At 42.5% G+C, this 72,089-nt stretch overlaps 1 long non-coding RNA gene across 1 annotated transcript; it reads left to right on the top strand.

The window, feature by feature from the left end:
- The first annotated feature begins 27,270 nt into the window (after positions 1 to 27,270).
- Positions 27,271 to 45,391, top strand: LOC116975477. The gene is made up of 3 exons (XR_004412630.1): positions 27,271 to 27,280; positions 37,090 to 37,096; positions 45,264 to 45,391. It is a non-coding gene; the product is annotated as an uncharacterized LOC116975477 (long non-coding RNA).
- The last annotated feature ends 26,698 nt before the right edge of the window (positions 45,392 to 72,089 follow it).

The raw sequence follows: 72,089 nt of genomic DNA, 5'->3' as shown, positions 1-72,089 counted from the left end.
AATGCATGGATCCCAAAGGCAATTGATGTTTTGTGGAAGCAATAGAACTGACTCCTTTGTACAGCAGAGAAGCAGAGGATAATATCAATATGTCAGGGACATAAATGAGCAGAAGTTGGTACCAAGGATTCTGAAGATATGACTGTAAATCAGTGCCACTCATGTTATGAGTCATACTGTAGCTCTGCCCACAAGTTTAATAGTAAGCCATTTTCCCATTTCTTCTCCAGTCTTGAGTCATGTGTTAAGATGAAGTTACCTATGTTGTATTGCTAATAAAAGTCTTTGGACCTTAATCACTGTTCATGAGTTAAGCAATTAGAACAACAGGTTCCAACAGAAACTCGGACTCACTCCTTGCCTAATTATATTGCTTTTGTTTTAGTTTGTAATTTTATCTGGTATATGATCTAGTATGGCTTCTGCTCTCAGCAAACCAGAGATCCTGGTGTTTGACGAAGACCTCGCAGAATGGTGGCACATATTTGAAGAGGATTTCACCATTTACATAGACGCGCTCACCCGGCTGCTGCTCCAAGTATTCGTGCCTCAATACTCCTTAACCTAGCAGGCACAGAAGCTGCTCGGCGTGCCAGAAGATTTCATTATGAACCAGCTAGATTCGACCTGGATGGTGTCCAGAATCTATCCGGGACCCCGACTGCTTGCTACGCAAATTCCGACAGTGATGTGAGTTACTAACCAATTTAATTATCGAGAGATGCTTGTTCTTTTTGTGAAGCCAGGTGTAACGTTATGTGTTTATCTGAATTGAAAAAGATACGAAAAACAGAGACTATCACTCCTATGGCTGCCTCCCTTCTCCCATTTGCAGGAGGTCCAGTGCACCGTATCGGTCAAGTTGAGTTACGCTGCTGTCTTAACACACGTGTCCACAACCTGAATTTCTATGTTGTTTGTGAGAATGTGCCATCTCTGCTGGGTGTTAGGTCCTGTCACGACCTGGGACTGGTCTCTTTCAGTCCTTCTGTTTGTCATCTGACTACAACCTGTGACTTTACTCAACAAAGCCTGACACAATACAAACCTTTATTTGATGACAAGCTGGGCAGGTTGCCTGTTAAATACACAATTATGATTAACCCTGATGTACTTCCAGTTGTCCGTCCAGCACACAAGATTCCCCATGCTATGCGGAACCTTGTACAAAGTGAACTCAACAGAATGGTGTCTCTGGGTGGGTGTAATTGCCCCCGTCGCGGACCCGATCGGATTGGGTCTCGACCATGGTTGTGGCGACAAAAAAGATTAAGGATGAAATAAGGATTTACATCAATCCCAAGGACTTAAACACAGCCATTAAATTACCTCACTATCCCATGCGCACTGTGGACGAGATTGCAGTGCAGCTGGCTGAAGCGACTGTATACTCAGTACTAGATGCCAAGAATTCATTCTGGCAACTTCCGCTGGAACGCAACTCCTCTAAGTTAACGACCTTCAGCACACCATTCGGGCGATACAGATTTCTTCTCATACCTTTTGGAATATGCTCTGCTAGTGAAGTATTTCAACAAGCTACGGAGCAATTGTTTGCAGGTTACCCATGCTCTATTGTAGTGGATGACATCCTCGTTGCTGGACGAACTATCGAAGAACACGATGCTAATCTGACAAAGGTCCTGGACCGCGCCAATGCCATCAACCTCAAATTAAATCCTCTAAGATGCAAATTCAGGTTAAGTGAGGTGAAATACGAAGGCCATGTGTTCACTAAGGATGGCGTAAAAACTGATCCGGCGAAAACCATTGCCATCAACGAACTCCCAGCACCAACAGATGTGCTCAGTCTGCAGAAAGACAGGTCGGGTCGCTTACATTGGCGATTCGAGCACTTTATAGCATAACAGCACGCTATGCTTGTAGATGTGGATGCCATGACAGAAGCCAATTTAAAAAAAAACCCTCATATATTTAATTCCCAAAATGGGGTGAAAAAATGACCCATGACCTACTATGGCTTTTTCGCCTAGTGGTCTATCTTGCTCCTCTAGTATCTTTGCTGCTATCTGATAACGGCAGTCAATTTACCTGCCAACACTTCAAATAGTTTGCTGCACGCTTGGGGTTTCGCCACATCACCAGCAGCCCTGAATATCCACAATCGAATGGGCTGGCTGAACGGGCTGTCAACAGTGCCAAACAGCTCATGGAACGATCCCACAGAGCTAATTCCGACATGTCCCTGGACCTGCATAACCTAGGCAACATCTCCCGCAACCCCATTTTGGGTTCACCTGCTCAACGTTTATTGTCAAGGCAGACCCGAGCTACGGTGCCTGTGGCAGATCAGGCATTGATCCCGCATGTGGTCTCACCATCGGAAGACCAGTCCAGACTACAACAAAATCATGACATTCAAATACAGTGGTATGACAAAACCAGCAGGCCGCTGCCACCATTAACCAGGGGGCAGGTGGTTCATTTGCAAACTGACAAAGGTCATGACCGTATCGGTGTAATTTCTGGAACTGCCTCTGAGCCACGCTCATATTTGGTCAGTGTTGATGACAGCACCTACAGACGTAAGAGACAACATATCCTGCCTGTGAATGAGATGGATCCACCTCCGTATTATCCAGAACCTACAAATGTCCGTCCACATCCAGCGGCATTGGTCTGCCTGTACCAGTACAACAACCCACTTCTGAAACGGCTGCTCTGCCAATGGCGACGCCTCCTCTGCCTGTGCCAAAGTCCTCTGTTTCATCACCGGGAATGCTATTTCAATCTCTGACACCAGTCATGCCACCGACTCTGTCCCCGGTGGTGAAGAATGGAGATGGTTTATATCGCACACATGCTGGTCGTGTTTGCAAGCCACCATGAAGTAACCGGGCTATGTTTGACTTTCTTCCACCTTATTATCAACTGCTATGCATGTCTTATTTAGTCAATGGTTTTGTACTGACATTTAATTCTTTAAGATGGAGGATGTAGATCAGTGTCACTCATGTTATGAGTCATACTGTAGCTCCACCCACAGGTTTAATAGAAAGCCATTTTCCCCTTTCTTCTCCAGTCTTGAGTCATGTGTTAAGATGAAGTTACCTATGCTGTATTACAAATAAAAGTCTTTGGACCTTAATCACTGTTCATGAGTTAAGTCATTAGAACAACAGGTTCCAACAACAATGACTATTGATTGTGAATTGTGAATTGAATCTGTCAACAAAAGAGGAAATATTGCTAGATATAGACAGGCTCACCAATAATACTCATACCCATCACCTGCAGCTCCAATAATTGAATAGCAAGGCCAGAGTGTTAAGCAGATGTTCTGATGTGGTTGTATTGATCTGTGCAGTAAATACATTTACCATAGGTAAATAATAGAAATGACAAATACATGTTGGTTGGGAGCAGATGATGTATGAACCCAAACAATAAAGGCAGTGTCTAGATTTTGTATCCTTTTACATGATTTAAAATTTCAACAGCACGAGCTGCACCATTGAAGCTTGCAGGTGGGGGACAGGGAAAATGGGGGGAGCACTGTCTGAGTGAAATTCGCATGGTGCACAGCCAATGTGACACAGACATACACCACCATGAACAGAAAGGTTGGCGCTGTAATTAAGATGGTGAAAACACAGTGTACGGGAAGTGTCACGTAAGTCCTTTAAAAGAGGGGGAGAGGGGAGGAGAGGGGGGCAGAGGGAGGGGAAGGGGGGAGAAGGAGTGGAGACAACTTTTAAGAAGCCAGAGATACACGGCTGTGAAGCTCGGCGGACATTTAACATTGTCGGTCGGTTATCCTTAGTTCTGAAAACTACTGCTTACGATTTTTTTTCCCAATGAGCCAATGAAATTCACTGGTTACACCGGCTACAACCTACGAGAACCTACAACAACCTTCGACCTCCTGGCAGCCCACTACCACTGCACCTACGGCATGAGAATTTTCGCTAATCTTCATGGCGGCTGCATTCTGGTCGCCGCTAATTTTTCAACATGTTGAAAAATTTGCAGCGACCATAATTTTTACTGTTGCAGCCCTTTTGCTCATCAGCCTTTCAAGAAAGGCAAGAGGAAAAGCACAAGGGTGAAGAGGAAGCACAAGAAGAGGTGTCAGTGGGTGAAGCCCCTCTTGCAAGTAGATTGAGGCTTGGACAGTATGATAACCTGATGAATGTGCTGCAAGAGGAGGATTTGTCTGCATTTAAAAACTTTACACTTTTGCTGCCTTCAAATGTGGCAGTGAAGGATGGGGACATTGACTACCTCCCTGTTCTACTCTTCCAGGGGTCTCATGCAGGGCTATCAACTCCTGTGGCATGTCCTCCTGCCACTCCTCCTCCTGGGTGTGCAACACATGCATGGCAGGCTTTTTGGAGGGTTGTGCCCTACCCCTGCGAGTCTGCCTTTTCGGAGTCATCACTTGTTCGTTTCCTCTGCTAAAATAACTCTCCAACTATGATTGAGCACGCCCAGGAGTGACAGAGGTCACATGCTTATGTTTACATTTACCTTTTTTTCAACTAATTATTTTCCACCCAGGAGGTATTACCTTCGACTTCCCTTGACTACCTTCGACTAGCATCACAACCGGCTTCGACTAGACCTGCGACTAAAATGTTATCGTTTCTTAAAACGGCAACCGATTTTTAGTTGAGGCGGTTTTAATCATTATGAAAAAATAGCAGCAATCTAGATGAAGCCTCGACCACGCCAAAACCACTTTCGACCATGAGGGAGAGTGACCAAAACCTCCTGTGACCTCGTGAAAACCTTGGGTGGTGGGCAAGGTCACCAGAGGTTACTGTTTAGGTGGGACAGGTCCTTACCTGTCACTTAACAGCCCATGCCCAAATGTTGAAAAGTTAGAAGCTGCCGATGATGGAACTGAAATAAAAACAGAAATGCTGAGTTTAATTTTATTTATTTATTTATTTATTTATCTAAAAATAAAAAAAAATTTTAATCAAAAATATTTATTCAAATATTAAAATAGTATTTACAATACAATAAAACAAAACACCACCATAATACAAGATGAAACAAATATGCTAAGCAACTGCTAAACAACTATATTGCAATCCTTGTCCAGGATACATTCAACCCCCCTCGGTGCCCAGCGGTCGCGGAACTCCCTCAGGGTGCCCGTAGACAGGGCGTATTCCCTTTCCATCTGCACCCGGGCACGGACGTATCCTCGGAAAAGGGGCAGGCAGCCGGCTCGGGTAGAGCCCTCCACCGTCTACCGCCTTGACTCGCGGATGGCCAGCTTGGTCAGGCACAGGAGCAACCCAACCAGGCCATCTTCAGGCCTACCCTCTCCCCTACGCACAGGGTGTCCAAAGATGAGGATGGTGGGTGAAAAATGCAGCCAGAAAGCAAGGAGCAGCCCCTTTAGGTATTGAAACAGTGGCTGGAGCCTCACACACTCCATGTACACGTGGTACACAGACTCTTCCAGCCCGCAAAAGTGGCAGGCGGCTGGCGAGTCTGTGAACCGCGAGAGAAACAGGTTGCAGGGAACACCTCGGTGCAATACCCTCCACCCCAGGTCCTGCTGAGATTTTTTAGCAGGTCAGGCAGCATTTGTGGAAACAGATTGTTTCAGAGATAGTGGGGTGGAGGCATAGAGGGAATAAACTGAATGTATATGACAGAGTGGAGACCAAAACAATGCAGGTACACAAAAGTTGCGTGTGCCTTTTAATAGAGGGTGTTTAAAGCTTGTTAATTATAACACATCTGTCAGGCGGAATAAAAGGATGAGGAATATACAATACAATACCTTTTATTTGTCATGTGAACCTCACATGAGGTTCAAACGAAATTTGGTTTCTGCAGCCATACAAGAAAAGAACCAAGACACACACCAACACAATTCACACAAACATCCATCACAGTGAATCTCCTCCTCACTGTGATGGAAGGCAAAGTCTTATCTCTCCCCTGCTCTCCATTCCTCTCCCGAAGTCGAGGTCAAAGGCCCCGGCGGGCGCTAGCAAGTCCGCGGACACTCAAAGCCACGCCGGGCGATGTAAGGCCCTGCCCCGGGTCTTGATGTTGGAGCCCCCGGCAGGCGCTAGCAAGTCCGCGGCAATTTAAAGCCACGCCGGGCGTTGCAAGGCCCCGCTCCAGGTCACTCTGAACCCCGCAATTCGAGCGGGAGAAGTCGCCGTTGCCGGTGCCCCGCAAAGCAGTCTCCCACCGGGGACCCGCGGGGCTCCCGGTGTCACCATCCACCGGAGTTGGGTCGCAGCAGCTCGCCGCCGCAGCTCTCCACGCTCCGAAGCTGGCTAGCTCCACGAAGGTAGGTCCGCAGCTCCACAGGTCCACGGCTTCACGGCTCCACGGCTCCACAGGCTGCGTGACTTGAGCCTCCAGGTCGTTCCAGTTGGAGGCCGCTCCATGGCGCTAGGCCCCAACGGCAGCGGAGACCCGACAGGTAAAAGGTCGGGTCTCCATGCAGGGAAGAGATTTTAAAGTTTCCCCCACTTACCCCCCACCCCCCACACATACACATTTAAAAACCCGTTACAAACTAAACCATCAACGGGACAAAAAAAAAAAAAATACACAGACAGACTGCAAAGGCCGATGCGACGTCGCAGCAAAGAACAGCAAAGAAAAAAGAAAACCAACATTGCAACCATGAGATGCAAATCACAACTGTCTATAAAAAGCTGAAATAAAAGAAAATATTTTAAAAATAGCCAATGGGTACTAGCTATGGAAAGAGAAAAACAGAGTTAATATTATAGGTTAATGGCCATGTATCAGTTCTACAAAAAGGTAAAACAAACTTGTTTTTAACTTTTCCTGCTTGTGATGAAAGTTTATAGACCTGAAATATCAATCGTGTTTCTCTTTCCACAGACAATATTTCCCATTGTTGAGTATTTCCAGCATTTTCTGTTTTGTCCGCATAACATTGCTCGAGGCTAAGGACTGATTTGTTATCTGACAAACTGTGAAAAGAACTGATCCCATCCCATTTCAGAAAAGTGCTGAAGTAGCTAAAACTGGTTGGTCCAAGGACACAGCCCGAAGGAATTCAACGGTGGCGTCCTGAGGCAGAAGTAATTTATTCCAGTCACCACAACCATTTTTCTTTGTGTGAGGTATAACTCCAACCAGTGAAATGTTTTTTTCCCCATGAAAAACATCAACTCCAGTGTTATGAAGATCTCCTAGTTGATCAGATGGGATTCTAATTACGGCAGTGATGCATTCTAACTTCAGGGGGACGGGGGGGGGGGGGGGGGAATTTGAACTTAATGTCCTTAGCAGAATGCAGTAGACACAATAGAACCCAAACTAACCGTGGGTGGGTAAGTGTTGTGGAAAATACCTTCCATTTATGTTGTTACTGTTTGAGCAGGAATGTTATGGTGGCAATTGACTTACATGGATTTATTATTCCTAGTTTACCTAACCAGTTTTCCATATTGTAGGAAGTTTGCAACACTAATATCACAGCTGTAAGCCTTGCAATGCCAGCATGTACACTCCACCAGTTTACCAGAAAACGAGGGGCTGGAGGAACTCAGTGGGTCAGATAGGTCTGTGCAGAGAAAGAACATTCCATTCCCCACCCCAGCTGCTGCCTGACCCAGAGTTCCTTCAGCACTTTTTTTTTTGCTCTAAGATTCCAACATCTGCAATTTCTTGCGTCCAACAGCTGATCAACTGTGACAGCTACGACATGCTGCTTATTAATTCACAGGTATCTTTCTTTGCCCCTTTATAGTAGGCAGACACAAAAGTATAGATGGCAGAACCAAATCAATGAAGGCAGGCAGACCAGCAGTATAGAAGATACAAGTTTGAAACAAGTGTATTCATGGATAACCCCTTGAGATAGACAGTCATCTCGTTTTCGAGGGGGTCCAACATAGAACATACAGCACAAGACATAACATACATAGAGGCTCTCATTGACCCACCTACCCACACACCAATCCCAAAACCCCTCCATCCCCACTTGTTATAGTTTATAACAATTGTTAATTGGCTTTACATATCCAATAATAATAATAGTTATGTGTTACAGCATAATGTTGATGCATAATACCATATACCACCTATACATCGTACGTTAATACATACTATCAACATTATTACATGATATATTATTTCATGATATTGTGACATAATACAATATAAGACCTTGTTACACTATGCAATACAATAATACATAAGTGTAATGGCCATGCATATACAATAGTTATGCCAAATGATCACACACAGAGCAAGCTAGATAAAGGAGCTCGAAGGCTCTAATACTAGAAACAGGTACATGGTTTTATAAGGAAGCGTAAAAGTGTATTTTTAAATAGACGAAATGAGCTAATAGTTCTTATGGTACTAGGCAGAGTGTTCCAGTCAGAAGGAGCTTTGAATTTAAATGCACGTCTCCCAATTTCTTTGTTAGTTCTTGGAATGAAAAAGAAGGGTTGCTGAATATGTCTTAGTGAATATGAGGGTGTGTGTGGTAATAGGTCTTGTTTTAAATAAGAAGGGTAATTGAGATGGATGCATTTAAAGATGAACTGGAACCAGTGGTAGCATCTTCGAGCGTGGGGGGATAACCAGTTTAGAGTTTCGTACATAGAACAGTGGTGAGTTATATATGGACACCTTAAAATAAATCTGCAAAGACTATTATAAACTACAATGAGGGGTTGAAGATGTGTATCAAATGTATTCTGATAGACAATATCAGCATAATCCAGTGTTGGTAGTAGTAGTTGAGAGACAATTATTTTTCTCATCTGAAAGGTGAAACAATTTATATGGCGGTAAAGAATAGCTAGATTACAGCTGAGTTTTTTAGTAATCGTCTCACTATGCTGCGTAAATGAAAGCGTTGGGTCGAGCCAAACACCAAGATATTTGAAGTTCAATACTTGTTCTAATGGTGATCCTTCATTAAATGATATAGTCAGATCTACAGAATTACCAAGGCCTTGTCTGGTACCAAATAACATACTGCATGATTTATTTTAATTTAAAATTAATTTGTTAAATAATAGCCATTTCTGAACAGAAGTAAGATCTGATTGAAGGGATCTTTCAATTTCAGACTTGTTAGTACTAGATGTATATAGCACTGCATCATCGGCATATAGTTGTGTTTGACAGTCAGAACAGATATTAGGGAGGTCGTTTATGAAAATAGAGAAAAGGAGTGGTCCCAAAGACGAACCTTGCAGGACCCCCTTCTCAACAATTAAGGAATTGGATTGACTTCCATTAAAGGTGACACATTGGCGTCTGTTATGAAGGTACGAGTTAAACCACAGTAGATTGTTTTGAGAAAGACCAATAGAGTAAAGTTTATCAAGCAGTAGGTAGTGGTCAACAACATCAAAGGCCTTGGTTAAATCAAGAAAGATGGCACCGGTGAGTTTACCATCCTCAGAAGCAGTGAACACATCGCTGGTGAGTTTTAACAGAGCTGTAGTTGTGGAGTGATTAGGTCTGAACCCAGACTGGCATGGAGATTGAATGTTGAAAGTTGAGACATAATGTGATAGCTGGTTGAACACTAGTTTCTCGAGGATTTTAGCCACCGAGTTGATAATTGAGATGGGGCGGTAATTGTTAATATCGTGTGGGTCGCCTCCCTTATGCAGTGGAGTAACATTGGCACACTTCCATGCGGAAGGGAGGGTACAAGTTGAGAAGGACAAAATAAACAGGTCGCATAGTGGGTACATTAGAATATTAGCTCCTAACTTAATGAATTTAGTCTCAATACCAGCTGGTCCAGATCCACAATCATCCTTTAATTCATTAATAGCATGTTGAACGTCAACAGGTTTTATTTTATGAAAAGAAAAAGAGCTTCTACATGTAGAGGTAGCTGGATAGTCACATATAATAGAGGAGTCAAATACAGTAGAGCTACATACAGTGGAGAAGTGCTGGTTGAAAGCATTGGATATAACAGCAGGGTCCTGAATGATGTCATTGTTGACCCGAATCTGAGTGCTGATATTTTGATTTGATTTATTAAGAACATTATTTAGTCTTTTCCAGAACTTTTTTGGATTATGCATGTCTTCAGAAAGATGTTTTTTAAAATGACTTGATTTAGCATTACGTGTTTTTGTCATACACTGATTCCTTAAGGACCTATATTTTTCCCAATCAGCAGGGTCCTTTGTTTCCCTGAAAGTCTTCCAGACTTTATCCCGCTCATTAAAAAGGTTGATCAAATCAGCACTAATCCATGGTAAATGTTTTCCCTTGACTTTTATTTCTCTCCAGGGGGCATGCTTATCGATAACTCTTGTGACTTCAGTGTATAAATAATTCCAGGCATCCTCGACAGTTGGTATAAGTTGAAACCTGTCCCAGTTTATTGCAATCAGGTCATGCATATAATTATCATAATTAAATTTTCTACATTGTCTAACACGAATATGTTTAGGAGGGAGACGGGAAGGTTTAATCTTCCACACACAGAAAATAGCAGAATGATCGCTAAAGCAATCTGACAAAACACCAGATGTTAAGATTCGGTCAGGATGGGTAACAAGAATCCAATCTAATAGTGATGTAGAATTGCCATGAACTCTGGTAGGTTTGTTGATTAACTGGGTCAGGTTTATACTTTTAAGCAATGCCAGCATGTACACTCCACCAGTTTACCAGAAAACGAGGGGCTGGAGGAACTCAGTGGGTCAGATAGGTCTGTGCAGAGAAAGAGCATTCCATTCCCCACCCCAGCTGCTGCCTGACCCAGAGTTCCTTGAGCACTTTTTTTTTTGCTCTAAGATTCCAACATCTGCAATTTCTTGCGTCCAACAGCTGATCAACTGTGACAGCTACGACATGCTGCTTATTAATTAACAGGTATCTTTCTTTGCCCCTTTATAGTAGGCAGACACAAAAGTATAGATGGCAGAACCAAATCAATGAAGGCAGGCAGACCAGCAGTATAGAAGATGATCGGTTTCAATAGCCAGCGATGGTTATTAAACCAAAGAAGATGATGATTTCTTTAAACCTAATCCTCCTTGCAGCCCACTGTCTCTATTCACATTTACAAAGTCTGAAGATGGATCTCAACCTGAAACATCACACATTCTTTTTCTCCAGAGATACTCTCTGACCCGTTGAGTTACTCCAGCCTTTTGCTTCTATCTTTCTTTACAAATCACCTGTTCTGTATACATATACCTCTTGCAATCACTCCCTCCCCAAGACAAATTTATGAGTTTTAACTTGCCAAACATTCAAACTTAACCAAGCAAATGAAGGTGGTGACAAGGAAGATATGATATGAATTCATTTTGCACCCGCAGCAGGCTTGAACAGTGAAGTTGTGTGTTACACCATAGGATAGCCTAGGGATGGAATCTGTGTGTGGTGATTCCAGCAGATGTGGTTTTCCAGCAGACTGCAACCAGGGCAGAGAGAGGAGGGGGAAGAGAGAAGGAGACTGCAAGAATCAGTTTCATGGAGGGTGAGGCATGGGTTCTGTTACCACAGTCTCAGATAAAGCCAGAGAACAAAGCTGACAAGTATGCATAAAGAAACAGTTGCTGCATTGCTTACCCAACCAAAAAGGCTCTATACGAAACCTGACTCTCTATCTGAAGAAGAGTCTCAACCCAAAATGTCACCTATTCCTTTTCTCCAGAGATGCTGCCTGGCCTGCTGAGTTACTCCAGAATTGTGTGTCTATCTTCTGATTATGACACTCTCCACAAATGCAATTTGTAGTTGCATTTGCTGGAATTATAGTGAGATGTGTTATTCATGAGTTGCCATCTTCTTTGCCCTTTTATTTCAGTTTCTCCTCAGCTGCACACAAATTGACAACATGATTTGTCTGTGAAAACATCTCCAGAGGTTTTCACATTAGCACACACCTCACCAATACCACATCCACCCCCATTTGCAGCAAAATTGTGTGCCAACATTTCAAATACATCAAACATTATTTTGGTTGTAAATATTTTATCGATACCAAACTTTTCAATGCATCTAAAATTGATGAGACAAATCAAGTTTACTCATTTGTTAAACAAAAATTGCCAGGGTACATGTTTATAAGTAGGAATGTTACAAAATTTTGAGATTTTAAAAATCAAACCTGTAATTTATCCCCTCAGATAAAGCATAAAAAGAACTTTAATTTGATACCTAATTCACTTTCATATCTTCAGTGTTAAAAAAGTTATGGTCATTTTCATACTCAGAAATTAGCATCTTGTTCCCTATTGCTTTTCCAATGACTTAACACAAAAGCTGTGATCGGGGACAGTCAATTGACATAAAAGCCCATAACTTTCTTAAAAATTAAGTGAACTGAATGAAATGCTCAGTTATCATAGATTGAAGCATTCTGAAACAAATATGAAACATCTTACTTGGATGACCTGAAATTAAAGCATATAATTAGTCAGTTACCTAGTTGTAGCTAATTACAAAATTGACCGTTGTGACGTAAATAGTAATACACACCCAGACTGCCTTGAAAATTCAAAAATGTGATATTCTCAAGATCGGAACTTTAATATTATTGCATTATATGCTGTAAGTCAGTAACAGACAGGTAATGAAATTACAATTTCGAGCACCTCCTCCCTATGTTGCTCCTCGAGATTAGCAAGGAAGTTGACTGTTCTATTCTTGCAGGCCCGCATCCTACATGACAAATAACACATGGTGACATTGGGAGATTTCTGTTTCGACGAGCTGAACATTCCCATTATCTCCTCCGCATCAATGTTGTGTGATCTTCCTAATGCAATCTCCTCCTTCAGTTTCTCAGTTGCATCAAGTTCAAAGTATTTACTATACTGCCTTTCCAACACAGTGATGACAGCTTGAAGACAGCTCCTCATCTTTGAACTGATCTGTGGATGTATTGGTAGCTGCCGAAGTTTTGTCAACGTGGCATCAAGATGCACCTCTTCACCAAAGGAATCTTCCCTTGCCAATATCAAGTTCTCTGGAGTTTCTGTGGCTTCCTTTAGAGCAGCAATCACCCCTTTAACCACTTTGATACCACCAACATGGTTGATCTGATTGTGGCTTGAAGTGTAGAAGTCATGTAGCTTCTTCCAAGGCCCAGTCAGATATTTAGCAAGTAAGCCTAATATCTGAAGTTCTACATTTGCTTCAGCCTGGGTGAAGTCATGGAGGATGGCGCTTCTCAACCCTCCACAGGATGCTCCGCTATTCAGCAGCACAACAAAGTCATCATAATGTTCTATGTGCTTGTCACTAATATGGAAAAGTATATGTAATCTGTTGCCACGGTTCTGTGGGAGGACGTCTCGGGGGATGTTCCTTTCATCCAAAAATGCAACAAATCCTTTTGGGTCCCCTTTTCCATTCTTGTATTGAAGTATGTTCATCTGCAGTATGACATTTCCTGCTAGACAGTCCTTCCCAAACACAAATTTGCCTCTGGATTGTTTGTGCAATTTGAGGGCTGAGCGTATTGATGTTGCAATGGAGTCAAGAGGCAGTAGAGCTCATTCAAAGATTTATCCCACTCACTGTTCACAATCCTAATGATTAGTTGCACACCTGTCACTCAGTGTATTTGTAATGTTGTCTATTATCTTTTGCCTGGTGTCTTGGAAATCTGGTTGCTCATTGAAATAAGGGTACGTTTCACACAAATTGTCAACATATCGCAAATATGTTGTGCATAGTCCTCAGCAGTCCCACCAGCCAATTCACCGACTGCTACAGAAAGACATTCATTTGTGGTGGTGAAGTGTACACTGTTAATATGGGTCTCTTCTTGGGTGGTTGCATCAGAACCTACAGTCAAATCCTTTGTTAGGATTATCTCTGCTGTCTGTAAAGGGCCTGTCCCACTTGGGCATCATTTGTGCGTCATGCAATTGGCAAGCGAAGATTTTGTGAATCCCAAAATCCTGGGGCGCCACTCGCTATCGCGCGTCACTGCCTACGCCACCACGCCTCACCATGCGCCATGCGCACGTAATGCATGCCATGAGCTCATATTGCACGCCATGCGCGCATTACGTGCGCAACACGACACACACGTCGTGCGTCATGACGTGTAAATGACGTCACGTATATGACGCGCAAATGACGGCCAAGTGGGACAGGCCCTTAACTCAGCAATAGCTCTGAATTCACGGGCCATACCTTCAACTGCACTGCGTAAAGGAACACGATCCAGATTAAGGCCACTCCGCTTGTAGAACTGGCTTATCAGGATTGGAATGTTTGCTGTGGGAGTTTTGTTTGCAATACAGTCAAACACATGCATCCTTGTTGTTGAGGAGTAAGTCTTCTGGTCCACCTTTGACTTGACAATACTAGCAGCCTCCAGAGTTTCGATTGTTTCTTTGAGGACAAGATTGTCAAATTCGAGGCGTCTCACATCCTCTTCCCTGTCCTTTAGTTTTTCATGAACTTTTCTGTACTGGTGAATTGAAACAGTTTTCCTCTTTTTCTTACTGCCATGGAACTTGAGCAATTGTCTGTATGCTTTTTTAAGTCTCAAAAATTCTGCCTTGGTTTCAGCAAGCTCTCGTGCCAAAGTATTCACAAGTAATTTGGTTTTGAGTTCCTGAATCTTTCTGTCCTTTAAATCTATTCGGTTTTGGTTTCTCTTTAAGGCATCTGAAGAAGGGTTTTGGGCCGAAACGTTGCCTATTTCCTTCGCTCCATAGATGTTGCTGCACCCGCTGAGTTTCTCCAGCTTTTTTGTGTACCTATGATTAACTACACGTTTGGGAGTTTTCAACTGTGCCCTAAGTTCACTGATCTTTGTGCGATACTTTAGTGCAAGAGTGAACTTGGATGTAGACAGAAAGCTTAGCCTTTTCTTCATTTTCTGTTTCCTTGGCAAAAGACTTAGAAGTTCACTGCTACATCCTATTGAAACACTAGATGTTGATGGCATTGGTTCAGGTGAGGCAGCAGCTGTCATTGGTGTTGCTAGATTCAGTGGAGGATGCAAACTAGGACTGTCATCGCCCATGTTCTCAGTGTCTTGAAATATGGCCACTTGGCTTTCAGCTGATGTTATGGATTCAGGATCTTGAGCACCAGGCAGTGGAATGTCATCTAAAGAAATGTGTTGACTGCCTTCTGGAAGTTTAAAAGTTTCATCATAAATTTTCATAAATGTTCCAAGTTCCTTGGGATTGCTGAGTTTTTTAAGCTTAAGCAAAGTCTGGTTAACGAGAGACCTCACCCTTGAGTTAACAGCAGCAAATGAATAGCCTTCTGCATCCGACAAAGAGAAATGTGAACTCAACCATTTCAGACAGTCTTTTTCCAAACGAGGTATACGTACAAGATATGTCCATTTTTAAGATCCCTCTTAGACTCGGACATGACAGAGAAATTCACTTCAAGGTGAGCTCTAGCTATGCCAGGCTGGGCATTTGGATTGACAATTTTGTATTTCTTCTTCGGGGGCATCTGTTTAAATGTAAAGAAAAAAAACACTGAACAGCATTGACAGAAACAAGTTATTATTTGCAGTTTTAGAAAAAAATGTAGAAATTATGTTGTTCAGCAAAATGCCCAACACAAGTTAAACATTAAAACAAATAGTAAATACCCAACAAAAAATTCATATTCATCAGTGCATTCAAATCAATTAAATGTGTCTAAATTCAATGACTAGATCTGAACATCTATCCCATTCTTAAGAAAAGGCTAAAAAAATTGGTTTAAATAACCAACGTATCCAAATAACAAACTGATCCCATTCACACAAGAATTCACAATATAACATGATTTTTAAATCTCACTTTGTCATGAATTTCTATGCCAAATGGAAGGAATTGAATGTTAAATTCCCATAAATTTTACTCTGTTGGTTTATAACACTGCAGCAGGCAAGGGTCGTTTTACCCAGACATTTGTTCAAAATCTAGAAACATCCACTCATGATAATCAAAATCATTATTTTTTGTGCAATCAAGTCATAAGAACATCTAAATTATCTATATTTTGTGTTATTGTCTATCCATGATCAATATTTTCATATCTAAAACTATGTACTGTGGAAGTTTTCAGTCAGATATTTAGTATGAAATATTGATCATGGATATACAATAACACAAAATTTAGATGTTCTTATGACATGATTATGCAAAAATATTTTTTTTTAATTATTTTGAGAGTGCATGTTTCTAGATTGTGATGGATTAGAATGTGGCCGCTGCCATGATTTAAGCCCCGATATCAGCAGGCAACACACGGCCGATATTTGGGCCTCAATAACATATTTTGCATCATCAGATTAAAATGAAACCACACCAAAAAGCAAGATAAGATGTTAAATTAACGACTTACCTTTTGTTTTGTCCTGCACTTGTGATCCATGATGTTGAAGGTGCTGAAGGCGTTAGAAGCCGCATTTAACTTCAATCCAGTGATGCAATCGACCAGCAACTGTTTTTAAAAGAAACGGGATCGTAGAACAAATTTTCTTCATCAGCTTGTAGTCCGAGCAAATCCCTTTCCGACAACCAATACAAACCTGTATTTTTATCTCGCCCTCCCCCTCCCCTACAGCCTCCTGAATCGCATGCACAGGCAGTGGGCAGATCTGGAGCATCACTGATTGTAGGATTTTGTAACTACGCTATTACAAGTGCTGAAATGTCTCATGTGGCTAACTTTACTTTGCATTCTGACAATTTGATAATTTGTGGTTATTGCATTGGGATAGAGGAACCAAGAACAGCATCGTGGCGTAGCAGAAGAGTTACTGCCTTACAGCGCCAAAGACCTGGGTTCGATCCTGACCTCTGGTGCTGTCTGTACAGAGTTTGCACATTCTCCCTGTGACCGCGTGGGTTAACTCCAGGTGCTCCGGTTTCTTACAACACTCCAAGGACACGCAGGTTTGTAGGTTATTTGGCTTCTGTAAGTTTTCCCTAGTTTGTGGGATAGAACTGGTGTACAGGGTGATCAATGGTCAGTGTAGACTTGGTGGCCAGAAGGGCCTGTTATCATGCTATATCTCTGAACTAAACTAAACGAGCTTTCAGAGGAGGGAGAGGAAAATAGCGTAGAGCTCATTGGTGAAACTGGTTGTAATGCCGATTGATATAAATTAGACCAAGATAGAAGCAAAATGGCCTATTTCTCCATTAATAAACATGTCAACCACATCATCAGGGGAAGAGAATAAACAGCCACAGGAGTATTTGCATTACTGAAAGGAGTCAGGTGAGGATGAGAGTTGGGGTTAGAGGTGGTAGAAATGCCTGATGAGACAATAAAACCTCGATGAATCATGTACACTGGCAGTTCTGAATCACTCAAGCTTTATTTTTATGCTATGTACTGTAATTTTGCAGTTCTGTGATATTTGTTGAAGCTAAACAGAATCACATTTTAGTAACCTTCACCACAATGTGTATTCAACAATGCACTGAACATAATACAAAACATCAAGATCCTGAACATCTAAGTAATTTAAAGCTATTCAGCTGACAAATTGAATTTTTAAACTGGCCTTCAGTGGACTCAGTTTGCATAGATCTGGCGGAACAGAAAATTCAAATTGTGTTATCCATGAACTGAAGAAACAGGTGTAACCATGAGGTAGACACAAATGGCTGGAGTAACTCAGCGGGACAGGCAGCATCTCTGGAAAGAAGGAATTGGTGATGTTTCGGGTCGAGCCTTCTTCAGACTGATGTAAGGGGAGTGCATGGGACAGAGATAGAATGTAGTCAGAGACAGTAAGCTTGGAGGGAGAACTGGGAAGGGGGAGGGGATAGAGAGAGAGGGAAAGCAAGGGGTATTTGAAGTTAGAAAAGTCAATGTTCATACCGCTGGGATGTAAGCTACCCAAGCAAAATATGAGGTGCTGTTCCTCCAATTTGTGCTGCGCCTCACTCTGACAATGGAGGAGGCACAGGACAGAATCATCTCTGCTCAGTCCGCCTTAACCTACCTGATCTCCTGGTTGCTCAGCACTTTAACTTCCCCTCCCATTCCCAATCTGACCTTTCTGTCCAGATGAGGAAACACTGTTTCACACAGAGAATTGTGAGTCTGTGGAATTATCTGCCTCAGAGGGCGGGGGAGGGCGGTGGAGGCCGGTTCTCTGGATATTTTCAAGGGAGAGCTAGATAGGGCTCTTAAAGATAGCGGAGTCAGGGGATATGGGGAGAAGGCAGGAACGGGGTACTGATTGGGGATGATCAGCCATGATCACATTGAATGGTGGTGCTGGCTCGAAGGGCCGAATGGGCCCACTCCTGCACCTATTGTCTATAGCACCTCATATTTCTCTTGGGTAGCCTAAACCCTGGTGGTATGAACATTGACTTCTCTAACTTCAAATAACCCTTGCTTTCAGTCTCCCTCCATCCCCTCCTCCTTCCCAGTGGTATTTACTGAATTTATTTCAGTTTTACAGCACCTGCGGTTTCTTAGATTTTCATTTACGTTATTGCATGCTGTTCTGAACATTAGTCTGAAATGTTAATCATATTTATACAATGTTCCAGCAACTCTTCACTCTCCCAATATCCCATGATAGATAAGTAGTTACAAATATTCACTGAACAATGGCAAATAAACCAATACAATGGAAAATCATAAATTCCTTTTTCAGTTAACTCTCATTCTTCACCTCTCACAGATCAGCTTTGTTTGAAAAAATAATTCAGAATTTAACTTACCTACTTCCTTTCAAAGGTAACAACACAAGAGCCATATGTGTTTGGGCACTCACTGTCTGCTTCCTGGCACCCTGTAATGGACCAGGCTTCTGTTTGCCTTTACAACCCAGGATGGAATCCAGGAATGCAAGAATGATCACATTCCCAGCTAAAATTTCATTTGATGATGGAGAGGATGTTGGTTAGGGGAAAGATATGTGACATATAATGGCTTCCACATAGGCAGAAGTGCACTGACCTTAGACCACTTTGAAAATACAATACACTATGAACAAAACCCAATTGAGTGATAGTACCCTACCCAGCAGTTTCCTTCCAGTAGAGTGCTAAAACATCTACTTGGAAGTATAGGCCAGGTCCAAACATGTGGTCATTTACCAACACCTTGCTAAGTGGTTGCTCTGGAAGATATCCCACTGAATTGGAAAACTCTAGTCAGACTAATCTTAATTTCAGGGCCTGAAATTTTACTTGCTCAATTGGATCTGATGGAGCCTTTTTCACCAAATGGCAAACAAAACCTCCAATATAAGCATGGTTCTGAGTTCAAGCACCTTATCTCTATGGTAAACATTTGCAAGTTAAGTTAGTTTAGTTTAACGATGCAGCATGGAAACAGACCCTTCGGCCCACCGAGTCCGCGCTGTCCATGACCACCCGTACATCGGTTCTATCCAAACACACCAGGGACAACTTACAGAAGCCTGCACATACAAACCTGCACACCTTTGGAATGTGGGAAGAAACTGGAGCATCTAAAGAAAACTCATGCAGTCACAGTGAGATCACACAAACTCCATACAGACAGCACCCGCAGTGAGGATTGAACTCGGTTCTTGGTGCTGTAAGGCAGCAACTCTACTGCTGCGCCACTGTGGCGCCCTAATAGGATTGAATGCATTTAGCCTTGGAAGAATTATCTTGTAGCCAAGTTTATTTAAGTGGGTATATTATATATTATATAGCCTGTGTTTTTCTATGTGATTCTGATTTCTAGTTGATTATGTCATCATTAATGATTGATTTGATATAACAATGTATATTTGAATTTTATTTTTGAAAAAGCTGAGGCTGAATAAAGCCATTTCTGAATTCTATTGTAGCTATGTCTATGGTAACATTCTGAAATGCGTATATTTTGATACATGCTTTATGCATTGATTTTCATCCGTGTTTTAGAAAAAAATGGCAGTGCATTTATTCATGGAATCTATATGACCATTGACAGTAGATACAAAATGCTGGAGTAACACAGCGAGACAGGCAGCACCTCGAAACATCATCCATTCCTTCCCTCCAGAGGTGCTGCCTGTCCCGTTGAGTTGGGGGGGGGGGGGGGGGTACTAACACCCTCTTGATATTATAAATGAGGAATATTTTCGACCTTCACTGTAGGTAGGTGTACTGGGAAGGGCTCCTTCCACCATTCTCCCAATTTCCTCTGACCCCAATTTTATTTTATCAGTTCTTGATCTTCTGATTGTAAGGATTCGCCATTATGATCAGCTGCTAGTGGTTTCTGCGTTTCTCTGGTTCAGTGCTTTCTGTAAGACTAACGGTTCTGGTCATTGCTGTGCATATGTAATTAATTCACACTAAGTCCTGTCCAGTCTCAGTCAAGGCTTTACTTAAACTCCTTACAAGGCAGACCCGTTAAAAATAGGTCATTATAAAGAAAAAACTATTTAAAAATTATTCCTAATTCACATCCAACAATTCTCATTCAATCTGAATTCCACATGGCCAGTGCGCAATTCAGATCTCTCTTTAATTAATTTCAAAGGGTAAGAAATAGGACAAAATCAAACTTAAAATACCGACGAGGTCACCAATCCTAATGCCAGGTTATGCAGCAAAGAAAATGAACAGTCTCCTGCTGAGCTACATCCGCTGGTTAATAAAACTTGAGAAGACAGAGAATACACAGTTAATTGCCACATGGCCATTACATTTTCAAAGAGCAAAGAAAAAGGAAATAACTTTGTCCCAGGCTCAACGCCCTGCAACTTCTGAAAGAGACACTACCTTTTAGAAATTCCATTTCAAGCAGGGTGCAAGGCCACCAAATTCAAATGCAGTTTCTTACCACTATGAGCAGGGTGCAAGGCCACCAAATTCAAGTGCAGTTTCCAACCACTTCAAGCAGGGTGCATGGCCACCGAATTCAAGTGCAGTTGCATACCACTTCAAGCTGGATCCAAGGCCACCAAATTCAAGTGCAGTTTCATACCACTTTCAGCAGGGTGCAAGGACACCAAATTCAGTGCAGTTTCATACCACTTCAAGCAGGGTGCAAGGCCGCCAAATTCAAGTGCAGTTTCATTCCACTTCAAGCAGGGTCCAAGGCCACCAAATTCAAATGCAGCTTCATACCATTTCATGCAGGGTGAAACCACCATAAAACACCAAACACACAGTTCAGTAGACATTCAGTGTGTTCAGTTGATTCACAGCTCAGACAGAGTCCTGACCTCTCCCTCCCCCATCATGCAGAGACTGAGCCACACCCACACGTCCGGGTTTTATAAACCTTCCCCCTCCCACCGGAACAGGTGTGGCTTTCAGGGCGTGATTGACAGGAGAGAGATTCTCAACATTTTTTAAACACTAATAACACTTTTATTTTTCATTGATGGGAAGAATTCTCTGCACCTGCTCAGCGGAGGGGGGACTGAGTAAGATAGCCAAAAATCAGAGCCGTAAATGGCAGCGTTTTATCTAAAATCAATATACAGTGCAAACAGGAAGTGCATTTGCAGTAATGCCTTTTAACGTCAATCCAAAGCACCCAAGCCGCCATTTGCAGTAAGTAGTGCCTTTCAACTTCAAGCCAAAGCATCCAAGCCACCATTTCCAGTAAGTAGTGCCTTTCAACTTCAAGCCAAAGCACGCAAGCCACCATTTGCCGTAAGTAGTGCATTTCAACTTCAAGCCAAAGCACCCAAGCCACCATATGCAGTAAGTAGTGCCTTTCAACTTCAAGCCAAAGCACCCAAGCCACCATTTGCAGCAAGTAGTGCCTTTCAACTTCATGCCACCATTTGGGAGTAAGTAGTGCCTTTCAACTTCAAGCCAAAGCTCCAAAGCCACCATTTGCAGTGTAGTGACTTTCAACTTTAAACTAAAGCTCCCAAGCCAACATTTGCAGTAAATAGTGCATTTCAACTTCAAGCCAAAGCACCCGCCACCATTTGCAGTAAGTATTGCCTTTCAACCTCATGCCACCATTTGCAGTAAGTAGTGCCTTTCAACTTCAAGCCAAAGCATCCAAGCCACCATTTGCAGTAAGAAGTGCCTTTCAAGCCAAATCACCCAAGCCATCATTTGCAATAAGTAGTGCCTTTCAACTTCAAGCCAAAGCACCCAAGCCACCATTTGCAGTAAGTAGTACCTTTCAACTTCAAGCCAAAGCACTCAAACAACCATTTGCAGGCAGTGCCTTTTTACTTCAAACAACCCATATTTTCATTTTCAAACCACATTAAGGGTACTCACAGTTGTGTAGACATTTGTTCACTGTTATTCAGAGCTCAGAGAGATGTGACCCTTGGCTTCATCCATCTTGCAGAGAATGAGTGAGGCACACCTCTTCCTGGTTTTATAGTCCCTCCCCCTCCCTCCAGCAGGTGCAGCAGAGAGAATGGTGATTTTTTTTAACTTCAAGCCAAAGCTCCCAAGCTACCATTTGCAGTAAGTAGTGCCTTTCAACTTTAAACCAAAGCTCCCAAGCCACCATTTGCAGTAAATAGTGCATTTCAACTCAAGTCAAAGCACCCAAGCCACAATTTGCAGTAAGTAGTGCCTTTCAACTTCATGCCACCATTTGCAGTAAGTAGTGCCTTTCAACTTCAAGCCAGCACCCAAGCCTCCATTTGCAGTAAGAAGTGCCTTTCAACCAAGCCAAATCACCCAAGCCATCATTTGCAGTAAGTAGTGCCTTTAAACTTCAAGCAAAACACCCAAGCCACCATTTGCAGTAAGTAGTGCCTTTCAACTTCAAGCCAAAGCACCCAAGCCACCATTTGCAGTAAGTAGTGCCTTTCAACTTCAAGCAAAGCACCCAAGCCACCACTTGCAGTGAGTAATGCCTTTCAACCTGAAGCCAAAGCACCCAAGCCACCATTTGCAGTAAGTAATGCCTTTCAACTTCAAGCCAAAGCACCCAAGCCACCATTTGCAGTAAGTAGTGCCTTTCAACTTCAAGCCAAAGCACCCAATCAACCATTTGCAGGCAGTGCCTTTTTACCTGAAACAAACCATATTTTCATTTTCAAACTACATTAAGGGTACTCACAGTTGTGTAGACATTTGTTCACTGCTATTCAGAGCTCAGAGGGACGTGACCCTTGGCTTTATCCATCTTGCAGAGAGTGAGTGAGGCACACCACTTCCTGGTTTTATAGTCCCTCCCCCTCCCTCCAGCAGGGACAGCAGAGAGAATGGTGAATGTTTTAAACTTCAAGCCGAAGCTCCAAAGCCACCATTTGCAGTAAGTAGTGCCTTTCAACTTCAAGCCAAAGCTCCAACGCCACCATTTGCAGTGTAGTGTCTTTCAACTTTAAACTAAAGCTCCCAAGCCACCATTTGCAGTAAATAGTGCATTTCAACTTCAAGCCAAAGCACCCGCCACCATTTGCAGTAAGTATTGCCTTTCAACCTCATGCCACCATTTGCAGTAAGTAGTGCCTTTCAACTTCAAACCAGAGCATCCAAGCCACCATTTGCAGTAAGAAGTGCCTTTCAAGCCAAATCACCCAAGCCATCATTTGCAGTAAGTAGTGCCTTTCAACTTCAAGCCAAATTACCCAAGTCACCATTTGCAGTAAGTAGTGCCCTTCAACTTCAAACCAAATCACCCAAGCCATCATTTGCAGTAAGTAGTGCCTTTCAACTTCAAGCCAAAACCCCCAAGCCACCATTTGCAGTAAGTAGTGCCTTTCAACTTCAAGCCAAAGCACTCAAACCACCATTTGCAGGCAGTGCCTTTTTACTTCAAATAAACCATATTTTCATTTTCAAACCACATTAAGGTTACTCACAGTTGTGTAGACATTTGTTCAGTGTTATTCAGAGCTCAGAGAGACGTGACCCTTGGCTTCATCCATCTTGCAGAGAGTGAGTGAGGCACACCACTTCCTGGTTTTATAGTCCCTCCCCCTCCCTTCAGCAGGGGCAGCAGAGAGAATGGTGAATTTAAAAAAAACATTAATATCTCTCTGATTTCTCATCGATGGGAATAATCCTCTGCACCCGTAAGGCGGAGGGGGGCTCTGAGTGAGGTGGCCAAAAATGACGGCCGTAGGTGGCGGCGTTCTGTCGGAAATCACAGCACAGTGGGCCAAAAGCGGTCAAGATCAGAGATTTTGTAATATAGATTGATAAAAATACATCTATTGATGCTCCTGAACACATCATCAGTGATGTAACCTGGGGTGATTGGGTGTTTCGGGTCTTTCAACTTCAGAGCACCTTGTGGACGTCCTCGTCGAACTGATGCCAGACTGCCGTCTTGCAGGGCTGAGGCCATTTGACTCGAACTTTCTCCAGAGAACTGTTTCGCGGGACTGGTTGCGCCACTTGGAGGCTTCAGGCTCTATGGGGTGATTCCGGGCCCGGCTCCTCCTGCGTCTCACCAGGTAAAATACCTGTGCGTTGTGACACTCCCTGTCCCTCCAAACACTTCATCCGGGTCTGGTGAATATTCAGGCCTCGGCTGTTCTTGCAAAGCTTACCACATCTGCATTTGATACACATAGTCGGTTGTCCATTGCCATTAGTCGTTAATCTTTGATCCGTCAAATTGAGGTGCTCATCCTCCCCCCCTCTCGGGCAACCCTGGGGGTATTTTTCCATGTGTTTTTCTGTAGCGTGATTTGGGTCTCCTCCCCTCAGAGGATGTGGTTTGGGCTGCCAACCCGCCCCGCCCCGGTTGCCGTCTTTCCACGCTGTCCACTGTCTTTCCAGTTGTCACCACCCTATTCTTGGTTGTCAACCAGTCTATTCCTGGTCACCACTGGTTTCACCAGCAGAGTGATTGATAAAATTACATCTATTGATGCTCCTGAACACATCATCAGTGATGTAACCTGGGGTCGTTGGGTGTTTTGGGTCTTTCAACTTCAGACACCCTCGCCCAGGCGACCCAGCCGTGGTTGATCAGACCACGACTTGTGTTCAGGTGGCATTCGCTCCTCACCATGGACCTTCTCTCCTGATTCAGAGCCATCTCGAAGCCTTCGCAGCGCCTCTGTGGTGTTCTTGATGGCTCTTCTCCTCGCAACTCCATTGATGCCCAGTGCACTCAAGGCTTTGTTGAGCGATTGCCCTGCAAAACCTCTGCAGCCAACCTAGATGGGCATACACCTTGCCTTCTAGCCCTGCTTACGGCAGTCTATGACCAGCTCTTCATACTTAATATATTGTGGCGGGGACGCGAAGGAGTCCAGCCAAAAAGTAACCGGACACGAGTTCCATGCACTAGATGTGTTTATTCTCTCCAATACAGCTCCCGACTCCTCAAAGGTCACGGGCGTTGCCCGGCCTTAAGTACCAACTCAGGTACCGAACCCGTGACTAGTGCCTCGCACACCAAGACACTGCCCTCTACAGCCGATGGTTCATTGTGCCCTTGGTTTGCCACCAGGTGCTACCACAATATGATATTATCATGCAAAGGCGCTATGTCTTGTGCTGTTGTATTGCTAATCTTGACCAAGCAAGCTTTGGAGAATTATAAAACAGAAGCCATATACTTCTTAAATACAAGACAAGATTCATATATATGCTGTATCAGAGGCCAAAGTTATTTGTCAGCCAGCCATTTTTCATAACCTTGAGTTTATACCACTGGAGATCCAGGATTTCATTTCCTGACATAATTACAAAATATATTTAAACACAGCTAGAAAGTTGCTTTGCTAGCCAAGGTCAGTGCTCCACTAAGTTTACTGACCAAGACATTTAAACAAATCATTCACCAAAAATGTTCATACTTTATTCATAAATACAACACATACTGAAGGATGGTCTCAACCCAAAACACACTTTGGACTCTCTCTCTCTCTCTCTCAAACACACGTCATTTCATTAAAAGCTTCAACGTTTTTAACTTTCCACATTCTCTTCCCTCCTCATCCAAAAATGCATTTATCTTGATTTATATTTTACACAGAAAACAATTTGAAGTACATTGTTGCTGTTTCTTTACAATTCTCAACAATCCTCACAACATAATTAATTAACTTTACATTCCTTTGTCTGAAAGAGCCGTTATGTCTACTAGAATCTTTGGTTCTGTGGGGACCACTGTGCAGAACTCGTAATCTGCTGTGTGGGCAATAATGTCAGCGGGAGACTCGTTGTGGCCACTTGTATGGGCATTGCACTTAATAATGGCAAGTTGGATTGGAAGAGTTAAGGCATGCAGTAGCTGGTGCTGTAGCAAGCACTGTTTTTAAGTTGCAAAAGTTTTCTTCTTGTTGGAGTGAGAGAGTTAGAGAGAGAGTTGCTGTTGTGCCCTGGCGGAGACACTAGTATCCACTGCCAGTAGAGAATAACCAAGCCCAGAAACAGGATTGATCCGATTACTCACAGACTTTCCCCTCTCTCTCCACCAGGGAGATGCGCTCTGTGTTTCAAACAGATCAGTCTTTTGTTTCAAGTTTGTTTTAAACTGTACTTGGCTGCAAAATGTTAAAGTTCTTGGGGCAAAAGTGAGCAGCTTTGATTATTGCGGGGTAGAAAGCCACCAGCTCGACATCCTGCTTTATCTTTACAATCTTCTTTTTTATCTGCTGTTTCTCTTTCCTGGTGCACTGTTTTGTTTAACTCTCCCACTGGTCTTCCTCTTCTGCCTTAAGCCCTCCACCTTCTTCTTCCTCATCTTCCTTATCAGTTCTTCCTTCTTTTGGGGATGCCCTTCCCTGTAGGAGTACTGGACCCCTTCCTCTTCACGGGATCTTAGTGCCGTGGCTCCTGCTGTTAGTGACTGGTGGTCAGGGCATTGAGTAGGTGGTCTACACTATTTCCAATTGTTTCTCTCCTTGAATTTGTTCCTTATCCTCCCTCTCTCTGTAAACAAGGTTGCTATGTCAGACAAGGGGTCCCTGGGGATATTTTGCTTAGGTTTCCATTTTTACATACCAATTGTTTAATATTATGTTGGCCAACCATATACTTTCTTTTTTTATATTCATAATGTAATCTTTACGTTTTGCCTGGATCCAAATAACACATATGCTGTACCGAAGCTTCCACGTACCTGGACTCCCACATGTACCAAAGCTCCCACATTACTCTTATCCCAAGCTTATTCCATTACTGGCCCAATATCGGCTAAATACATCAAACAGCCTACTTAGTCTGAGTCAACAATCCCAAATATTGTCTTACTTTGCGTTGTCTGTTCTGAAAGATCTTGGCAGGGAACCAGATCACTTCGGACTAAGGACAACAGTGTTCCTGGGTACTCTGAGGAGTTCAGACTCAAGGGGTCTAATAGTGCACTTTCTTTCCCCTTCAAGATCCTGGCCAAACTGTAGCCTCTTATTCAGTCTTCAGTGATTGTTTCCAGCAAGACCTGCTCGACTACGCCAATGGTGTGGTCCAAATATTCTTAAACAGACAAAAACACATATAAAGTCAGTAATCAAGCAGTAATCTTTATTTTGCCAGGCGGGTGTGGTAACGACTCTATAGTCTGTAGATACAGACTATACAGAGCTCTGATCCCCACACAAATGGGCAGTAATTCAGTACATGTATTTATACTCCAATAAGCAATGATTCAGCAATACCTTATCTACAGAGCATAGTACAGCCTCTTGCTTCTTAAGATTGACATCTTCTTAAGATTGACAGCTTCTTAAGATTGACAGATTCTTCTGAGAGAGGAAGGGTTAGCCATATATGGTTATATGACAAGGCTATTTTTCTGCAGATCAAGCATCTTGGTTTTATTTACTAATGACACACATCTTATAGAGCAAGGGTAAGTGATGAAAGTGTCTGAACATCCTTTTAATGTTTATATTATACATTCATGAAGCTGTGCTTGTTATCTCGCTTGTTATTGGAAAAATGTACATCAACATCTGAGTTAGCTTTGTTAGTGTAATAGGAACAAGGGTATGCATTTTCTGCTGGCTTAGCAATTATTAAGAGAAAGGTAATCTTTAGTTTCAGTTGAATCCATTTAAAAAAATGTTTTTTTCTTTTAAACTTCCACACGGTGACCACAACAATTGCGACCATGGTGCAAGATTGTGTGCACACGGACCTGGACTGACCGCAATGTTCCACTATGGTGCACTTCTTCTTTAAGAAGAGTGGCTAGTTTTAATCAGCTCAGGCTAGCATTAAGTAGTGTGGAGCACTTTTAATTGTTAGTATAGTCAGTTATGATATTGGTTCCTTGTTGATGAGTGCAGCCAGTCAACAATTTGGTGAGCAGTGGCTACATGCAAGAATCATTAATCTAGCAACGGTGGAGTACTGCATATAACGCATGGGTTCGTTTCAACGTTTCAAGGTCAGTTTATTGTCACGTGTACCAATTAAGGTACAGTGAAATTTTAAGTATGTCTGTTTTCAGAGGCTAGCCAATTTGACCCCCCAATGTGTTTTGTTAGCACTGAGAGCAGCAAATGAATATCCCTGGCAGGAATCTAATTTTATGTTAGCACTTCTGCTCTTGTAATCAAATATTGATCAACTATTTAGTGGATCGCAAGTGTGAAATTGAAGTAAAGGATGTTTTTTTTTTGTTCTCCACTGCTGCCAGTTCCTTAGGCACATTTCTTTTCAATTACTAAATACAGGAGTACATTAAAACAGATAACTCCTGCATTGTATTTTTTGAAAAGCTTTTGAACTGAGCTTCAAGTTTGTAGAAGTAGATTCACATTCTGACAAATCTTTAGAAGTATGTTTATATCTGGTATGCTCAACTATGATTGAATATTCAATTCCAGTTGTACCCAGTGCTTTTGAATGAATCAATCTTGTGTTACTTATCTTATTTTTGTTTGGCAAATTTCTTTCTCAATTTAAGTAAAATGTAACATGGCACTGTCAATAAATATCCTGCTATTAGAAGTAATAGATTTTCTACCTATAAACATTTATTTGTTTTCCATTCGTCAGCAACAGCAAATTGTCACCACGGCAGTTTGGTTTAAAGTAGAAACACTATTATTTCTAAATTCAGTAGTTTCTGTACAATTGAAAAATGTCTTGTGGCTTTGTATGGAGGGCCAGCCATGTCTTGACTGTCCATTGAATTATGCTTCACCTGACTGTAGCGATTATCCTGGCCATTTTGCTACATTAGTTTTTAAAGCAAAACTATTCATGTTCTTCAAAACTGAGACGGTTACCTTGATATTCCATGATTTATGGTTTGTTTGGGAGCCATCTGCGAGTGGCACATTGGCGCTGAAGTAGAGTTGCTGTGGTAGAACAGCGCCTGTCGATCCTGACTACGTGCTTATCTGTAAGGAGTTTGTATGCTCTCCCGTGACTTGCATGGGTTTTCCCTGAGATCTCTGGTTCCTTCCACACCCCAGACGTACAGGTTTGTAAGTTAATTGGCTTGGTAAAGATTTGAGATTCTTCTTCAGACTCGTAACTTGATGCATTGAACAAATCTGCCAATATTCTATTCCTGCTTCAATTCTGCTCTTTGTAAGTTGCCTCCCACTGTTTTCACTATCGATTCTTGCATTGCTAAAGTGTGCACTAGCAAACATACATTCACATTGTTAGTTACAGTAACAAGCCTCAATGGGACTAAACTTCATTAGTACAATTAATGGTAACCGTTCTGGCAATGTGAAGTTAAGACAAACAGGACAGATTTGAGAATTATAATAGACAATAGACAATAGACAATAGGTGCAGGAGTAGGCCATTCGGCCCTTCGAGCCAGCACCGCCATTCAATGTGATCATGGCTGATCATCCCCAATCAGTACCCCATTACTGCCTTCACCCCATTATCTTAAATTAATTCATCTGTACCATCATGTACCCACAAGTAATGGAATTCAGTTAAGGATCTTGAAGCAGATGTAATGAAGACCATGCAAGAATAGACATGCCTGAGAAACTGCTTCAGTTAATCTCAGCAGTGTAATCTTTTACTTGGAAATTGAATTAAATAGGCCTTGAATTTTTATAGATATTTATTCTAATTTCTCTCCACATTTTTAACCTTGGTTACCATCTAATGTCTGAATTTTCTCATTTGTCAAGTATATGTGCTTAAGAGCCAACAGCTAAGGGTAATTAATATACAACAATAGAAAAAATATCCAATTGAATTTAGTGATTGTATTGATTCTGCTTATTCCTAAATCACTGACAAATCTTTTTATACTGCATTCTATATTAAAATGAATCTATTTAACTGGGTTATTTAATGTGGCATTTATTATTTTCTTCACTTCTCTCTCCCATTCCTTCACTGCAGAACATTTCCCAAGATCGCGACTTAAAAAAATAAACAATATAGCAAGAGATGTTACTGAGCTATTATACAGAGTTTTGGAAGGGTGATGAATAGCATGGTTCAAGGATGGATTTTTCTTTTGGAGGGAACAAAAACATTAAAGAGATGAAGAGGTTTAGGAACAGCATTTCAAATTGGGAGGTGGGAGTAGCTGAAGTACTGAGATAAAGGGTTAAGGAAAAGGGCAGAAAGGAAGAATGGAGAATGTAGGGGAAGTTGCTTGAGATTCAGAGTGGTGCTGGAGAATTTAAGTTTTTTGAGATTTTGTTATGGTGAGTGAGAGGTTTTGAAATGCTGGATAAGAATGTTAAATGTAGTATGCATTGGATAGAGAGACTAAGCGATCATTATTACAAAGGTGATGACTTAACAAAATAATTGTGGAATATCATATAACTAATTTGAATGGGTGATTAATGGTCAATGTGGATTCAGTAGGCTGAAGGGCTGGTTTCCATGCTGTGAAGTGTTGGTTCAGACTGTCTCTACGAATCTATGACTCTTATAATTTTATATACGTCCCCCAGAAGTTAAATTTCAGGAATTAAGGGAGTTGGAATGAGAAGACACCTACAAGTCAGCCACAACAGGGTTTGTTTGCCCTAAGTCACTGATCACTGGTCTGAAAACTTCTAATACGTTAAGATGGTACTTTCTTTCTGCTCATGCTGTTACCTTGGCAATATATTCTGCCCTCTGGCTGCTGAAAGAAAGAATGGGTGTGTGAGAGAGAGACTCACTGAACTGAGGATAAAATTGGATTGTTTAAACAGATTCCATTAGTTCTGTTTAATATACTTTCTATGCTAAGGAGAAGGTACCGAGGAGGAGAGTATCCAGAAAAACAATATGAAGAGATCCAAATAATGCATGTACCAATATGATAGTTTTAAAGTTTAAGTGTGAATTATTTTTGGCTTTGCTGGTCATGAAAACAAACAGATATAAAAAGAAAAGATTGCATAAAAATATTCTAATTGAGGCATTTAATTTGATTTCTTTCTTTCGATAATTGAAATATTTGATGGGGTTGACACAGCCAGAACATTTCCTTAGGTGCTATTAGAAAGAAAATCATTAAGAGTGATCATAGTGCCAAAGTCTTACTGGAATTAAAGCTATGAACATTCTCTTATGCCACAGCATTCAGAAATGCAAAAGTGAGGATGCTGAGATAATTAAAATCTTTGACATATTTTCACTTGGTATCAAGGGCCATTCATGTGTCATTAAAATGGATTGAAGGAGGCATATAATAAAGAGGCAATTTAACCATTGTTCTTTGAAAATAAATTCCAGCTCCGAATGGAACAAGTGCATAGAGTCTGCTGAGCATTCACAGAGACCCTGGATTACAATACAATACAATACAATACCTTTTATTATCATTTGAACCTCACATGAGGTTCAAACGAAATTTGGTTTCTGCAGCCATACAAAAAAAAGAACCAAGACACACACCAACACAATTCAATTCACATAAACATCCATCACAGTGAGTCCTCCTCACTGTGATGGAAGGCAAAACTTAAACATACCTCTCCCCTGCACTCCCCTCTCCCCCCCATGTCAGAGTCAAAGACAGAGTCAAAGCCCCCGGCGGGCGATGTTAAATGTCCCGCAGCCATTAAAGCCACGCTGGGTGATGCAAGGCCACGCACCGGGTCTTGGTGTTGGAGCCCCGGCGGGCGCTCACAAAGTCCCGCAGCCATTCCAAGCCGCGCGGGGCGGTGATGTAGGCCCCGCTCCAGGTAATCTTCAACCCCGCAACTCGGGCGGGAGAAGTCGCCGTTGCGGAAGCCCCGAAAAGCGGTCTCCCACCAGGGACCCGCGGGCTCCCGGTATTACTGTCCACAGACCTGCGGTAGGAGCTTCCGAATCTCCGGGTGTCGGGTCACAGCAGCGCTCCACCACAGCTACACCCGCTCCGGACTCGGCCAGCTCCGTGATGGTGAGTAAATCTGCAGCTCCGCGACTGGAGCCCCAGGTCATTCCTGTTGGAGGCCGCTCCACGTTGTAGCCCCAACGACAACGGAGACCCGACAAAGAAAAGGTCGGGTCTCCCGTGCAGGGGAAAGACCTTAACGTTCCCCCACCCCACCCCACCCCCACACACATACCCCGACAAAAAAAACAATAAAAACTACATAGAACAAGACAGAAAACAATAAAAAAAAGACAGACGGACTGCAGAGGCCACTGCTGACAAGAGTCGCGCCGCCCACAATGTACTACTCTTACAGTATACTATGTCATATGTGCTAAATTCTATCATGCAAATAAGTCATCTCTACAACAAGCTCAGCAAGTCTCTGTACTCCCTCTAGTTCCTGATGAAGGCCTTGGAAACTCTGATCAATCCTATCCCTAGCACCTCCCATCAACTTCTCTCTCAGACTCCCCATTCTTCACAATGGCAGGAGAATGTGGGGGTGTTCAACTGTGTTGGTCTGTTTGGATGGAACAAGGTTGAGGAATTGAATGGATAGTTAAATGTTTCTTAAGAGATGAGACTTGAAACTTCTATTTAACTTCTCTAATCCTATCTCTGAAAGGGAAAAAAAATGCCTTCAACCAATTGATAAACCAATATGGCCACAACCTCAGAAATTAATGGTTCAATGGTACTTTGGTGTCATGCATACTTAAGTGCAGTGAAATTCTTCTTTTTCATACAGTCCAGCGATAATCCTACTATACAATAGGTGCAATCATATTAAGTATAAGAGTGTACGATAATAGACCACAGTGATTCAGTACACAAGACTCACCATGTTTAGGTGCTATCTTGTACCCTTTAAGTTCTACAATATTTTTAAAATGTTAGAGTCTTAACTTGGTCATAAAGGTCCATTGTCCTACCAATTAATCTACCAATTGCAAGGTTTTGCTACAAAATATTACTTATTATCTTTAAGGTGAACTGATTTTGAATTGGCATACAGTCAGTAAAGAAGGACTTTTTAATCACAGTTACTCTAGCTGTACTTTTCACAAATATAACCTAAGGGCAGGGAATTTATCCTATTAGAATTTCATGTATTAGAAAATGTCTCCAATGTGTAATATCTGCAGAATCCTTGGCCAGTTTTCTTCTTGATTACCTGTATGGTGAAAAGGGTTATAGCAGAATCCTTTGTCTGTCAGAGAAGAAACATTATTCCAGGAAATACCTAAATTAGCACCATTTGTTAAGAGTTGCAGACAATATGAATATCTTCAGTGCAGTTTCTTGGCACAGGAGTAGTCAATCTAATAGCATGCAGCTCATTTTGCACACGTCTATACTTTCTATACATAAATATGTATATACTCTATACATAATATATCATTGTCTTTCTCTGCTCATTTTCTTGTTAGCTTTACAACAAGACATCCAGTGCATCTCACAATCCTCTAGACAGTGATATCAATGCTTACAAAGATACATTTCAGATACCAGCCTCATACAGATAAATGTACTGAGAATTTCAACAAAAATCTTTGTAAAATGTGTGATGTGCCTCACATTTTTACCATTGCCTATTTTATGAATATTTTGCAAAAATATTTGCATATCCCAGAGCTAACCAACTGCACTAGGACCCAATTCTAAGTAGATAAAAAGGGATGCTTTATTATTGATGAGAATGTGTGCTATTTTTACCTTCAGGATTGTTTATTTTGTCTAAAAATTAACTTGCTGTCTGCAGTAATTGCAAAATTTATAATTTTCATTTGAGTACAGATTTGAGAATGTATGAAACTGAAAATTAAGCACATTCCTTGGCTTTTAGAGAGTGAGGTGGTCTACCTACTCCTCTCTGGCACCAGCAGATGCTTTTTGTTAAACACACCAAGGCCTTATTTCAAACAACTTATCTTATGTCTGTGCTTGAACTGTAATGAGCTTTACACAAATGAATGAAGCTGAGCATTAATATACAGGCAGTTCAATAAAGTGCTGTTCTCATCAGCTTAGCACTGCATTGTATCTTATAAATGATCAGACAATAGAGATTTGCCTCAAATACATATAAAGTTAAAAAATCCAAGAAAAATACATGAATCCTAGTAAATGAAGCACAGAACCTGACAGAAATTACCTTAAGGCAGCACTGAAGTAAATGATTAAAATGTGGATGAAAACATAGAGCAAGAGGGTGACTTCTAATGCAATAAGTGGTAATTAAAGACATCAATTAAATGGTTTATAGGCAGACCAGCCCCAATTTAATCCTTATAAAGCTGACATATGAAGTAGTTATACACTTTGATCTCCAAAACTCAATTGTGCCTACTTCTGATTAATTAGATTGCATAGCTAAGCATAGTTTCCAGTGCTACATTCAATCTCACTAACCTTTTGCAGAACCAAATTGGAAATTAGCTGGACAAGCTGATTCATTAATGAATCTTCAGAGTGACGTTTCCCCTTAGCGTTTTTGTACTGTTTACTTTCTCTGTTTTTCTCTCATACTCTCTTCTCTCTCTCATACATAATACATCATGTAGCAGTCCTGAGGATTTAAAAACATTGGACTAAAATTCATTTCATACTTCCTTCAACTACTCACATCAATGTTTTATATATTTCTCAATTGACAAGTTTACATTCAGTTGTCAATGGGTTCCACCATTCAAATAAAAAAAATGTTTCACTCATTCAATCCAGGACTTTAGATAAACATTTGCCTATTTAGAGCCAGTGAAGAAAATGAGATAAATAGTAATGAGGTAGGGCATGGAGCTATGTTGCAAGGAAACAGGTTCTTTAGGTCACATTGTCCATGCCGACCATGTTGGCATATTGGACTAGTCCCATTTGTTCCATAGCCCTCTGAAGCCTTCCTATCCATGTATGTCAAAATGGCTTTTAAAGGTCACAATTCTATCTGTTTTGATAGCTTCCTCAGGCAGTTAATTCAAATATAGATACCAAAACCGATATAACCATATAACCATATAACAATTACAGCACGGAAACAGGCCATCTCGGCCCTACAAGTCCGTACGAACAACTTTTTTCCCTTAGTCCCACCTGCCTGCACTCATACCATACCATTCCCTTCTCATCCATATGCCTATCCAATTTATTTTTAAATGATACCAACGAACCTGCCGCCACCACTTCCACTGGAAGCTCATTCCACACCGCTACCACTCTCTGAGTAAAGAAGTTCCCCCTCATGTTACCCCTAAACTTCTGTCCCTTAATTCTGAAGTCATGTCCTCATGTTTGAATCTTCCCTATTCTCAAAGGGAAAAGCTTGTCCACATCAACTCTGTCTATCCCTCTCATCATTTTAAAGACCTCTATCAAGTCCCCCCTTAACCTTCTGCGCTCCAGAGAATAAAGACCTAACTTATTCAACCTATCTCTGTAACTTAGTTGTTGAAACCCAGGCAACATTCTAGTAAATCTCCTCTGTACTCTCTCTATTTTGTTGACATCCTTCCTATAATTGGGCGACCAAAATTGTACACCATACTCCAGATTTGGTCTCACCAATACCTTGTACAATTTTAACATTACATCCCAGCTTCTATACTCAATGCTCTGATTTATAAAGGCTAGCATACCAAAAGCTTTCTTTATCACCCTATCTATATGAGATTCCACCTTCAAGGAACTATGCACGGTTATTCCCAGATCCCTCTGTTCAACTGTATTCTTCAATTCCCTACCATTTACCATGTACGTCCTATTTTGATTTGTCCTGCCAAGGTGTAGCACCTCACATTTATCAGCATTAAACTCCATCTGCCATCTTTCAGCCCATTTTTCCAAATGGCCTAAATCACTCTGTAGACTTTGGAAATCCTCTTCATTATCCACAACACCCCCTATCTTGGTATCATCTGCATACTTACTAATCCAATTTACCACCCCTTCATCCAGATCATTGATGTACATGACAAACAACAAAGGACCCAACACAGATCCCTGAGGCACCCCACTAGTCACCTGCCTCCAACCCGACAAACAGCCATCCACCATTACCCTCTGGCTTCTCCCATTCAGCCACTGTTGAATCCATCTTGCTATTCCTGCATTTATTCCCAACAGTTGAACCTTCTTAACCAACCTTCCATGAGGAAACTTGTCAAAGGCCTTACTGAAGTCCATATATACAACATCCACTGCTTTACCCTCATCAATTTCCCGAGTAACCTCTTCAAAAAATTCAAGAAGTTTAGTCAAACATGACCTCCCAGGCCCAAATCCATGTTGACTGTTCCTAATCAGACCGTGTTTATCCAGATGCTTATATATATTATCTCTAAGTATCCTTTCCATGAATTTGCCCACCACTGACGTCAAACTAACAGGTCTATAATTGCTAGGTTTACTCTTAGACCCCTTTTTAAACAATGGAACAACATGCGCAGTACGCCAATCCTCTGGCACTATTCCCGTTTCTAAAGTCCATAAAGTCCATATAGACAACATCCACTGCTTTACCCTCGTCCATTTCCCTAGTAACCTAGTAGAAAGGGATCAGAAAAATAGGGGCTAAAGGCAGATATATGGAACGAGCCCAGAATGTCAACTTGGTCAGCATGGACAAGATGGGCCAAAGGGCCTGTTTCTCTGCTGTGATTCCATTACATTGACTCTATTTTTCAGAACTCTTATACTCTATATTTCTCAATGACTCTTTATAATTCAGAATTTATAATTTCTATATAATAAATGTGAAAAAAAAAAAGTTTTTGCAAAGACTGCAGGTTTGCTGCATCTTTGGGCTATCAGTTCTACAACACTGATTTGGACTCTACTTTTTTCTGATGTGAGCATTCTGCATTAAATTAGTTAAAGTAAAATACAACACCGGAGTAATTTCAGAGATCATCATGCACCAAAGGCATCCGTTACAGTATGGCAGATTCTGTTGTTATAATTAATCACTTCATTGAATGACTATGATGAGCTTTCCTTCAATTTTCAGCCCATTAGCTACTATGTTAAAAAAAAGTGAATGAAAATTTGGGAGAAGACATTGTAATCATAACCAATCCATTAAATGTATAAGAAGGTATATTAGAAAAATAGCTCAAAATGACACAGATTAATCCCCATAAATTTTGTGCAGTAAAAATACAAACAACGTGTTAGGCATAGAGACATACAACACGGAAATGGGTCCTATAGCCCAATTAGTCCACAACGAACGACAAATACAGATTTATGGAGCAGAATTAGGCCATTCGATCCAAGAAGTCTGCTCTGGCATTCAATCATGGCTGATTTATCTTTCCCTCTCAACACCATTTTAGTGAAGAAAAAAAAAATGGTTGCTTGAGCATAAACACTCTAGATGTACAACACGGTGAGTGAATCAAATTGGAGAGAAATACATATTTTTTCACATGTAGATTGGTTACTTTACTTATTAACCAATGTAGTGCTTTATTATTATAAGCTCCGCCTACAAGCACACCATTCATATTATTGCAACCCAACATGTGCTGTTGGCTAGTACTGCTGCATGGTAGGAGTAACATGCTGTAGTGTGTTGTATACGTTGCTCTGTGAGTATGTGTGATTTACTCAACATGGTGTCAGAACCAGGGAGTGTATGTTATGACTGTTATCTTAGGCTCAGGGAGAGTAACCGGAGGAGGTGATGGTAGCTCTTGGTACTCTATATCAGAATCTTCATGTTTTAACAGGTGCACAGGCTATCTTGGGATTGAGCGATTCCCACGGGCTCGACAACATTTAATGAAATGCTTTCTTCTTTTTTTTCTTTGTTGCGACCACCATGGTGGAAACCCAGTCAGATGGGTCAGTAACCGTGGCAATGGCACCCATCCACTGGAGCTCGCCCCACACAAGACACACAAAGAGACACCTAAACTAACAATAGACACACAAAAAAACACAAAAAAAGTTAAAATAACAAACACACTGCTGGCAGGGCAGCCGACTCGCAGAGTCCCTGCTGACTGGGCTGTCCGGAACGCCAAGCAATTGATGGAGCGCACACACCTTGCTAAATGTCTACCTGGACGTGCTCAACCTGAGAAACATCGCACGTGACCCAATACTGGTGTCTCCTGCCCAATGCCTGATGTTCCGACAGACCCGTGCTGCACTGCCTGTGCAGCCACAGGTTCATTGACCATTTGCTGTCCAGAAACAACTCCAACTGAAACTCGATACCTAAAAGCGATTTTTTGATAAGTCCAGCAAACCACTTAGACCTATCTCCAGTGGCCAAGTTCTTTGCCTTCAAACCAACAAGGGTTATGGCCATTTGGGTTTCATCCACAGTCCCACAAAAGAGCCACATTCATACCTGGTGAGGGCAGACGGAGGGATCTACACACGCAACCGTCAACATCTCCTTCCTGTGAAGGAACCACGTCCTGCTGTCTCATATCCTGATGCGATGTGTCCGATCTACCCATCCACTGACGGACTATCTCTTCCCTCAGTTGCAGACCAACCATTGGATGGGTCTCCAGCTCCCTCACCACCACAGTCAGTGCCCCGCTCGCCTGCCTCACCGTGTTTGTCCCTGGGTCCCCAGTGCTCCAGCCACACGGGACCCCGGTATTATCGCCGATGAAGGGAGGAGATGCAGATCTGTACCGTACGCACACGGGACGGGTTTGTAGGCTGCCCCTTAGATACGAGGACTTTGTTTGAACTATCTGAACTTCCTTGTATTGCCTATTAGCGCTTTGGTTACATTATTAATCAGTCAGCACCTAGTAATGTGCTTATACATATATATCACTTTATTGTAGATGTGTTTCACTTTTTTATTCTTACAAGGAAATATGTAGATTGGTTAGTTTACTTACTAACCAATGTAGTGCTTTATTATTATAACCACCGCCTACTACCGCACCATTCATATTATCGCAACCCGACATGTGCTGTTGGTTAATACTTTTGCATGGTAGGAGTAACATGCTGTAGTATGTTGTATACATTACTCAATAAATACTGTTAGACCAGATCTGTGAGTATGTGTGATTTACTCAACACACAAGCAAATGCTGAGTCCAGAAGAAGGGTCTCGACCCAAAATGTTGACTGTCCATTTCCCTCCACAGATACAGCTTGATCCATTGGTAGACGGAGGGGGGCGCTGCACTGTAGCAGCCTCTACCTACAGCCAGTCTGTATTTCAATCTTTTTTTTATTTTTAGTTAGTCTAAAGTTTTGTGTTGGGGGAAACTTTAACTTTTCTATGTGGGGGAGGGGGGCAGGGTAAGGGGGAAACCATTTCCCAGTCTCTTCCTGGCGGGGACGCGACTATTTCTCCGAGTCGCGTCCTCGCCCCCCACCTCGCGGCCTACCAGCTGGATCGGAGCGGCCTTTCCTGCCGGGGACCGGGAACCGGACCAGGGCTGCTACAGCGGCGGCGCAGCGCTGGAGTCACCGCGGAGCGGGCGATGCCTACCTGGGTCGCTGTTTGGAGCTCCGGAGTGTTGGGCCGCTGCTCCAACATCGTGGAGCTCTGGTGCGGAGACCTTCCAACACGGGCGGCGCTGAACGGCATCGTGGAGTCCTGGGGCGCCTTGCAGAGGGTCTGCAGCGGCGGTCTCCAGCTGGCGCGGCCTACGGACTTTGGAAGCCGCCAACTCCGGTAGGAGGGGCCGCCTCTGGTGTCCATGTCGCTGAGGACGTCCCGCAGCCCCGACGTCGGACTTGTATCACCCCGGCGAGCGGTCCTGGACATCGGGCCGCCCGTAGCTGCAACTGCGGAGGGCTTGGGGAGGCCCTGACCACGAGGAACAGTGGAGGAAGAGACTGACTTTGGTGCCTTCCCACACAGTGGGAAACTTTGATTCTGCTGTGTGGGGAAGTTTTATGTTAAATTCTGTAGTGTGTGTTCTTTATACCCTTTCTGGCTTAATCCCTCCCTTCACCACCTCCAGTTTAAATTCCAGTTGGAATATTTTGGAGGACCCAAGAACCAAGAATTGAGTCCTTCCAAAAGTTTGTTTTTTTAGCTCCAGATTCCAATACCTGCAGTCTTTTGTCTCTAAACAAATATCCCTTACCATTTTGGCAGAGTCTGCGCACACAGTTGGCAGAATTAAAGTTTTTTAACAAAACCTTATTTCTTGCAGCTGTAAAGTCAGATGTGCATCACTATCAATTGCCATCAATTGCCATTTTCTTCCATTAAGTCGCTATTTACAGTCAAATCCTCACCGTAGATTTTCCAATGATTTTGCAGGGCATTGACACTGAATGCAACCAAGGTGATCTTATCGCTGCTGTTAATCCAGAGGAACATGTACATATTTGGAGGAAATAATAAACAACTTTCAATGGAAGTGGTACAAATCTGTTGTTATACATCCAGAGGAGGCCTTGTACATCCAGCAGTGATATATTGTAGTCTGAAGTTAATGGACCTGTTTAAGACTGGATTGATGCCATCATGAAAGATAAGTGTCCAGAGAGTGTTGCAAAGCTTCTCTCTTTCCAGTCAGGGATTTAGTGTTATTGTGGGTTCTTGTCTTATCTAGCCATGGTACCAACACTATTTAGCAACTTCCGAAGAAGAATGAGAAATAGAATTAGACTACCATGCAACAAAACTATTTGATCAATGTTAATTGAGTTTGAATCTCAAATCTCCACTCATTCACTATGATATAATAAGAGCCCTGACAATGCCTTGTTATGCCATTAGCTACAGATAATGCTACTATCTATAGTATCAGTCATGTTACAAATAAGAGGCAGAAGCAACCAATAACATTTGCTATGTGAGATATGGGCAAAGACAAACTGAGAAGGAAGCATGAGCAATTATTTTTGATGTGAAAAAAATCCCATCAGTTACTATTTGGATGCTCCTTCCTTCTCATTACCGATTACAAACTAAAATTGGCAATCCTGATCCTAAAGCAGTAATTTCATCAATGCATTTTCCAGCTTTCAAAGTTGTCTCATCATGATATAATTACACAATTCAAACTGTTGATAAAAGTAAACTGTAATTCGTATTATTCTACATTATCCTTAGACATTTGTAATGATGGAAGTTGTTATGGAAGTTGTTATGGAAGTTTCCATAATAACTTGGAAACCAAGCTTTCACTTTGGTATTGGTTTATTACAGTAATTCTATGCAAAAATGCTTAAGCTACTGAGCATAATGCACATCTGAATCAGGTCAGAGAAAATACTTTGAAGTAAGCTGACCTGGACAAGTGTTGAAATGAAGTATAACAGCCAGTCAATAACAGCAGCTTGATTTATCAACTGATCAAGTGCTTTTAAAATGCAATCATTTCAAGGCCTCTGAGAAAAGGATTCATCGATCATCTACATGCCATGCACACGGGAATCATCAATATAAAGGCCTTTGCCAGAGTTTAGGTTGAACATTGACCAAGTGTCCATGTGTTCTGTTTGTCACGAAAGGAGAATAATCCCACCCAAAACCTCAGTCTAAAGGAGGGTCTCGACCCGAAATGTCACCCATTCCTTCTCTCCAGAGATGCTGACTGTCCCGCTGAGTTACTCCAGCATTTTGTGTCTGCAAGGAAATTATTGTTCCTCTATTAACAAAATTTGATATGGTCTCATTAGATCATCAGATATTTCCATGTCTATATTAGTGCTTTTGGTGGGATTATTGATGATTCCAGTGTGCATGGCATGTAGATGATCTCTAAATCATTTTCTCAGAGGCCATGAAATGATTGCATTTTAAACACACTTGATCAGCTCCTTCAGTCTGAAGATGGGTTTTGACCCAAAACGTCACCCATTCCTTCTCTCCAGAGATTCTGCCTGTCCCGCTGAGTTACATCAGCATTTTTGTCTATCTTCGGTGTAAATAGCATCTGCAGCTCCTTCCTACACATTCCTAATAATTTTCTTGTGCTCACCCATGCACACTCAGAGCTGATTGAAGGTGAATTAGTAGGTATTCATACAATGGAATGTTTGTGATGGATCTTTCTTTTCCTTGGAATATCAGTTGAATTTGCATCTAAAATGGATCATCATACACTTCATATTTTTGTCAAGAGTTCTTTGTGGCATCAAATGTTCATGATTCTTCTCCAATTACCTGCTTCAAATAATACACCCCAAAAAAGATTTATACAAATCATAAAATAAGCTGTGAAGAAGCAAATGTTCCGAGAAATGTTTAGCATCACAGGTCGTTGATTGGTAACATTTGTTTAAATACTGAATGACTTCACATTCCACAACTGGCTTCACTCATTCACTCAAGCAGAGTGGGTAATGCATCATCTTTATATATGATAGGGTCTGGTACGACCTGTCTTAGAGAGGGAAATAATGAGGCAGCCACTGAAGCAGAAAGCAATGTTTCAATAACCAGCCCAGTCAGCAAGTTTGTGACTTGGAAAATGGACCTTGGTGAAGTGGTCCTAGTTTAGCTAAGTACAAATGGAAAATCACATCAGATGTGTCTGTGCAGGTCAAATAAACACAGCCAATAATCAAATCTGAAGACAGTAAAATGCAATGAATTATATTTTTCCCCTTTATCAATGCGGACTGAGCTATTGTCCAAGAGTAAAAAGCAAACCGCTGGAGGAACACAGCGGGTCAGGCAGCATCTGAGGAGGTAATGGACAGATGGCATTTTGGATCGAGACCCTTCTTCAGACTGATGGAATAGGGAAGGGGAAAGCTGGAAATGATAACTGGGGATGGGGCATGGCATGGCAAGTGATAGGTGGATGCAGGTGAAAGGGGTGATTGGCGGATAGATGGAGTAAGTGGCAGGCTAGAGGTGAAAAGGAGACAAAAGGGTGTCATAAGGAAAGAAGAAGAGTGAACTATAAAGAGATGGTTGTGAAAGGGGTCAGAAGGTAGAGAAAGAGGGAGGATGAAATGGAAATGTGACGGGGTGGGCGATGATGTATGGGTAACTAGGGTGGTGGGAAATGATGTGAGAAATATCTGCAGGGTGGGACAGGGGGAACAGAGGTTGAAGGGGGAGAGATTGGGATATTACTTGAAATTGGAGAGTTGTACACTCATACTGTTAGGTGGTAAGCTACCCAAGCAGAATATGTAGTGATGTACTTCTAGTTTACCTATGGTTTCACTCTGGCAATGGAGGAGGCCGAGGACAGGAAGGGAATGGAAATGGGAAGGGGAGTTGAAATGGTTAGCAACTGGGAGCTCTAGCAACCCTGCAGAATGCAAATACTTGTCAAAACAGTCACCAACTCTACATTTCGTCCTGCCAATGTAAAGGAGGCCACATAGGGAGCACAAACTGCGATAGACAAGGTTAGAAGATGTGCATTGCAGAAGTATAACAGTGAGATGAATAAAGCATCTGCAAATTCCTCAGTACCAGGGACAAGTACAATGTCAAAGGCAGGGATTCACATGAGAAGACAAATGGACTAAATAAATCAGATGACTGAATATCAAATGACTGTGTAGAACAGTAAAACAAGCATTTTATTCAAAGAGGAATATCGATTTGATATATTTGCATCTAGTTTTGTGAATAAATCTTGTGGTACAAAGGTGTGATGTCAAAATATCTTCCTCGTATGATATAAACATTATGTGCATTGGAGGGATGTTCATTACTAATAAAATTACATAAACATCCCTGTTCAAAGCTTTCATATTGCATGTAGAACATTTTAGAATCTCAACAGTATATGAGATCCACTTCAGGTAAAAGTTTAGAAAATTACATAGATTATAATAAATGGTAGGACCCAGCGAGTGTTGTAGAACAGAGACAATACAGGCTAAAGGCATGAATGAATGAATGAATGAATGAATACGTTTATTGTCATTGCACAAACTGTGCAACGAAATTCCATTAAAGTAGTAACATGAATAGACAGGGTGGTAAAGGAGGCATTTGCCACACTTGGCTTCTTTGATATGTACATGAGTTGGGATGTTGCATGTTGCAGGTTGGCAAGACATTCGTGAGATCTCATTTGGAATATAGCGTGCAATTCTGGTAGCTCTGTTAGAAGAAGGACATCGTTGAACTGGAAAGAGTACAGAAAAGATCCTCAGAAAAGGATGTTACCAGGCTTGAGTTATAAAGAGGGACAGGAGGAGCTGAACATGTTTCCCTGGAGCATGGGAGGCTGTGGAGTGATCTCACAGAGGTATGCAATATAATGAGAGGCATAGATGCAATGAATGGTCACAGTTTCTATCCCAGGGTAGAGCAATCCAGAATCAGAGCACATATATTTATGGTGAGAGGAGAAAGATTTAAAAGAGATCTGAGGGCAATTTCTTCAGGCAGAGAGTGGTGCATATAGGGAATGAGTTGTCAGAGGAAGCTGTCAAGGCAGGCTTAATGGCAACATTTAAAACCAATTAGAACAGGTACAGGACATGAAAGGTTTGGAGAGATATGAATGAACGTAGACAAATTGGCCTCGCTCAGTTATAAAACCTGGTTGGCATGTACAGGTTGAAACAAAGGGCCTGTTTCCAAGCTGTTTGACTATATCAAATGTTTCCCTAGTCCACTACTTCAGCCACTTTCTTCAAAGCTTTCATATTGTAAGTTGAACATATCAGAATTCCCACAGAATGTAATGTCCCTCTCAGGTTAAATGTAGTCAGTCTTTTAGGTTCATCAGGGAAGAGCTACACTTTACAGAGCCAAGCTGGCTCACCCAGATCAAAATACAAATTTTTTGCTACATATTTACTTATAGAAGTTAGAACATTTCCCAAAACATATGTCAGGGTATCTAGTGTCTGACTCCTTGCCTTCCCCTTCTTACTTTTCTTAAACAGCAGAAACCTGAACAATTTTCTAATTGAGAAGCTTAATCTATCAACGATTTTAATTTTAACAGGGAAACTGCTTACATTCAATGCAAACTTTCATTGTATATTTCAATAAATGTGACATTCCACAATAATTTCTAATTTTGAATTCAGTGGAATTTAGTGTTAATGAGCAAAAGGCATTAAAATAGTTTATTTTATATACAAGAATTCTATTACTTAAATTGATTTTAATTATCTTTCTGAGACAGCTACTTGGAACATGTGCTGACTAATAGAAAGCTGCATACAGAACAGTTCACTATATAGTTTGGCTATGATCTTTAATGAACTGTTTCCATATATCTGTGGAAGAATCTACAACATTACTCCGGCAATAGAGACCCACTGACTACCATGGCTATCTCGACTACACGTCTTCCCACCTTGCTTCCTGTAAGGACTCTATCCCCTACTCTCAGTTCCTCTGTCTGCGGTGCATCTGCACCCAGGATGAGGTGTTCCAAACCAGGGCATCGGAGATGTCCTCATTCTTTAGGGAACGGGGGTTCCCCTCTTCAACTATAGATGAGGCTCTCACCAGGGTCTCCTCTATATCCCGCAGCTCCGCTCTCAATCCCCATCCCCCTACTCGTAACAAGAACAGTCCCCCTTGTCCTCCCCTTCCACCATACCAGCATCCTCCGACATTTTCGCCACCTCCAACGGGATCCCACCACTGGCCACATCATCCCTTCTCCTCCCCTTCCGGCTTTCCGCAGAGACCGTTCCCTCCGTAACTCCCTGGTCAATTTGTCCCTTCCCACCCAAACCACCCCCTCCTCTGGTACTTTCCCTTGCAACTGCAGGAAATGCTACACTTGTCGCTTTACCTCCCCCATCGACTGAATCCAAGGACCCAAGCAGTCTTCCCAGCCTCCTCCAACCTCATCTGTTGCATCCGCTGATCCAGGTGTCAATTGCTCTACATCGGTGAGACCAAGCGCAGGCTTGGCGATTGCTTTGCCCAACACCTCCGCTCAGTTCGCAATAACCAAACTGATCTCCCGGTGGCTCAGCAGTTCAACTCCCCCTCCCATTCAGAATCCGACCTTTCTGTCCTGGGCCTCCTCCATGGCCAGAGTGAGTCCTATTACAAATTGGAGGAGCAGCACCTCATATTTTACTTGGGTAGTTTACACCCCAGCAGTATGAACATTGATCTCCAATTTCAGATAGTCCTTGCTTTCTCCCTCCTTCCCCTCCCCTTTCCAACTCTCCCACAATCTCCTGTCTCCGCCTCTTCCTTTTTTTCTCCTGCCCCCACCCCCAACATCAGTCTGAAGAAGGGTCTCGAACCTAAACGTCACCTATTCCTTCGCTCCATAGATGCTGCCTCACCCGCTGTGTTTCTCCAGCTTTTTTGTCTACCTCCGGCAATAGAGAAGTACTTTGTTAAATCAGTAACAGCAAAGATAACACATCGAGACTGAGACTTTGAGATTGAAAGTTACTGGGGTATTTGATTATGAAGTCCAAATTTTCCTTTGTTCAATTAGTTTAGTGGGCTTTATAGGGCTCTGACAGCCATCTTTCCACTAAATAATATTTGAAGGTTGTAAAGTGAAACTGCGCAAACATGATTATGGATATTGAATTTTAATGGTGGGAAAATGTTATTCATCCTTTGTTCGGTCAGTGGGGGCACTGCGAGACGGCTGACCTGCCAGCAGCGTCTTTGTTATTTCGACATTTTTTGATTTTTTTAGTGTGTCCAAATGTTTGTTTTAGTGTCTCTCGTAATGACTTGTGTGGGGGGTGGTGATTGGGGAAGGGGGGGGAAACTGCTTTTGGTTGCCTCTTCGACGGAGAGGTGACTTTTTCCATGTCGCCACCCTCGCAGCCTAACAGCATGGATTGGAGCAGCCTTTCCCGTAGTCGGGCCCGGAGTTTCAGCAGCGGGCGCAGCGTGGACTTTTCATCGCGGAGCTGGCGAGCCCTTGCCGGGGGTCACCAGAAGGGAGTGCTCCGATCACTGGCCATCTTATACTTTGCAGTTGACACATAGCACATTACCTCTGTTCTCATCCTTGTTGAATTCAGATGCCTTGTCAACATTTCTTCAGCAAACTTAGTGCATGCTAAGTTAAGAGGGAAATAACATGCTTTATGTATCAGCTGCTAACCTGCCCTAGACCTACCAATCAGGTATGTGTACACTCCACCAATACATTTTCTATAAAACATGAGAAACAGATTGAATGATAATTGCAAATAAAACAAATAGAATCAAGAGTCATTGACCAGGCAGCTTTAATGTGTCTTTGCTGGTACTAAAATACCACATAATGAGTCAATATACTTAACATAATAGCCATTTATGCTACAATATAAAAGCCTTGACATTTAACCACGTTAGTCATCTTTTATTGCCTGACATTCTATTCACTTCCTTAATGACTTTCATCACTTAATTAATGTTACAAAACCACAGGGCATTAATTTTTAAATGCTAACGTAGCACTGAATGAGCAATGAACACTTGCTGTGTCAGTATAATTGAACAATTATAACATATGAACATGCAAATGCTGCAAAATACAGGATATGGAAGTAAATTGTATTCGAATGTCAAGGAGTGGTTCTATTCTGAAGCTCCATTATCTTGTTGCCTTGATGTTATAATGGTAAGCTCATCATTTACCATATGACTATTACCTTAAACTTGATAAAACTGAAAAATAATTATTTTACATATGACTTCAAAAAGAAACAGCTTAAAGCCAATAATTTGATTATTTTACTTTGTCTGCCATTTATTTTTATATGGCTTCTCAGAACCCATATTTAATAATTGACTGTTTTTCTAATAAGTGGAAGATTCAACAGAATAATTGTTCTTTTTTGAACGCTGCTGTATAGATCTTAGTTATATCAATATCTGCTAATTACAAACTACATAGTTAAAGGGGCTGAATGTAATGGAACCATGTTTGCTGATGAAGCAAAGATGAAAGGGAAGGTTAGTTCGGAAGAAGACACAAAGAATCTGCAATAGGAGAATTGCGTGAGCAATAATAAAATATGTGTACTATTATGTGGAGAAATATGGTTAGGAAGAATGAATTACCTGAACAGTGTGTGACCAGAGAACTGTGTCTCCTTGTACAATAAACCCAGAAAGTTAGTATGCAAGTTAGTATGCAAGAAGGGAAGTGGAATGATGTTCCTTATGGCAATTGTGTAGCATAATGAAAACTTGTTAAAATGGTGCAAAGCTTTCTGTGAACACTAAACCAGTAGAGTGCATGGTTCTGGTCTCATTTTAGGAAGGACATATTTGCCTAGAAGATGGGGAAACAAGGGCACAATTATTCCAAGGATGAGATGCCCATTGAGCAGAGACTTTGCAGAAAGGGTTTATTCTCCTCCATCTATCTCCAAATCAGGGGATATGTTCTTGACAAACATCCATTATAATCCTATGGACTCCAACAGCTATCTCAACTGGACCTCCCTTTACCCTGCTTCTGTTTTCCGGCTCCCAGCGTCTCCATCATACCTATTCCAATAATGATAATCATCATGTCAGAAACTGTCTTTTTCTTCAATAATTGCTTTCCTTATGCCCCTGCCCCACTTAGGAAACCTGAACGGCCATTTGGTCGAAGCCAGTGGAGTGGGGTCGCTATTTACTTACAGGCAGTCGAAGGCAATCTCCTTCGCTGACCAGCCATTTTGATTGGCTCATTGGAGTTTTCAGCAAACTTTGGTTTTCAGGACCTAGAAGATCCTGCCTGCTAACTTTATTAAACTTCTTAAAACTGTCTCCACTCCTTCTCCCCCAAGATCACCAGAGGTTTCCGTTCAGGTTTCCTAAGTGGGACAGGGGCATTACAAAACAACTGACTAGGGCCATGTTTGAGACTGCTCCATGCCCTGCACTACTGCTCCCACTCCCTCTTCTTGCATCCAAGGAAAGGATAGGATTTATTTTGCCTACTCCTTCCATTCCACCAGCCAGTATATTGATTGGACTATGCACCGTAATATCTACCACATTCAATGAGATGCCACCACCAGAAACATTTTACTTGCCTCTTCCTTTTCAGCATACTGAAGGGAACTTTCCTATATCAATCTTTAGGTTCATTCTTCCACCTCTGGCCAACATCTACTCTCCCCACATCACAACCCAATGAGAACCACAAGCGATACAATATTTATCTTTTCACCTCTTTTCTACCCATTGTTCACTGACTCAAATATTCGTTCCAGAGAAGCATCACGTCGCTTAACATAGAGCATAGAACAGTACAATCCATAAGCCCCCAATGATCATGTTGAACATGATATCAAGTTAAACCAATGTCTTCTACCTGCACGTGATTGATAGCCCTTTATTCTATGCAGATCCAGATGCCTATCTAAAAGCCTCTTAAATGCCATTATTGTATTTGACTCCACCACCACCCCTTGCAAAACGTTCCAGTTACCTCCTATCCTCTGTGTAAAAAAGAAATTGCCCTGCACATGTCCTTTAAACTTTGACCGTCTCACCTTAAAGCCATGCCCTTCTCTCTTTGACACTTCTAGCCTGGGTAAGAGATTCTGACTGTCTACCCTATCAATGCCTCAAAATTTAATACACTTCTATCAGGTCTCCCCACAGCTTCTGATGCTCCAGAGAAAACAATTACGTACCTCTTACTATTGGGTATGCTGTATTGGGCACTCATGATGCAATAAATTCTACAGTGAGAAAAACATAGATTGGATGTTTTCTAGACTATCACTAGGGATATTTAATCTGTAGTGATGACTCCGCCACTTCAATTCCACCACCCACTTTAATGCTGAACTCCATTTCTTTGGCATTTTGTGCCATTTCAAATAAGCCCTATATAAGTTTGAGGAACATCTTGCCTTCTCACTTGGGACATTATAGTTCGTGGGAAATAAGGAATTTCAGAAAAAAACAGCCTTTCCAGTGTGTATCAGGCTGTCATTCCTAATGAAATGTGGTTGATATGAATAAAGACAGTTTCACATCAACAGACATTTCAGTTCCCTTCTCTACAGATGTCTGATCTGCTGAATATTTCCATCATTCGCTGTTTTTATTTCCGATTTTCAGCATCTGCCGTTAGGGCGACATGGTCGTGCAGTGGTAGAGTTGCTGCCTTACAGCGCTTGCAGCGCCAGAGACCCGGATTCAATCCTGACTACGGGCACTGTCTGTACGGAGTTTGTATGTTCTCCCCGTGACCACGTGGGTTTTCTCCGTGTTCTAAAAATGTACAGGTTTGTTGGTTAATTGGCTTGGTATGAGTGTAAATTGTCCCTAGTGTGTGTAGGATAGTGTTAATGTGCAGGGATCACTGGTTAGTTCAGACTCGGTGTGCTGAAGGCCCTGTTTCCGTGCTGTATCTCTAAACTAAACTAAACTAAATGACAGTCCCTGCATTCTTGCTTCCCCCTTCCTATATTTTTCTCTCTATCCATATTAATTCATTTTGCATTTGTATTGGCTCTAATCAACTCATCTGAGATGACCGAGTCTTCATTATCCTCTCTCAGCTGGTACCATTACCAATTGCTGCATTCATCCCTGTGCTTCCATGTAATTTAAATATATGCAATTTCCAAGTGATGTCCAGTCTGATTAAAATATTAGCAAACTGAAACATTTTCTCTTTTCACTCTCCACCGATTTTCTTTGAACCATTTCAGTATTTTCAGCATTTTGCATTTTCACTTCTACTTTCTCTGCAGATTAGAAGGAGAAATCATTTCATTGAAATATTTGGATTGTTTAAGAGTCTGAGGAGACTTGACAAGCAGATGTGGTGATGATGCCTTTTCCTTCTGCCTAGCATAATATTTAGCAACTTATTGAATCAAATTTTCATGGCAAACAATTATAATTGAATGGATGAGGAACAGATCAAATAACATATAGCAATCCAGGATGGAAATTATCTATTAGCATTTCCAGAATCTCTGCAATCTATTATTATTAGTCAACATTAAATGCATACAGGGACAGCAATAAAGTAATCCAATTTATTGTAAGTCTTGTTTTGGAAAACTTTTTCCAGTGATCATTTTGATTAATTTATCAACCTAAAAACTGTGCCAATGAGGAAAATGTTTGCAATTAACAAGGGAGTCAGATTTTCTGCATATGATGTATCTGTAACAATGCATTCTGACAAAAGCTTTGGCATCTCTGGGAAATCTGGGAATTTCAGATATGAATCTTTCTTGTGCTCTGTGAAATTTGTATTCTGAACAAATGCAGAATTTAAAGGAAAGAAATGAAGAAAGAAAATGAAGTTCTTTCTTTCATTTCTGATGTTACATTTATAATACTCGCAACTTGCATCACAGGAGAATTTGCTGATCAGCAACAGAAAGGTTGGTCGGGGGGAGTTCCCCTCGCCACAGGTACCATGTAATCCCGTGCTACCTGCTCCATGGTCGGATAGCCGGCGACTAAACTGTCTCCCCCACCTGGCTTTCTCAGTGAGGAAGGGGCTGTGGACCCCCAGCAGGACCAAAATCAAGACCTGTCAAAGGGCGGATGAGCTCCTAGCGAGCCAACGGCCATCCACACTTCAGTAGGTTGCGATCACTGTCGTACATAGCATTGAAAGGCACCGTGCCCATTGAAGTTTTCAAACGATGATGAAGATGATGATGAACAGAAAAAAGATTTTCACCACTAATCTGAAAAATACTTGTCCATAAAATATTTGCAAGCTCCGTGATGTGGATTTCCCCCCTTTCCAGTGTGAACTGGGTCAGGCAATCACAGTAGGATGTCCAACAACAACAATGTCATGAAAGATAGATGCAAAATGCTGGAGTAACTCAGCGGGACAGGCAGCATCTCTGGAGAAAAGGAATGGGTGACGTTTCGGGTTGAGACGCTTCTTCATACTGCAATAATGTAATCAAATTCCTAAGCAAACAATCAATTTGAACACATCTGAACACCATCAAACAATGAAGTATGAGGCGATCTGAAGAAAATTTCCGACCCGAAACATTGCCTGGCCATTTCCCGCCACAAATGCTGCCTGACATGCTGCCTTCCTCCAACATCTTTCTTGCTCAAGATTCCAACATCTGCAGACTCTTATGTCTACGTTAAATACACAGTAGAACACTTTTAATTGAAGTTTAAACATTCTGCTAAGAATAAAGATTGGGACCTTTGTGTCCAATTTGGGGCCAATAATGTTGTTCCCAGTAATTAATGCTTCCTATGCATTAAACTTAAATTATACCTCATTTCACAACAAGTAATGTTTTCAATGGATTTATTCTGAGCCACTTCTTGCCAGTATAGTGATGTCTATTGATTGTGCCAGAATAGAAATCATGCAATAGTGTACAGCAAAACTCCGATAATCCAGTAATCCAATTCATAAATCGCACGGTTGGATACCAAACTCGCCAGGTAATGCATGCTCTTCTCTTTTCCACCCACTTAAGCCCCCAGTCCCAGTTCACCCGTGCTCCCTCATGCACTTTGGCCATGATTCCTGCACTCCCTTTCCAAACATGATTTAGGTCCTATTTCCCTGGTTCCCATCCTCCCTTTCCACTTACCTGGCTCCGGGTTCCCATGCTCCATTTCCTATTCACCCAAGTACTTGTTCCTGATTTACATGCTCATTTTCCACTCAATGAGCTCCAATTCCTTGCTTACTTGGGGCCCTAGTTTCCACAAAAACATCTGCTGTAAACCACCTAAATTATGCCTTGGAAATAACGATGCCCAGATTTTGCCCTCTGAGCCTTCTTGGATCAACCAGTTATATTTCTTTTAGGAATTGCAAGTTTCACTGGAACTGCGAAAGCTCCATATGAATAAATTAATACTTTCTTGGCAATAATGAAGAGTTCAGAAATTCTGATAAATTCTTCATTAGAAGCATAAATATTATGCAAATAAATCTTGGAAAGGGTGAATTGGCAAAATAAATAGCATAGATTGAAAGAACAGTTCAATTATAACAAGCAATTCAACATTAACTGCCTCCTGATTATGAATTCATAGCTGAGATTAGTGTCTGACATTAATATAAATTTGCATGATTAAGTTAGATTTAAAAATCCTTGGATTGCTGACAAGTTTGATAGCAAGTTTACTCAATAAACTGAAGTCTCAGCGTGCAATTTGTCAATGTTCCTACCACTTACAGATGTAAAACAGGTACTTGAGAAGTACTGAACACAGCCTTCACACAAATCCTTACCCAAGGCAACCTCACCCTCTGCTTGGATCTGCCTCAATCATCAGTTATCCTAAATACCTCCTCAAAAACCCACTCAGATTTGCACAAAGCCATGCTGACTACTAATCACTCTGACTTTCCAAGTGAAGATGGATCCGACTGCTCAGAATTGTTTCCACTAACTTCCTCACCACTGATATAAGGCTCGCCAGCCTGTAGTTTCCAGGCTTATCACTTCTGCCATTTTTAAACAATGGAACAGCAGACAGCACCCATTATCTTCAAATCTTCTGCTAACCCTGGGTATTCAAGATGCCAAAGTCTCCATCAGAGCCCCAGCAATCTCCTCCCTTATCGTGGAATAGATGTCGCCAGGCCTGAGGATTTATCTAACCTATCTAACCAATATTTCCATGACTGCTTCCTTCTTGATACAGACATGGTCCAGAATATCAGTGTACTCCTCACTTAACTCTCCAGCCTCCATGTTCTTCTCCCTATTAATCGAGGATCCCACTCATATCCCCAGACTTAATGAACAATTACCGTAGAATGGATGAGGAACATATCAAATAACACGTACCAATCCAGGATGAAAATTAACTAGCATTTCCAGAAATTCTCTTATTATTATTATTAGTCAGCATTGAATGCAGACAGCAAGGACATCAGCAAAGTAAAACAATTTATTGCAGGTTTTGTCCATTCGTGAACCTATTCTTTCCTCAGCTACCCTCTCACTTCCAACATAAAAGATTTTAGGATCCTCCTTGACCTTACTCGCCAAGTCATTGAATGGCCTCTCTGTCCTAACTTTTACCCTCCTATTTATCTCCATTTATCACCCATAAACCTCAATACCAATTTCCTAATTGGTAGAAAGAAGCACATCAAATCAGTCAGCAACATAGGTGCGGAAGAATTAGCCCATGAATTGTGAACCACCACCAGCTGCTTGTCAAGTATCATTCAGTATCATTTAGTTTCATGTAGACATAATCTCATCATAATTACATGATTCTTTTGCATTTGCATATTAATTACCTTTAAATTCACCATTGAAAGTTCAGTCAGGTAATTATCAGCAGACCTCTCCTTTTAATACAATCACTGACAATGACTGGCAATCAATCTTCCTACACAGGAAATTAACAATGAGAAGTGTTTAGAAGGTCTTTAAAATATCAAATTTTAAATGCCACTTTTATCTTGTACTTTCTGCATTTCTCCCTCCCCCTTCACTCTACTGACCCTCCTCTCCCGTTTCCTTCCCCCTCCTCCCCCCTCTTCCCCCTAACCCCCTCCCCCTTTCCTCCCACACCCTCCTGTCTGTCCCTTTCCTCCATTCCCTCCCTCTCCCCCCTTCCTTCCCTCTCCCCCCCTTCCCTCCTCCCCTTCCCTCCCCCCCTTTCCTCCCTCTCCTCCCTTTCCACACTCTCTCCCTCGTCTATCTCTCTATTTCTATTTCTCTCATCTTTCTGTCTCTGTCTGTCTCCAGTTTTTATTTATTTCTGTTTCAGTAAATGATTTAATAAATAATTTACCCTCCGTTCAGAGTGTTTATGAGCTGTTAGCTGTTAGAGGGCACTGCTGCAATCAGCTGATGGGCAAATTTGCATTTCATGGACACATTTTTGCACTTCGTGGGCAATTAAAAAAAAAAAGCCAATGATGCAATGTTAACTTTAGTATTATGCCTTGGTCCAGAAAAATCTGTTATATTGTGTAGAGCAGTGTGGAAATAACCTAATCATGTTGCTTACTGGGGCAGCTAATTCTTCTGATAAGGAAGAAGTAACATTATTTAATAGAACAGGGATTTCTTTGAGGATTCAATTCATTCTGTAACTTTAGCAGTGCCTGAAACCTCAACTTTTTCTGCTCTCTAGAACACCATGACATGGCAAAATACACACACACTCTATACGCACATACACACACAGATACAGACACGCACACACACAGCCACAGACACATACTTTATTAGATTCAGATCTGTTCCATACAAAGTGTTTATTTGTCCAGACTTTGTGGTATTTATTGCTGAATGACACAATCTGTACTCGGTAATAATAGTTATAAATTTATAGATAGTTTTTTTTGTGGAGGAATTTACAACCAGAAACCATCATTATAATACAGTCACTTTGGATGGATTTTTTTTAAATACGCACCTTTAACTCAAATGTGAAACAGGTAATGCTGTATGGATCAGAGACATGGAAAACAACAAAACACATTACAAACAGGCTGCAAACATTCATTAACACCTGCCTTAGGAGAATACATCTGGTGGAGAGACAAAGTAAGCAATGTGGACCTGTGGAAAAGAACAAGCCAGGCCCATTAATTTACAAATTCGAAGAAGAAAATGGAGTTGGATTGGACACACCCTCAGGAAACCTGCCACAAACATCACCCGGCAAGCCCTGAAATGGAACCCCCAAGGAAAAAGGAAAATAGGTTGCCCCAGGAACAGCTGGAGAAGAGGTGTCCAGCCAGAAATGTCGAGAGTGGGCTCAACTGGGGAGATCTCGAAAGAACTGGCAACAACCGAGTGAGGTGGAGGACATTTGTCAATGGCCTATACTCCCTAGAGGAGCAAAGTGCTTAAGAAGAAGAAGACCTTGGATAGAGCACCTTGGTCGGCATGGACGAGTTGGGCAATAGTGCCTGTTTCTGCGCTGAATGACTTAATGACCTTTGTTTAAAATTATATTTCTCTACTCTGATTTACAATAATGTAGCATTCTTTTCTAAAATAAAATGATTCCTGTTAAATATTATTTGATAAAGCTTAATCTCTATTATAACTTGCTTTTGGTTTTATTTCAGATATCACTGAGGTGGTGAAATGTTATTTCACCATTTTATTCACTTGCCCCTGAAAATATTTGTGCATAGTTTTGGTGATGTGGTCTTGGTTATTCCTATTGTTGCAGAAGTTACATTCACAGATATTGTTGATATTGTTGTTAATTTTTCCTTTGTCATCATCTTTTGGAATCGGTCAGTAATTAATTGTGGGCCCATCACTGTCCCAAAAAATGCATGACCCAAGAGTCAGAGCTTTATCAATGATATTAGTTTTGTTTCATTTTCATTTATTGAATTCTGTCCATGCCCTGCCTGTCCTTTTCACAACCCTGGTAATGATTTAGCACAGTTTCCTTTTACTTGTACATCACTCAATCTTTGTCTTCCTTTTAAGTTAGTCTTGTGGAGAATATATATTTACTTGCCAAAATTGTCTTGTACTTTCTACCATTCAATAGCTCAGTTTGCAATTTCATGTCAGCCTTGAATGATATCGTTCGGAGTGACAGTAAGCAAGGTATAGATTTTCATTTGTGCTCTTGATTAGGATTCTCTGGAAGGCTAAAGCTAATTTTTCTTGGACAGGATGGATTTAATGTCCCAATGGTGAATCTGTATTACTCTGCAAATTCAGTGTTCTTTAGAATTAAATTAGGTTCCATTATCACAAATTAGCTTCTTAGAATCCTTTGGCTTGCTGACTGGATTCTAACTGATGTAGAAATTGGAGTTCTTAAGTCTCTTACTGTTTTAATGATTTGGAACATCAATTAGCAGTTTTTCATTAAAGTGGCACCATTCTCAGTTTTGTGTGAACAGATCAGCCTTTATAGCTTGGGTTATATTTCAGATGTCATTGTTTCCTCTTTTGTTCCATATTTCTGTGCTCCTGGTATTTTGTGAATTGTTTTCATTAAACAATCTCTATCTTTGTAGAGGCCAATCCGGTAAACAGTTGCTCCAACACTCAAGGTTACCTTTCTCTGCACCCTTATAACCTCCATGTATATTTTAGAATAATTCTCCTTGTATATTTTGAAGTAGAGCGATTCCAGTGTCTAGTCAGTGTGTCAAGTGTTGTCAACTGTGAAGATTCCTCATCAAGCTCTCAGTGCCAGTTACCATTTCTGACACCATTTGCTGAAACTTTGGGCTCTACCAATGATGGTGTTATTTCTTCCAGAGCTGTAAAAAACAACATTACCTCTCAGTGTGATCTCTTCTCTGATTGATCTTATTGCTGGTTGTATTTGTTTCAACTTTCAAAGCATCCCTGATTTACATGTTGAGCTAGCATCTGTCTTTGTCAGGCTCTTTGATTTAATCAACTATGTTAGGGTTACATTTACCTCATAGCGTATCTTCCCACCTAAATCTCTTTTCCCACACCTCTCCAGTGGTGGCAATCAAGATGGTACATCAGCTGTGTCTACTGCCCCCTTCTATCCTCCATAGATGGTATCCATTTTTTTGCTGAAGCATATCTTGACTTATTCCAAGGCCAAATGGTAGATAATGGGACTTGTATACACCGAATGATGTGTTAAATGTTAAGAACACAGAAGGTTCCTCATCAAGTTTCAAATTCCACTAAATTTCTTGCATTATTTTTTCAGAAATTTTTAGCCTCTGCCAATTTCATCCCGAGTGTGATTTCTTCCTGAGTTGTAGCTTTTCTTCACTCAATTCAGATATTTTGGCTTGGTTTTACATTAGTTTACTCTCTTACTGCAATTGAGTTTGTTCAGTCTCAACGTTTCAATGGCACCTTATTGTCATGTGTACCCAAGTATAGTGAAATTCATTATTTGCACACAGTTCAATGACAATCCAACTGTACATTAGGGCCAACTGTAATAAATGTAAGTGTAAGCGAGTGGGCCACACTGAATCAGTACAAAAGAGGCGCAACATTTTAGGCATCCTCTTGCACCCTTCATGACTGGAGTTAGAAAAAGTTAGTCTAAACTTGGCCATAAAGGCTCGTTGTACTGGCAGTGGCACTGGGTCGGTTTTGCATATGTTGTACGAAGCAGGCAATGTGTTGTTGTCCTCTCTGCTCCTCCATCTTTCCATGCCGCTACAGGCCGTGTCCATTCCGTGTACTCGCCCACTTGGAGCGGCATGAGATCTATCAGAGCCCAATGCAGCTTCTGGCCCTCCAGCGACCCATTGTACCATCTCGACCACTCTAACGTTGCCTCGACATGGGCCCGTAAACTACTTTGGTTATTACTTGCAGCTGCTCTTTTGCATTTAGTCGTACAGAGATACAACCCGGAAATAGGACCTTCAGTTTACCAAACCCATGCTTAGTGATCAGTCACTTACTTAAACAATTATTGCATAAATCCTTCCCGCATTCTCATCAACACCTTCAAATCCTAGCACCCACCTGCATATTAGGAGCAATTTACAGTGCAAATTAATCTACCATATGTCTTTGAAATATAGGAAGAATCTGATGCACCCTGAGGATACTCATGCAGCCACAAAGAGAACATGCAAACTTCATACAGACAGTGTCCACCATCAGGACTGATCATAGGTTTCTGGCACTGTGAGGAATCCGTTCTGCTAACTGCATTACTTCAGCGCCCCTTTCAATTTTCCATTTCTAGCTTTCACATTAATTCAAATTATATTTTATTTTGGGAGGCCAGGATGGGTGGATCACTAATTTCACATGTGTATTTCAAAATCAACACAATATTCAAACTCTTCATCAAAAAAATCAGGATATATTTGGCTTGAATCTGTGTTACCTCCTACTGAAGAGCATTTTTCAATCAGCCTTTCATCTCCAGTTTTCTTTGTTATCTCTATCTTGTAGTTTACAGAGATCAGCTGTAGTCCTTCACAACTTCCCTGAACTGGGGAAAACAGGTCCATTTGAGTATCATCAAGTTGTGGAAATTTTACATCCTTCATATCAGTTGGTATTGCATTGGTATATTTTTAAAATCCTTTCTTAGGAATACCAATCATCGTTTAGGTTTTTAAGGAAAATCCTTCGGTATAATCAGAGTGATATTGCTTGGCATTCCTGTATCCAGTTTTAGCTTAAGGTTGATGGCTGAAGATTCATATGTTATCCTTATTATCTCATCAGGGTGGTAGTGTGAATTTTGTTCCTCCGGTAAATGTCACATCCCATTACTCTGCACAGTGGTATGGTTCCAATATTTAGTGTGCCGTAAAACCTTCTGCCATCTTCTCTGGTACAGGTGGAATGGTTTCATTGAGTACTGTATTATACTCCTGCTTCACTGATTTCTCTTTATGATCAATTTGCACATCTTCAAATGTTTGAGCTTGTCAGGTAATCTGCAGTTTCATCCATAGGCAGAGATTTATTTCCTTTTCTGGGATTGTGTATTTTTCCTTTCAGTCTGATTTTCATTCTTCTGATTCTTCTGTAGTGGCAATGGCCATGCTTCTCCCAGTTTTGATATAGAGATAAAATGTTTAAGAATACTATGTTTTCATCTGCCTAATTGTTGCACCTTCTGCTTCAATTATGTCTATAACTTGTCCTTCCCAATGAAAGCTTTCTGCACTGAAAGCAGAAAGTGGTGGCAATGCTTAGCTGGTCAGACAGTATCTATCTGGGTAGCACAGTGGCTAGACCCACATTCGATTCTTTGCTCAGATGCTGTCTTTGTGGAGTTTGCATGTTCTCTCTGTGAATGCATAGTTTCTTCAAGGCGTTCCATTTTCCTCCCATATTCCAAAAGACAAATGGTTAATTACTATGTAAATATCCTCCAGCGCTTAGGAAGTGGGTGAAAAGGTGGAATAAATCTTTGCTATTCTGTCTCAATTGGCATCACTCCATTTGTGTTATTCTGTTTCACTTGATCTCCATTCTATGAAATATATACTGCTAGTTCTTCCATTCACCCCACCCTCTCACATATTTGCACATTAGAACAATTTAGACTTCTTACTTCAAAGCCCTACTGCAGGACATAAAATAGCAACTGTTCTTCTCTCCATAGATGCTGCCTGGCCTGCTGAATATTTCCTGTATCTTTAAACTTTCTAAATACCTGCACAATGTTGTTAGCTTGTTAGATCGTCCAGAGATGGAACTATACAGATATCACAAACGTCATTTGCATGCAGTGCAATATCTATTCTGTTGTTTTTACATCAGCATTCCGACTATTAAGGGCCGTACCACTTGGGCGACCTAATCCGCGAGTTCTGGCGAGTTTGCCCTCGACTCATACTCACAGCACGGTCGACACGAGGTCGTGGGAGGTCTTCGTAGCTCTCCTTCATCCTCAAGAGTGGTCTCTGCGTACTCGAGGCCTCAGCTATGTCGCACCGTTTTTTTCAATATGTTAATAAATGCCCGCGAGTAAATAAAGGACGCCATGGAAAAAATCGATACTTTTTTACTCGTAGGTTTAGTCATAGTAGGTCGTAGTAGGTTGTAGTAGGTCGGCATGTTAGTCGTTGGTAATCAAGGGTGGTCGAAAGTAGTCAAAGGTAGTCGTAGATAGTCTTCATCATAGTCGAAGGGAGGTCGAAGGTGATCGAAGGAGGTCGTCTTCATTCTCCACTATTCGGTGTCCAAATTTCCCGAAGTTAGTCGTAGCTAGTCGTAGCTAGTTTTCAAAATAGTCAAAGGAGGTCGAAGCAGGTCTCTTACATAGTCGAAGGAGGTCTTCAACATGTCATTTGTTCAAACTCTTCTAAACTCGCCAATTAGGTCGCCTAAGTGGGACAGCCCCTTTAGTTTAATTCAAGTTTTAGTTTCACTCACTTAACTACTGCTGCCATTTTACATCCTGCTGTGAGTAGATTTGCAGACTTAGATATTCACAATGTGTTTCATTCCATATGCTATTGAATAATACAATATATTCTCAGTGCATAGAACAACAATGTACCAGGGAGTGGGTCATCTGCTTATTCTTTGGGGGGATTGTTATGGGTTCTGCTGGAAAGTCCAGTATTTACTGCCCCGATCTTGTTTATCTTTGAAAAGCTGACATAGTCTTTCTGGTGAAGGTTATCTTTCAGTGGTGTTCGGGGTGTGGGAGGGACACAATGCTCCAAATGCAGCATCATCAGCATCTTGTACAACTGTAACAGAATATCCCAACCTATACTCCATATCCTGATTAATAAGCCTCTTTCTACAGCACAGTCCAGGGCACAATTGTTCATTGTGAAGTTCCTACCCTGGTTTGACTTCTCAGAATGCCACACCTCCCACTTAACTATTCCATTAAACGATATTAGCCCATTTAGCTAGCTGAGCAGGATCCTGGTGTAAATTTTGATAACCATCTTCATTGTCTATGACACCATCTACTTTGGTGTAATCTGCAAATTTATTAATCATGCCAAGTACGTCTCATCCTAATTCATGATATAAACCACAAACAGCACAAATCCATGAGGCGCACCCCAGTCACAGGTGTCCACTACAAAAAACAACCTTCTGCTTCCATGAAGCCAATTCAGTATCAAGTCAACTCAGTGGGACATGCTGCATCTCTGGAGAGAAGGAATGGGTGATGTTTTGGTTCGAGACCCTTCTTCAGACTTTGCCTGAGACGTCATCCATTCCTTCTCTCCAGAGATGCTGCCTGTCCCGCTGAGTTACTTCAGCATTTCATGTCTACCGTCGATTTAAACCAGCATCTGCAGTTCTTTCCTACACACTCAGTATAAAGTCAGCTGGTTGCCCTCTGATTTAGCTTTCCAGTGCAGCCTATCCTGCTGAACCTCATCAAAAAGCCTTGGTGGAGTGTCTTTGATCTGCCTAGATCTGTTGGATCTCCTGGTTGCTTACCATTTTAACTCCCCTTCCCATTCCTTTAGCAATATATTTGTTCTGGGCCTTGTCTAATGGCAGAGTGATGCCACAAACAACCTCATATTCTGTTTGTGCAGCCTACAACCAAATGGTATGCACATTGAATTCTATAATTTTAGGAAACACCTTTCACTTTTTCTCCCTCACTTTCCTGTGTCCTACTCTGGTGCAGAGCCATTTCTCCCACCATATTTCTCCTCTTTCTCCTTCCCCTTCCAGCTACATCCCTTCCTCTCGCTTCACATTTTCACTCCTTTCCTTCACTCCTTTTCATCTCTAGCTTTTACCCATCCATTTGATAATCACCATCCCCACCCCCCACTCGTATGCACTTATCACTTGACTTTGTCCTGCCCCCAACTCTTTTCCAGCTTTTCACCCCACTGCAATCAATCTCAAGAATGGTTCCAACCCAAACATTGCCTATCCATGTTCTCCATATATAATACCTGCGACTTGTGTGGCTTTTCTCTGGGATCTCCCGTTTCCTCTCCAAAGACGTATAGGTTGGTAGACTAATTGGCTTGATATAATTGTAAATTGTCCATATTGTGTGTGGGATAGTGTTAGTATGTGGGAACGGTGTGGACACGGATGGCCAAAGGGCCTGTTTCCACTGTATCTTTAAATTAAAAAAGCTCCTGCAATTTCTTCTCATGCTACCCATAGTGTCTTCAGATATATCTGATCAGGCCCGGGTGGTGCTCTTTCAAATGCTTTAGGATGACCAGCACCTCCTTAACTATACTGATCTTTAATCTAGTGGCATGAATTGCAAGGATACTCTCAGCGCCATTCAGCTTTGCTACGTTGTTTGAACAGCTGGATGCACTTCAAATAATTATAATTAATTTGAAAGATATTTGAAATGATAGAACATCTCTCACATTTTACTACAGCCCTATGGCTTGGAAATAATAATTGGCAGCGAACATTCTGCAAACAGAATAACACTTCCAGGCTTATTTCAAGGAAAAGACGCATTCAATGTTGTTATTGTAATCCATGGCAAAGGGGGGGGAAATAAATTTTGCACTTCTGAAATAACTTTGTGATGAGTGAATCAATTGATTTAATTGTGAAGTAATTTAATAAGGCAGTAAAACAGATGCTACCGAGAGTAAAATAAATTGTAAGCCCCCCTCGGTCATGACAAACCATAGGTGAAGCATTCTAGTTGTTGGCTGCTGGCTCCAAACCTCAGCTGGAGCAGCGTCGCTTGTGGCTGAAGAGACCAATGTGGGAGTGTCAGTCTCTGTGGCAAAGGTCACATTTGTGTGTGGTCTCTGGTCTGTTGAAGCTGCTGCGCTCCTTTCTGCGTGCCCGCTTGTCTGCCGCTGTGATCAACAGTTTCTCTTCCACCGTTTTGAGATGTTGGTTCAGGGTACCTCTCCACCTCGTGCGGGCAGCTGCAAGGCTCTCCCAGGACTCCACATCAGTGTCGAGCGCCTTCATATCTCTCTTGCAGACATCCTTGTAACGTAGCTGGGGGCGGCCAATGGTTCTCCTCCCAGATGTCAGCTCTCCATAAAGGATGTCTTTTGGAATACGGCCATCCTCCATGCGGTGGAAATGGCCCAGCCACCGCAGTCTGCGCTGCCTGAGTAGAGTGTACATATTGGGAAGGCCAGCGCGATACAGGATCTCGGCGTTGGATACTCTGCCTTGCCAGGATATGCCCAGGATACGGCAGATGCTTCTCAGGTGAAAAGTGGTGAGTCTTCTCGCCTGCCTGGCATATGTAGTCCATCGCTCATTGCTGTACAGCAGCGTGCTGTTGACCCAGGCTTTGTAGACTGCTATCTTTGTCTTCACTGTCTGCTTTGGGTTGGTCCACAATCGAGTTGTGAGGCGAGCGAGAGTTGTAATTGCCTTCCCCGATCCTCTTATCAATCTCTGTGTCCAAGGAGAGGTTGTCGGTGATGGTGGAGCCGAGGTACGTAAACTAATGGACGACATCAAGTTTGTAGTCGTCGATGGTGATGACAGGTGGCGCCTCTGTATCCTGCCCCAAGACGTTCATCTTCTTCAGGCTGATGGTCAGCCCAAAGTCCTTGCATGCCCGATAGAAGCGGTCCATCAGTGACTGTAGTTCCTGCTGGGTGTGGGACACAACTGCATTTTGTGTCTATCTTCAATTATCTTGGCCCCGCTCTGGGAGTAGAAGTGGGGGCGGATCTGGACCGCAACGGCCGTGAGCCCCAGGCTGAGTTCGGCGATCATTTGCCTGCTTCTGCTGCTGTTGAAGGTGAGACGTTGCGTCGTGCCAGGGTCTTTGGCCTGTCACACTTTGGCCGTCAGTTCCGCGACAGGCCGTTGGCGTGCGAAGATTTCGTTCACTACCAAAATTTCGGAGCCCCGCTACATACCCCTCCGCGCTTCTAAGTGGGACTGGCCCCGTGCGGCCATACTATGCCCGTGCGCCTCAACGTGACCACGAGGTCGCGTAATTTGCGTGCCAAGGGCACGTAAGTGGGACAGGCCCTTAACTCATCCATGGTCGACAGGCACTCAATGGCATCAAGGACTGAGGGGGACACAGTGTTCTCTCTCGAGTAGAGGTCGGAGTAGTGTTCCACCCATCTCTCCATCTGCTGGCATTCGTCTGTGATTACTTCCCCAGTGGAGGATTTTAGAAATACAAAGCAACTATCCAAAAAGGGGTAATAATTTGAAACTATTGACAAAGAACTCAGAGGAGAGACTGAGTGGCTTTCACAATCCTTTCCAAACCAGAGATAGATATCATGAAATCCTGCAAATGGCTGTGATTGTTTTCATGCAGGTCTAGAAACACACCAATATCTAACAAACAGTGAGATGAATAAACAGTAGCTCAAGGAAGGAATATTAACCAGGATATCGTAGAAACTCGCCGGATCTAGTGTGTGGATTTGTAAGTGTCTTTCAGCAGAAAGACAGTTGAAAGGCAGCATCTCCAGCAATATACTATAAATTCAGTGCTGCAACAGATTGCCAGCCACGTGGATGGACAGTTATAGGACTTGAATGTTCACGTCTGGCTCACTGGTGAGGGAAACACAAACGACATTACTCAGAATGATGCTCCCATTGTGGTGAGTCCTTAGCTTAGTTCTCTGCCTACCCTTCATTATTCTGGTGGTACATTTTGGGCAAAAAGTAATGTGTCTTCCGACTGACTTATTAATGATACCCCGAGGCTAAATCCTGGCACTATTGAATAACAACATTCTAATTCACCAGATTGTCAATGTGGCGGCATGTATTTTTTTTGTTTGAGTGTGAAAATGAATGTGTAGAGGCTGCAAGCAGTAACATCACACTAGTCTCAGCTAGGATACGGATGGAGGGATAATTCCCCAGTCAATCATGGCCAGAGACCATGCCAGTGAAATTACAATAATTGATTACTTGTTCATGAACCTTCCATTCAATGCATTTTGCAGCAGAAATATTCGATTTAACTATTCACTTAAAGTACTTTGAAGGACAAATAATCCTGCTTTAATGGAAGACTATTACGTTTTGTCATGAATTATTTTAGTCATACAGTAGTTCATAGAGCCATTTGAATTAATCACGATCTAGGTCTGATGTATTTTATTCCCAAATATCAAGGTACAGAAGAAAAAGTAATGGAAACAGTAGCAAGTTAAAACACCCCCCAGTTAGTCTCAGTAATGATGTCCGTGAAAACACAAGATATTCATAATAACGTGTTTTGTCTTTTCATGTCCTTCAGGGATGGAAATCTGTCATCTTTAAGTGCTCTACCCGATGTGTGACTTCAGATCCACAGCAAAGTGATTGAATCTTAAATTTTCTCAGAGTTAGTCATGCAAGGCCATTCGGTTCTGTGACTGTTAAAGCTGGCAATAAAATGCAGGAAAATCTAGGAACTGCAGATGCTGGTTTATGAAAACAGACACTAGAGTAACTTAACAGGTCGGGCTGGTAGCAGAGATTCCAATACCCTAAGAAAATAATAGACACAAAATGTAGCTACAAGAGACTGCTGTTGAAAAGGATCTTGGTACCAGCTCAATTTTTCAGCCTCTTCCTCAAGATTTTTAATGGGCCTGTCCCACTTAGGCGACTTTTTAGGCGACTGCAGGAGACTATGCAGTCGCCACATGGTTGCCACATGTTCGCGGGTGGTTGCCTTCATGGTCGTGAGGAGTTCCCGCATGTTGAAAAATTAGCGGTTACTAGAATGAAGCCGCCATGGAGAGTAGCGAGAATTCTCGATCCGTAGGTGGGTCGCCAGGAGGTCCTAGTGGGTTGCCAGGAGGTCGAAGGTTGTCGGAGGTTCTCATAGATTGTAGGCTGACCGGTAAATTTCTTTAGCTCATTGGGGAAAAAAAAATCTAAGCAGTAGTTTTCAGAACCAAGGATAACCGACCGGTAATGTTAAATGTCTGCCGAGCTTCACAGCCGTGTATCTCTGGCTTCGTAAAAGTTGTCTCCACTCCTTCTCCCCCCTCTACTCCCCCTCTACCACCCTCTCCCCCCCCCTCTTTTAAAGGAATTACCGTACACTGTGCTTTAGCTGTCTTTTTACAGCGCCAACCTTCCTGTTCATGTCTGTGTATTGAATCTTAAATTTTCTCAGAGTTAGTCATGCAAGGCCATTCGGTTCCTGTGTATGTCTGTTTCACCTTGGCTTTGCACCATATGAACGTTTTAGACTAGCGTTCCCCCCCACTTGCCCTGTCCCCCGCCTGCATAACAGGTTGGTGAAGGAAGCGATGTGTCTGTGTGTGTTCCACTCTGACAGCCGCCGTTCCAGTTGCCGGTTTTTCAGGTTACTGCCGGCAACTTGACAGTCCGCTGAAAAATCGCCTTAGTGGGACAGGCCCATTACTCCACATTTCAACAAAGATCTGTTGATCTCAATTTTGAATATATTCAATCCCTATGTCCTCAGTTCATTGGTCCAGATAATTTCAATTATTTATGACAATTTATGACCAAATGTTTCCTCACTTTTCTCTTAAAGACATACCTATATTCTGAGACTATGTCTCTTTGGCTTACATTCACGCACGAGGAAACCCATCGTCTCTTTAGCACAGGCAAACTATTGATATTGGTTTAACAATCTTATGTACTGAGATACAGTGAAAAGCATTATTTTGTGTGCCATCCAGGCAATGAGTACAATCAAACCACACATGAGTATGTCAGGTATCGCAAAAAACGAAAAGAAACATAGAGCAGAATATAGTGTTACAGCTAAAAAGAAAGAGCAGATAGGGAAAAGGGCAAGAGACACATGAGGTAGAATGGGAGAGTCAATACATCTTTAGTTTATGAGAAGGACATTCAAAAGATAACAGCGGGAAGTGCTTGTTCTTGAATATGGTGATACATGCTTTTGTGCGGGTCATAGCGATCTTGGCAACCATAAGCAAAGGGGTAGCTGCGAGAGGCAGCAGCTCAAGTTTTCCTTTAATGGGCATGGTTGAGAAGTTGCGCACACTGACTGCAGCAGCTACACAGAGCAGCTGCAGCTGTGAAAGGAAGCGACAGCATCGCACTGGATCCAACCATGATACTGGACCTTAAAGTTCCAAAAGTAAGAAGATATGAAATGCATATCTCCTGACATCAAGATTTAATATGTGGAGAGACCTGAGACTCGGTAGATGTAAGATGGCACCAGAATGCGATAGCTGTATGCCTGCTAGCGCAGAAGAGGTTCTACTATTATCATAATCATAATCATACTTTTTTAGCCAAGTGTTTTGCAACATGCAAGGAATTTGATTTGCCATACAGTAATACCAATAAAAAGCAACAAGACAGACTAAATACATTTTAACATAAACATCCACCACAGTGACTCCGCCACATTCCTCACTGATGGAAAGTGAAAAAAAAGTTCAATCTCTTCCCTTCTTTGTCCTCCCAGATTCAGATTCAGATTCAGATTCAATTTTAATTGTCATTGTCAGTGTACAGTACGGAGACAACAAAATGCATTTAGCATCTCCCTGGAAGAGCGACATAGCAAATGATTTGAATAAATAATAATAAGTGTCCGGGGGGGGGGGGGGTGATTGGCAGTCACCGAGGTACGTTGTTGAGTAGAGTGACAGCCGCCGGGAAGAAGCTGTTCCTGGACCTGCTGGTTCGGCAACGGAGAGACCTGTAGCGCCTCCCGGATGGTAGGAGGGTAAACAGTCCATGGTTGGGGTGAGAGCAGTCCTTGGCGATGCTGAGCGCCCTCCGCAGACAACGCTTGCTTTGGACAGACTCAATGGAGGGGAGCGAGGAACCGGTGATGCGTTGGGCAATTTTCAACACCCTCTGCAATGCCTTCCGGTCGGAGACAGAGCAGTTGCCATACCATACTGTGATGCAGTTGGTAAGGATGCTCTCGATGGTGCAGCGGTAGAAGTTCACCAGGATCTGAGGAGACAGATGGACCTTCTTCAGTCTCCTCAGGAAGAAGAGACGCTGGTGAGCCTTCTTGATCAGAGTTGAGGTATTGTGGGTCCAAGAGAGGTCATCGGAGATGTTGACTCCCAGGAACCTGAAGCTAGAAACACGTTCCACCTCCGTCCCGTTAATGTGGATGGGGGTGCGCGTGCCGCCCCTGGACTTCCTGAAGTCTACAATGAGCTCCTTGGTCTTCTTGGAGTTAAGGGCCAGGTTGTTGTCAGCGCACCATGCTGCTAAGTGCTGGACCTCCTCCCTGTAGGCCGACTCATCGTTGTTGCTGATGAGGCCAATCACCGTTGTATCATCTGCATACTTGATGATGGTGTTAGTACCATGTACAGGTGTGCAGTCATAGGTGAAGAGGGAGTAGAGGAGGGGGCTCAGCACACAGCCATGTGGAACGCAGGTGTTCAGGGTGAGGGTTGAAGAGGTGTGCTTGTCTAACCTAACAGACTGTGGTCTGTTGGTTAGAAAGTCCAGTATCCAGTTGCAGAGGGAGGGGTCGATGCCCAGGTTACCGAGTTTGGTGATCAGTTTTGATGGTATAATGGTGTTGAATGCTGAGCTGTAATCGATGAACAGCATTCTTACGTAAGTGTCTCTGTTGTCGAGGTGGGAGAGGGCGGAGTGAAGTGCCGTTGAGATGGCATCCTCCGTACTCCTGTTCTTGCGGTAGGCAAACTGATAGGGATCCAGTGTGGTGGGTAGGCAGCTTTTGAGGTGTGCCAGGACCAGCCTCTCGAAGCACTTGGTGATGATGGGGGTAAGTGCAACTGGGCGGAAGTCGTTGAGGCTTGCCGCAGTGGAGTGTTTTTGACACTGGCACGATGGAGGTGGTTTTAAGGCACGTGGGGACAACTGCTTGGGCAAGTGACAGGTTGAAGATGTCAGTCCAGACGTCTGTCAGCTGCGCAGCACAGGCCCTGAGCACGCGCCCGGGGATGCCGACAGGGCCAGCAGCTTTACGTGCATTAGTCCTACTCAGTGCCACGTATACGTCGTAGGGGGTGAGTGTGAGGGGTTGGTGATCGGCAGGGAGCACACCCTTGATGGCTGTCTCTAGATTGTCCCTGTCGAAGCGGCCATAGAAGTGATTAAGCTCCTCAAGGAAGGAGGCGTCGCTGGATGTGGGGGTGGTGTTGGAGGGTCTGTAGTCCGTGATGGCCTGGATGCCTTGCCACATGCGTCGGGGGTCGGAGTTGTTGTTGAAGTGCTCCTCAATCCTGAGCTTATGGCAGTGCTTGGCCTTCTTGATGCCCCTCTTCAGGTTAGCCCTGGCTGAACTGTAGGCTCGAGCATCGCCTGACCTGAAAGCGGTGTCCCGTGCTTTCAGCAGTAGCCTGACATCGCTGTTCATCCATGGCTTCTGATTCGGGAATATGGTCACCTGTTTGAGGGAGGTAACACTATTGATGGAGTTTATAAAGTCCAGAACAGAGGATGTGTAGGAATCAATGTCCGTGTGGGAGTCAAGGGTGGCCTGGGCTGCAAACGCCTTCCAGTCAGTGTTTCCAAAACACTGCTGAAGTGTGAAGTCCGCTTCCTCTGACCAGACTTTAACAGTCCTCACAGTTGGTTTAACCCGTCTGATGAGTGGGGAGTACTTAGGGAGAAGGAACAATGAGACATGATCAGACGGGTTCACGGATCCCCCGTGGTCAGGGGCCTCAAAACTTCAGTTGACGGGATGATCTTGGTTCCCGTAGCCGGCGGTCGGGCCCTCAGCATCGGGGCGATCAAGATCCTGCATCGGGGGATCTCAGCTCCCCCACGCCAGGTGATCGGACCCCGGGTCAGGGCTAGTCGGACCTTCTGCGAATTGGAGCTTCTCGACATCAGTCTCTACCTGAGACTGCGAGCTCCTCAATGTTGGAATCCGCAAGCCGTGGTTAGAGCGTCGATTCCAGGCAAGGGATCGCAGGCTCCGATGGTAAGTCCACGGCCCCACGGTGGGGCTCAAAATCAGTCTTGAGCAAGACCTCCAAATCCATGATATTAAGTCGCAGAGCAACCGGAGATACGATCCAGAAAACAATCGCATCTTGGGCAAGGTAAGAGATTGAAAAAAGATGCCCCTGACCCCCTCCCCCACATAAAACAAACCAGAGAACATTCACATACTTTTAAAACACACTAAAAAATTTAAAAAGGCGAAAAGACAGGCAGACCATTGGCAAGGCTGCATCGCTGATGGCGTCACCCGGTGGAATATCGACTGATATCATCCTACTCTATTAGGTAGACAAAAATGCTGGAGAAACTCAGCAGGTGAGGCAGCATCTATCGAGCGAAGGAAATAGGCAATGTTTCGTGCCGAAAACCTGCTTCAGACTCATTTGAGGGGGGGGGGGGGGGGGGGGGGGGGGGGGGGGGGGAGGGGGAAGAAGAAAGGAAGAGGTTGAGCCAGTGGGCTGAGGGAGAGCTGAGAATGGGAGGAGAATGTAAGGACTACCTAAAATTAGAGAAGTCAATGTCCATACCGCTTGGGTGCAAACTGCCCAAGCGAAATATGAGGTGCTGCTCCTCCAATTTATGGTGCTCCAAACTCTGGCCATGGAGGAGGCCCAGGACAGAAAGGTCAGATTCAGAACAGGAGGGGGAGTTGAAGTGCTGAACCACCGGGAGATCAGGTTGGTTATAGCGAACCGAGTGGAGGTGTTCGTCGAAGCGATCGCCAAGCCTACGCTTGGTCTCACCGATGTAGAGCAGCTGACATCTAGAGCAGCGGATGCAATAGTTGAGGTTGGGGGAGATGCAGGTGAACCTCTGCCGCACCTGGGAAGACTGCTTGGGTCCTTGAATGGAGTCAAGGGTGGAGGTAAAACGACAAGTGTAGCATTTCCTGCGGTTGCAAGGGAAAGTGCCCGGAGAGGGGGTGGTACGGGTGGGAAGGGACGAATTGACCAGGGAGTTATGGATGGAGCGGTCTCTGCGGAAAACAGACAGGGGAGGAGATGGGAAGATGTGGCAAGTGGTGGGGTCACGTTGTTGGTGGCAAAAATGATGGAGGATTATTTGTTGTAAGTGACGGCTGGAAGGGTGGAAGGTGAGGACAAGGGGAACTCTGCCCTTGTTATGAGTGGGGGGATGGGAGTGAGAGTAGAGTCACAGGGTATAGAAGAGACCCTGATGAGAGCCTCATCTATGGTAGAAGAGGGGAACCCCCGTTCTACCATATGAGGACATCTCCGATGCCCTGTTGTGGAACACCTCATCCTGGGTGCAGATGTGGCGTAGACAGAGGAATTGGGAGTAGGAGATGGAGTCTTTACAGGAAGCAGGGTGGGAACAAGTGTAGTCCAGATAGCCATGGTAGTTAGTGGGTTTATAGTGAATGTCGGTCAGGAGTCGATCACCTGCGATGGAGATGGTGAGGTCAAGAAATGGTAGGGAAATGTCGGAAATGGTCCAGGTGTATTTGAGTGCCGGATGGACGTTAGTGGTGAAATGGATGAAGTCAGTGAGTTGTGTGTGGGTGCAGGAGGTGGCACCAATGCAGTCGTCAATGTAGCGGAGGTAGAGTTCAGGGTTAGGGCCAGGGTACGTCTCGAACAAGAATTGTTCGATGTACCCTACAAAGAGGCAGGAATAGCGAGGGTCCACGCGCGTGCCCATAGCTACGCCTTGTATTTGGAAGAAATGGGAGGAGTCAAATGAAAAGTTATTAAGTGTAAGGACTAGCTGCGCTGGGCGGAGGAGAGTATCAGTAGACGGGGATTGGTTGTTCATCCCACTCTATTAGTCGTGTATGATTATACACATGGTTTGAATGGATGGTTCAAAGTTCTTCCTATATCTTGGTATGACAATAATAAACAAGTAAACTGTACCCAATTTGACTTTATTTCTGCAGAATGCTGGAAGAATAGATTTTTAAATGTGATATTCAGCTGAAC

The sequence above is a fragment of the Amblyraja radiata genome, chromosome 7 (genome assembly GCF_010909765.2).
Source record: "Amblyraja radiata isolate CabotCenter1 chromosome 7, sAmbRad1.1.pri, whole genome shotgun sequence".
Lineage (NCBI taxonomy): Eukaryota > Metazoa > Chordata > Chondrichthyes > Rajiformes > Rajidae > Amblyraja > Amblyraja radiata.
Note: the sequence above shows the minus strand (reverse complement) of the source record. Positions and strands in the feature narration are given on the sequence as shown.